Raw genomic sequence first — 71,237 nt, 5'->3', positions numbered from 1 at the left:
CGAATCATGATTCAGTCCTATTAAGAACAGGACAAGCCTGAATTTAAAGCACCACTCCAGCATTTTTTTAATTTTATTTCACCGACGAAGTGGTATCACTAAAACTACGTTCACACGCTGCATTTTTGCAGGATTTGTTTAAGTACAAATTAAAAGCTGCATTTTACGGTACCACAATTAGTTTTTTTTTCCTGACTGAATTGAAAAACTGCTATTTTTTAAACCTGCGGCGTGTCAATTTTTTTTCAGCATTTTTGCAGCGTTGTTTCAGAATAGAAAACAATGAGAGTGCAAAAACGCAGTCATTCATTTTTGCTGTTTTGGTGAATAAAGCCTCTCATGATGAGTTTTCGGTGAGCTTTTGACGCTGTGCATTTTTAAAAAAATGCAACTAACCTATCTCATGTAATGGATGCAAAAATGCTGCAAATATCTGCAACATCCAAATAGACCAAAAACTCATCATGGAAACTTAGCATAAAACTAACGTTATTAAACATGTATTATAGATAAATTGCACATATAATATGCACCAAAAAAACACAGCAACCCCCCCACCAAAAGAAAAACCCGATTTTTGTAAGCAGCTTCTTTGCTTCCAAGAGAGCAGGTTTTGCCTGCAAAAAAAAATGAAAAAAAAAATGAAAAAAAGCAATGTGTGAACATAGCCTAATGTCTGTTCCCTGCCCCTAGAAAATTACTTATTAGCTGCTATCTTCTGATATTCCTGGCACAGCTCTGCCATCTTGTGGCCGAAACTTCTGACAGCCTGTAAGTCATAAGTAATGGTCACAAATAGTGTTGAGCATTCCGATACCGCAAGTATCGGGTATCGGCCGATATTCGCTGTATCGGAATTCCGATACTTAGTTCCGATACTTTTTTCATATCGAATACCAGAATCGGAAGTTCCCATAATGCTAGGAGCCCGCTCGATTTGATTCAGCCAATGGGGATCCTCAGAAGTGTGGGCACATCCTGTTAGGCATGTAGGCATGTTAACTACTGGCATGGCTGTGATTGGCTGCTGAAATGATGTCATGATGCACTATAAAAAGCGCTGCAGCCACCATTTCTGGTCACTCTGCTGTGAATTCAGTTAGGGACAGGCTGCTGTTGAAGACTGTGAGGGACAGTTAGAAATAGCGATCATCTAAAATATCTATAGCTCTACCCAGGCTACATAATCCACCACTGTAGCATTTTTGTAGCCCAGCAGCGCTGTTTTAATAGCTGTCTGCAAGGGCTGTGTGAGTGCAGACCCACGCTGTGTAGTGTGTCCTGCAGGCACGTCTGCTTGTAGGCCGCCCAGCGTGTGTCTCTGCCTCATACACATTTTTCTTTTATTGCTGCTTCTTTTTTTCTCCTCTATAGTGTGCTTTCATACGTATCCATATACGTTGGTTGCAAACACTAAAGGAGTGGACAGCGGAGCCTTTCCGCAGCCTTTCAGTGCTATAGCCCATTTCTCTGCACTGTTTTTGGCTGTCTGATAGGTCTCTCTGTGTGTGAGTGCAGCTCACGTTGCAGTGTGTTCTACAGCCACCGCTAGCTGTAGTCCGCTCAGCGTGCGTCACTGCCTCATACATAGTCCTTTTTTTGCAGATAATTTATCCAGATTTTTGTTCCTATATTAGTGTGCTTCCATCCGCATCCATTGTCATTGGTTGGTTGCAAACACTATATAGGATCAGATAGAGGAGCCTTTTTGCTGGCTTGTGCCCTTCAGGGCCAGCCAGACTAGTATCACCCTATTTTTTGGAGCCTCATCAATTGCATTGTAGGTTAGCTTCCTGCATTGTAATCGCTCCAAAAAGTTTGTGATACTATAGCTTTCAAACTTTGGTCACATCCTTTTCTTTTTCCCCCCCAAAAAAAAAAGGAAATAAAGTTCACCAAACACTCCACTTTAGAGTTGTGTAGGCCACATTAGATCATATTAAAGTGTAGTACACACACTCTTAGCCAAATTAGTTTTTCTTATACTGGTTAGCAGGTGTTCAGGAATAAGAACACTAAGCCACCCCTTTTTTACTTTTCTGCCTATCTTTATCAGTCTACCAAGATGAAGAAGGCAGGGAGTAAGGCACGTGGTCGTGGCCGTGGAGTTTCAGCAGGGAGAGGACGTGGGGATTCGGTGTCTGCTGCGGCCACCAGTGACCCGGCATCCCCCACTTTTACCAGGCAACAGTCCTTCATGCGCAGCTTTGTAGGACCTCGCCGTACCCCACTGCTGCGTGACGAACAAATGGAAGCCGTTGTCGGATGGATGGCAGCTAACGCATCCACTTCAATGACTTCTGCATCCTCCCAAGGCCAGAGCACTGAAGAACAACCATCTGTCTCTTCACCACCTGCCAAATTGCCCAGGCAGTCTGAGAGCCCTGGACAGGAGCTGTCACGCGGCGGCTGCCACGCACTCCTTCCCTTACCTCCCTCCGGCCCAAGCTCACCCGCTCTCCGGTGGTCTCCTCGCTGCCGCACCGGCCGCTGCGGGCCTCGGCGCGGTCCCTCCCGGTCTTCCTTCCTCGGCCGGCGACCGCCTCTGTTCGGCCCCCTGGATCGCGTCTGGTGCGCGCCCCCACTCCTCCTCCTCGGCGGGCGCGTCTCCACGCTATGGCCGGGTGCGCGCTCTCCTCCACCTGAGGACGCGCGCCTCCTCCTCCAGCTGAAGGTCATGACCCGGAAGCCCTTCTCTCTTCCTATATCAGGCCGCCTCCTCCTGAAGGCGATGCCTGACTATCACTAGATCCTGCTAGTGACTCTGGCCGCTCTCCTTGTGCTCCCCAGCTCTCTTCCCTTGCATTTACTCATTCCCTCTTGTGCTCTCTCCTAGGTTCTGTGTCTTCGGTCCTCGTCCGTCTCCCCTGTGTCTCCAGTCCTTGCACATCACTCCTGTGCCGCCAAGCCGTGCCGTCACTCCTGTGCCGCCAAGCCGTGCCGTCACTCCTGTGTCTCCAAGCCGTGCCGTCACTCCTTTGTCTCCAAGCCGTGCCGTCTCTCCTGTGTCTCCGAGCCGTGTCGTCTGTCCAGTGCCTCCTATCCGGATCTACCTGTCTGTCCGCTTATACGTTCCCGGGTACCAGCTGCCGTGGTGATAGTTACCCGCGGGCTTGCCCCATACACTCCCTGTATAGGGGGTGGTCCACCTGGTCAGCTCGCCCTCGGGAGGTTCGTTGCCACGGTCTAGTGGGTCCACCCCAGGAGTACCTCACAGGATAGTCAGGCCATGGATCCCGCTGGTACCTCGACCCCGACCCAAAAGGAACTTTTGTTCCTTCGTGTGAACCAGGCGAGGATCATGTCGTTCCTCAAATCGATGGAGTCCCGACTTTCGTCTTTGCAGACCTCCGATCCGGGAATTGCCTCCCAAATCTCCGGCTTGCAGCAGGAACTGGCTCAGCAGCGCGACACCCAGGCCCATATTTTGAATTATATTGCCTCTGTAGATAACCGCTTACTAGCTCTACAGACGGCAGCCGCTGTCCCGGCGCCTGTGGCTGTTCCACACTCCTCCCCCCGGTTGGCCAAACCCCCACGCTATAGCGGAGATCCCAAACTCTGTCGGGGGTTCATTAACCAGTGCCAGTTGCATTTTGAGTTGGCACCCCTACAGTATCCCTCCGACCGGGCCAAGGTGGCCTTTATGATTTCCCACTTTGAGGGTGAGGCACTGGCCTGGGTGAATCCCTTGTGGGAACGCGATGACCCGATAGTCTCCCAGCTCGCGACCTTCTTGGAGACCTTTCGTAAGGTCTTCGATGAGCCCGGTCGCCTGGTCTCCACCACCGAGTCTTTATTTTGCCTTCGCCAGGGTACTCTCTTGGTGGGACAGTACGCCATCCAGTTCCGTACGTTATCCTCTGAGCTGGGGTGGAACAATGAGGTCCTGGTAGGGGCTTTTTGGCGTGGCTTGTCGTCCCGAATCAAGGACGAGCTGGCAGGCAGGGATACACCCATGTCTTTGGAGGATCTCATCTCGCTGGCAACACGAGTTGATCTACGTTTCCGGGAGCGTTCCCGCGAGGTCGCCAGGGAGAGAAGGCCCAATCGTTTCTCTCCTCCGACACACAGCCCACCACGCTCGCGGTCCTCTGCCTCGGCCGCAGCTCCCGAACCCATGCAAGTGGACCGACTCAGGCCCGCGGAGCTACGCCGTCAGGACAGACTCGCTCATGGCCTTTGTCTTTATTGTGGCAGCGCCTCCCATCTCCTGCGTTCCTGTCCTGTGAGGCCGGGAATCTCCTCCGCCTAGGACAGGTAAGAGAGGCCTCCCTAGGTGTCGTTGACACCTCTCTACCCTTGACCCTTTCTGTTGTGTTTCTCCTGGGCACCAAACGTTTTTCGTAGATAGCCTATATTGACTCAGGGGCTGCGGGAAACTTCATCCAACTCGAGGCGGTGAAGAGATTAGGGATACCTGTCAGGTCCTTGGAGGTTCCCCGGCAGTTAGCCTCTGTCGACGGCGCTCCCTTGAGCGAGGCCGTTACACTGGTCACTGAAGAGCTGGAGTTACAGATCGGGGTTCTGCACCGTGAAAGGATAACTTTCTTCGTGCTGCCGTCTTTGTCCCACACCGTGCTCCTGGGCCTTCCGTGGTTGCGGATGCATGAACCTGTCCTGGATTGGTGGTCCGGAGACATTCTTCGCTGGGGCCGCTTCTGCCAAACTAGATGTCTCCGCCCAGTACGACCCCTCAAATGCGCTTCTCCTGTCTCGGGTCCTGCGGAGTTGCCTTCGGCTTACTGGGCCTTTGCGGACGTCTTCGATAAAAAGGAAGCGGAGGTCCTTCCACCGCATCGGCAATATGATTGTCCTATCGAGCTTGTTCCTGGCTCGACTCCGCCCCGGGGGCGGATCTATCCGTTGAGTCCACTCGAGTCCCAGGCCATGACCGAATATGTACAGGAGAATTTGGCCAGGGGCTTCATCCGAAAGTCTTCTTCCCCTGCTGGAGCTGGCTTCTTTTTGTCAAGAAGAAAGACGGGTCTCTACGCCCCTGTATTGACTATCGTGGTCTCAACGAGATTACCGTTAAGAATAGATATCCTCTACCTCTCATCCCCGAGTTGTTCGACCGGCTACGTGGGGCACGAATCTTTTCTAAATTGTATCTCCGTGGAGCCTACAATCTCATCCGTATTCGCTCCGGAGATGAGTGGAAGACCGCCTTCAACACCAGGGATGGACACTATGAGTAGCTCGTCATGCCCTTTGGGTTATGCAACGCTCCCGCAGTCTTTCAGGAATTTGTGAACAACGTTTTCCGAGACCTTCTGTATTCCTGTGTGGTTGTGTACCTCGACGATATCCTTGTCTTCTCTCCTGATCTGTCCACCCATAGAAGAGATGTCCGCCGAGTACTGTTCCGTTTGAGGGAGAATCGTCTGTACGCCAAATTGGAGAAGTGCGCCTTTGAACAGTCCTCTCTTCCATTTCTGGGCTATATCATCTCCGACTCTGGCCTGCGTATGGATCCTGAGAAGGTTTCGGCCGTGCTTGACTGGCCACGTCCTCAAGGGGTGAAAGCCATTCAGCGCTTTCTCGGCTTCGCAAACTACTACCGGCAGTTCATCCCCCATTTCTCCTCTTTGACTGGCGCTATCTCGTCTTTGATCCGTAAAGGAGCCAACCCACACGTCTGGACCCCTGAAGCAGAGGGAGCCTTTCTATCTCTGAAATGTGCATTTGCCACGGCTCCCGTACTCCATCGCCCTGAGGTCAACAAACCATTCGTCCTCGAGGTAGATGCATCCGCAACTGGAGCTGGAGCTGTTTTGTCTCAGAAGTCTTCCTCCGGTAGGCTCATTACGTGCGGTTTCTTTTCCAAATCATTCTCCACCCCAGAGCGGAATTATTCCATCGGAGACCGAGAACTGCTTGCCATCAAGTTAGCCCTAGAGGAGTGGAAGTACTTATTGGAGGGCGCCGCACATCCCTTCACAATCTCCACAGACCATAAGAATCTAGCTTACCTGCGGTCTGCACAAAGACTCAACCCTCGGCAGGCCAGGTGGTCTCTGTTCTTCGGCCGATTCGATTTTGACCTGCATTTTCGTCCAGGTAACAAGAACCTCAAAGCCGACGCCTTGTCCAGGTCCTCTTTCCACGGATGTCGAGGAGGAACTCGCGCATATCTTGGACCCTTCCAGGTTCATCACCGTGGCACCGCTTTCTCTCCTCGCAACCCCACCTGGCAAGACTTTTGTTTCAGAGAGGGACCGAAGACGAATCCTCCACTGGGGCCATGCTTCTAAGCTGGCTGGTCATCTCGGCCATAAAAAGACACTTCTCCTGGTGTCCCGCTATTACTGGTGGCCGACTCTTTCCCAGGATGTCCGGGATTTCGTCGCCTCCTGTCTCTCGTGTGCCAAGATCAAGGTGCCTAGGCAGCTGCCTTCTGGTCTTCTACATCCGCTTCCAGTACCCTCGTCTCCTTGGCAACACATTGCCATGGACTTTATTACGGACCTACCCTCCTCTGCCAATTGTACTGTCGTCTTAGTGGTAGTAGATAGGTTCTCTAAAATGGCACACTTCATCCCTTTACCCGGTTTGACATCGGCCCCCGCCTTGGCGAAGATTTTCGTCCAGCACATCTTTCGTCTCCATGGACTGCCCCAACATATTGTTTCGGACAGAGGAGTCCAATTCACCTCTCACTTCTGGAGAGCCCTATGCAAATCGATGGATGTCACTCTTGACTTCTCCTCATCTTACCATCCACAGTCCAACGGTCAGGCAGAACGGACGAATCAGAGTTTGGTGAACTACCTCCGGCACTTTTCTAATATCCACCAGAACGACTGGTCTGAATTACTCCCGTGGGCTGAGTTTGCCTATAATAACCACGTCAGTGAATCTTCTGGCAAATCACCATTCTTTGTCGTCTACGGTCAACATCCTGGTGTACCTCTACCGGTTCCTCCCGCCTCGGGTGTACCGGCGGCTGATCTTCTGTCCGGTGAATTCTCCAGGATCTGGCAGGAGACCAAGACCGCTCTCGAGTTGGTACGTAACAGGGTTAAGAGATACGCAGACAAGAGGCGCCTGGATGTCCCGCCATATCACCCAGGTGATAAAGTTTGGCTAGCCTCCAAGTTTATTCGCCTCAAAGTCCCGTCCCACAAGCTGGGTCCCCGCTATATTGGACCTTTTGAGGTCTTGTCCCGTATTAATGATGTCTCCTACAAATTGCGGCTTCCCGCCTCTCTCCGCATCCCTAATGCTTTTCATGTGTCTTTGCTTAAGCCAGTCATTTTCAATCGTTTCCTTTCTAAAGCTCCTCACTCACCCCCGCCTGCCGCCGCAGACGATGTTTTTGAGGTTAGAGATATTTTGGCCATGAGAAAGCAAAAATGGAAAACATTTTTTTTGGTTGATTGCAAGGGCTTTGGCCCTGAGGAGAGATCCTGTGAGCCCCAGGAGAATATCCAAGCTCCTCGAATCTTGGCTAAATTTTTGTCCGGTCTGCGGAGGGGGGCACGTAAGGGGGGGGTACTGTCACGCGGCGGCTGCCGCGCACTCCTTCCCTTACCTCCCTCCGGCCCCGGCTCACCCGCTCTCCGGTGGTCTCCTCGCTGCCGCACCGGCCGCTGTGGGCCTCGGCGCGGTCCCTCCCGGTCTTCCTTCCTCGGCCGGCGACCGCCTCTGTTCGGCCCCCTGGATCGCGTCTGGTGCGCGCCCCCGCTCCTCCTCCTCGGTGGGCGCGTCTCCACGCTATGGCCGGGCGCGCGCTCTCCTCCACCTGAGGACGCGCGCCTCCTCCTCCAGCTGAAGGTCATGACCCGGAAGCCCTTCTCTCTTCCTATATCAGGCCGCCTCCTCCTGAAGGCGATGCCTGACTATCACTAGATCCTGCTAGTGACTCTGGCCGCTCTCCTTGTTCTCCCCAGCTCTCTTCCCTTGCATTTACTCATTCCCTCTTGTGCTCTCTCCTAGGTTCTGTGTCTTCGGTCCTCGTCCGTCTCCCCTGTGTCTCCAGTCCTTGCACATCACTTCTGTGCCGCCAAGCCGTGCCGTCACTCCTGTGCCGCCAAGCCGTGCCGTCACTCCTGTGTCTCCAAGCCGTGCCGTCACTCCTTTGTCTCCAAGCCGTGCTGTCTCTCCTGTGTCTCCGAGCCGTGTCGTCTGTCCAGTGCCTCCTATCCGGATCTACCTGTCTGTCCGCTTATACGTTCCCGGGTACCAGCTGCCGTGGTGATAGTTACCCGCGGGCTTGCCCCATACACTCCCTGTATAGGGGGTGGTCCACCTGGTCAGCTCGCCCTCGGGAGGTTCGTTGCCACGGTCTAGTGGGTCCACCCCAGGAGTACCTCACAGGAGCCATCTCAATCTTTACTTCTGTTCTCAGAATCTGTTGGCTTGGAAAGAGGTGGCCAGCCAAGCAGCATTCTAGAGCGTGAAGAAGAGGGAGTATGCAGTGATGCGCAACTGCTTTGTCCCTCTGAATCTGAAGAGGCAGGTGGGCCAGTGCCTATTGTCAGCACACCTCAGTGCTCATCTGATGATGATGAGACTCAGTTGCCAATTTCTGGTGCGTACGGTGCTGGCGAGACAACCCAGGACCAGCCGGTGCTTGAAGAGGGGAGTGGAGATGATGAGGTCCTTGACCCATCATGGCATCAGCCACAGGAAGGTGGTGGGAGCAGCTCTGAGGAAGAGATTCCCCGAACGGCCAAAAGAGGAGGGAGAGGGTGGGGGCAGACTTGGTTGCCTGTAGCCTCCACTTTGGCACCCGTGAGGAGCAATCCTCTTCCAAAACACAAAACGGGCGCTCCCAGGACTTGCAGTGCGTGGTCTTTTTTTGACACAGTTGCAGATGACATTTGCTTTGTCAAATGCAAGCTGTGTCATCAGAAAGTGAAACGAGGGAAAAATGTGAGCAACCTCAATACCACAAATATGTGGAAACATGTGCGTACCAAGCACGAGGTGGAGTTACACAGACACACTGAAGATGTAAGCCAACCTTCAGCAGCACCTACCACCTCTTCAGCTCGTGTTGGGGCCTCTTCCTCCAGCTCACTCACAGCTGGTTCGGCTTCCTCACTGGAACGCCATGGAAGAACCACTGCCACTGTTGTCCAGAGACCCAGTGAAATTCCACCCACTGAACCACGTTCGCAGTCATCAGCACACTCCCAGGCCACTCACCAGCAATCGGTAGCACAGGCATGGGAGAAAAAGCGGCCATACTCGGCAAACCATCCCTGAGCACTGGCTCTGAATGCCGGCATTGCCAAACTACTGGCCATTGAGATGCTGTCATTCAGGCTGGTGGAGACTGACACCTTCCGTAACTTCATGGCATTGGCAGTCCCACAATACACCGTGCCCAGCCGCTTTTATTTCAGCAGGCGAGCCGTCCCTGCCCTGCAGAAACATGTGGAGGCAAACATAAAACATGCGCTACTAAACGCCGTCAGTAGCAAGGTCCACCTGACCACCGATGCGTGGAGCAGTAGCCATGGACAGGGACGATACCTTTCCCTCACTGCCCATTGGGTCAATGTTGTGGAGCTGGGTACAGATCTGGAGAGTGGCTCTGTACGTATTCTGCCAACTCCAAGGTTTGCAGGAATGCAGTCTGTACATATTGAGTCCTCCTCCTACTCTAGTTCCTCGGAATCAGCACTGCATGAGCCTGTTAGGCCAGATATGAGCACAGGTGTGGCCAAACGTCAACAGGCCGTTCTTAAATTAATTTCTTTGGGGAATCGGAGCCACACAGCACTGGAGCTCTGGAATGCCATCAAGCAGGAGAGCGATGTGTGGTTTGTGCCAGCGAATCTCCAGCCAGGTTTGGTAGTGAGTGACAATGGCCAAAATCTAGTGGCAGCTCTGGGCCTAGGCAACCTCACTCACATACCATGTCTGGCACACGTGCTCAATTTGGTCGTGCAGAGCTTTCTGAGGGACTATCCGGATCTTGATGCACTGCTGCACAAGGTTCGCCTAGAGTGTGCTCACTTGCGGCGTTCCAGCATGGCAAGATCGCGCATTGCATCTCTGCAACGCCGATTCCGCCTGCCAGAACATCGCATCATATGTGACCTCCCCACCAGGTGGAATTCAACGTTACATATGTTGGAGCGGTTGTGTGAGCAGCAGGCAGCAGTAATGGAGTACCAGCTGCATCAGGCGCAAACAAGTCGCACTGTGTGCCGGACACACTTCACCACCACTGAGTGGGCCACTATGAGGGACATCTGCCAAGTTTTGCGTGCCTTCGATGACTCCACGCGGATGGCCAGTGCAGATGATGCACTAATCAGCATGACTGTTCCCCTCATCTGCCTGCTTCAAAAAACCTTACAAGCACTAAGTGAGGAGGTTTTTGAAGAGGTCGAGGATGAGGAGTCAGAAATGCCATCTGCTTCTGGCAAGTCTGCGCAACGTGCTTCCACACAAAGGCCCAGGCAGGGGACACTTAGTGAGGAGGATGACGAGGAGTCAATGGAGGAGGAGGAACACATCTCTCCAGAGGAGGGAGGTACACAAGGCTCTAGTAGTCAGTGTGTACAGCGAGGGTGGAGTGATGCTGAGCAGGCAGAGATGCTGCCTCAAGCTGGGGACAGTGTTTCCGGTCCAGTTGGCAGTCTGCAGCACATGGTTGATTTCATGCTGCAGTGCTTGTTAAATGACCGCCGCATCGCCAACATTCTCCACACGGCTGATTATTGGGTGTACACCCTCCTAGATCCTCGCTACCGGGGCAACTTACAAAGCCTCATACCACAGTTGAACTGGGAGCGAAAAATGCGGGAGTACCAAGAAACACTTGTGCAGGCCATCATGTTCTCCATTCCCCCCGCAAGTGTTGCTGGTAGTGCTTTTCAAAGCAGCTATGTGGGATGTGGGTAGAGGCAGTGGAGGAAGCTCTGCACAAAGAGGTAGCAGAGGCAGTGCCGCAGGACAAGGCAAGGCTAGTATGGCCCAAATGTGGAAAAGTTTTGTGGGACCGCCACAAACGGCTACACCATCACAGACGGCTCCAGTCAGCAGGAGGCAACGTTTCCGTCAGATGGTGACAGACTACTTGTCTTGCCCTGTGAGTGTACTCCCAGACGGCTCTTCCCCGTTCAAGTATTGGGTCTCTAAGCTGGATACATGGCCAGAGCTTAGCCAGTATGCATTGGAGGTGCTGGCTTGCCCTGCTGCCAGTGTATTATCGGAACGTGTCTTTAGTGCTGCAGGTGGTGTGGTAACAGACCGTCGCACGCGACTATCCGCTGATAATGTTGACCGGCTTACTTTTCTGAAAATGAACAAGGCCTGGATCTCACCTGAATTTGCCAGTCCTCTTCCAGAATAAATAATTGGCTGGCAACAGGATCCAGGTCTACTGTTGTGTTCATGTTTCTATGACCTGAACTTTATTTCCTGGGCTACAGCAACGCCCGTTGTTGCTCAGAAGTGCTGTCCACACAGACAAAACACTCGCTCATGTGTAAGTGGGGTTCGGTAATTTCAGCTGATCCCCTGCTGTGTGTATGGCAAAGTGTCCTGCTCCCTCCACAGTCAAACAACCTCAGATTTACACCTGGCTCCAAGTAGGCCTCGGCCTACTACCTGATTTTCCCTGGGCTCCGACACCGCCAGTTGGTGCTCAGAAGTGCTGTCCGCACAGACAAAACACTCGCTCATGTGTAAGTGGGGTTCGGTAACGTCAGCTGATCCCCTGCTGTGTGTACGGAAAACTCTCCTGCTGCCTACAACTTCTGACTACCTCTGATTTAATATGTTCTCTGATTTGCCCTCTGTCTCCACTCTGTTTTGAGTATTTCCTCCGGCCTACAACACCGCCTGTTTCTGCTCTCAAGTGCCGTCTGCACAATCCACACTTGTTCCTGTGTTACCTGGGTCCTGTAACATCTGCTCATCTCCAGAGGTGAGCACGGCAATGTCTCCTGCTTTGTCTACATTCCCACTACTTGTAGTGGAAATGTGGACAGAGCAGGAGACATTGCCTGACTCACCTCTTGGGAGAAGCGGCTGTTACAGAACCCCAGTAACACAGGAACAAGTGTGGGTTGTGCAGACGGCATTTCAGAGCAGCAACTGGCGTGGTTGGAAGCCTGAGGAAATACTCGAAACAGAGTGAAGACAGAGGCCTAATTGGAGTACGTTGACAGTTAGTAGTAGTCTAGAAACAATCGCAAACTGCCACCAAGTAGGCCTCGGCCTACTACCTGATTTTCCCTGGGCTCCGACACCGCCAGTTGGTGCTCAGAAGTGCTGTCCGCACAGACAAAACACTCGCTCATGTGTAAGTGGGGTTTGGTAACGTCAGCTGGTCCCCTGCTGTGTGTATGGCAAAGTGTCCTGCTCCCTCCACAGTCAAACAACCTCAGATTTACACCTGCCTCCAAGTAGGCCCCGGCCTACTACCTGATTTTCCCTGGGCTCCGACACCGCCAGTTGGTGCTCAGAAGTGCTGTCCGCACAGACAAAACACTCGCTCATGTGTAAGTGGGGTTCGGTAACGTCAGCTGATCCCCTGCTGTGTGTACGGCAAACTCTCCTGCTGCCTACAACTTCTGACTACCTCTGATTTAATATGTTCTCTGATTTGCCCTCTGTCTCCACTCTGTTTTGAGTATTTCCTCCGGCCTACAACACCGCCTGTTTCTGCTCTCAAGTGCCGTCTGCACAATCCACACTTTTTCCTGTGTTACCTGGGTCCTGTAACATCTGCTCATCTCCAGAGGTGAGCATGGCAATGTCTCCTGCTTTGTCTACATTCCCACTACTTGTAGTGGAAATGTGGACAGAGCAGGAGACATTGCCTGACTCACCTCTTGGGAGAAGCGGCTGTTACAGAACCCCAGTAACACAGGAACAAGTGTGGGTTGTGCAGACGGCATTTCAGAGCAGCAACTGGCATGGTTGGAAGCCTGAGGAAATACTCGAAACAGAGTGAAGACAGAGGCCTAATTGGAGTACGTTGACAGTTAGTAGTAGTCTAGAAACAATCGCAAACTGCCACCAAGTAGGCCTCGGCCTACTACCTGATTTTCCCTGGGCTCCGACACCGCCAGTTGGTGCTCAGAAGTGCTGTCCGCACAGACAAAACACTCGCTCATGTGTAAGTGGGGTTCGGTAACGTCAGCTGATCCCCTGCTGTGTGTACGGCAAACTCTCCTGCTGCCTCAAAATTCAAACGTCTTATCTTAGGCTACTTTCACACATCAGGTTTTCGGCGTCAGGCGCGATCCGGCGTCGTGCCGGAATGCCGGATCAGGCAAATGTTTTGTAAAACCTGATGTGCCGGATCCGGTTTTCTGCCGGATCCGTCTTGTTCTTGACAGACAAAACCGGATCCGTCTCATCCGGTTCATCCGTTTTTCTATCCGTTTTTCGACGGATTACGCCGGATCTGGTTTTTAAAATTGACCCTTGTGGCCTTCCGAACGGGATTGGCTACTGGAAAACTATATATAGCATGTTCCTACAGCCCTTCTTTGACAGGTTGTAGAGGAGAAAGTGCAGGTTGGAGAGAAGAGCAAGTTACTGGCGAAGATGGATGTTGTCATTGGAAATATTACCACTAGAAGTTCTGTGACGGTTTCAGTAATGAGGGACAATTTTGCACTATACTTTATGTCACCTCAAGGCAGAGTACACTGGCAGGATGACAGAGTGTGAAAGATTTGTGCCCTGTGTACCTTCTGGACCAACAGTATATACCTTTGCCAACCAAAGTTGGCTATCTTGTCATGGTCTTACTATTTTTAGCTTTAGGCCACAGGTGTGTACCTGGTTGTGTTTTATGCAAAGTATTTCACCTTTTAACAAAAGTTGTGTTCATTGTTAGGAAATCACCAACAATAAACACAACTTTTTAGGTGAAATACTTTGCTTCAAACACAACCAGGAACACAACTGTGGCAAAAAGCTAAAATTTACCCACAGTTATATACCTGGTTTTGAATACCTTTTTACCTTTTAAATACCCTGTATTTAACCTTTTTTTTAAACATATTTCGCCGCAGAAAGAAATGACAGACAACCAGTGTAAACAATAATTTAACTTTTATTTAAAATATTGTTTTTTGTGTAAACTGTTTTTAAAGTTAAAAAAACTTTTTTAATAAAGGTTTGAAACCAACCAAATGGGCATTTTTATTACAAAAAAAACATTATAACTCGGTGTAGTGTGGGGTGGAAATACTGCTGGAGGGGCTGCGGGACACTTCGACAATGGGAGTGTGGAGAGAGGACTGGGATCGTGGTGGGGAAGGTACAGTTAGAGGTGATGGTGTGGAAAAAGCTACAGAATGGGTGGACATGTGGGAGGCAGAAGAGGTGGTGGGCGGTGGAGTGGAGGGTTGGGCAGGGACTGTAGGAGCAGATGATGTTGATGGAAAGTTGTATGGGGAAGGAGTTTGGTACGGGGAAGGAGTTTGGTACGGGGAAGGAGTTTGGTACGGGGAAGGAGTTTGGTACGGGGAAGGAGTTTGGTACGGGGCAGGTTGCTGGAAGTGGGGAGATGTCTGGTACTGGGGAGGTTGCTGGTACTGGGAAGGTTGCTGGTACTGGTGAGGTTGCTGGTATGTAATAGGAGGGGAGGATGGAAAGTGGCTGGAGGGGGTGCAGATGTAATAGGAGGGGGAGGATGGAAAGTGGCTGGAGGGGGTGCAGATGTAATAGGAGGGGGAGGATGGAAAGTGGCTGGAGGGGGTGCAGATGTAATAGGAGGGGGAGGATGGAAAGTGGCTGGAGGGGGTGCAGGTGGAGGAACTACAGTGGTGGGAGGTGGAGGTTGGGATGTAACCTGCTGTAGAGCACCGTGGCACGAATGCATTACATGCATCTGCTGGGTAGGAGATAGTGTTGCCATGCGCTCCACAACAGACCTGAAAAAGGTGTGGTTTGGCGAAGATCTTGCTTCTGAATGCATGGTTTGCAGAAGTGTCTTCACCTCCAGAATGCTGGAGTTGATCTGCTGAAAGCCTGCGGAGATTTGCTCTGACAAGACTTTTAGACAGTTCTGGAAAGATGCATTCAGATGCAAGAACTCTGGCGCATAACTCTTTTCCTGACCCCTCTGCCGCTGCCGCCCAGTACCCGCAGGTGTACTAGAGGTGGCAGGGGCAGAAGGGTGGGGTAAAGGGAAAGCGATCTCCTCACCAGCAGCTTCATGTAATGTAGGCGGCCACGATGCTCCTGTGCTGGTGGATGGGACAGATGGGTCGAATGTGTGGGAAGGCTGGGAAGGTGCAGATGTAACGGGGCGGTCGAAGTGTCCCTCGGTGCCGGTCTCCTCAGGGATCGCCTCAGAAGGGTCCAATCGTGCAGGCTCCCGAGTGCTGCTCACCGTGCTGTGGAATAAAGAGAAAAAAAAACAATTAAAATACTGACATTGTATGGCCCTGGCTGAAAAAAAAAAAGTTACATCTAACATTTTTTTTCACATGTGGTGTGTAATATTTACCTTCTAGTGACCATTGTTTCCCGGAGGAACGACAGGGCTTGTGCGTACTTGTACTTGCTCCTGCGTCCTCCAGATCCACTCGGGGCCCGCATCTCTTTATTGAACTCCTTCTTGAAACGATCCCTCACAGACCGCCACCGATTCACAATTCTGTTCCCTGAAACGAGAAAGAAGTGGTTAGTATACAACATCAGTGTTTCACAAACTCCAGTCCTCATGGTCCCCAGTGGTCATGTTTTCAGGATTTCCATAGTAAATAGAAATCCTGAACACATGATCCGTGGGGACCACGAGGACTGGAGTTCGGGAAACACTGGTTTACATCAAGCAACCGGTACTGTATATACTTACGCTCTTTAATCTGGGCCCGAACATCGAGGTCCTCCCAGCGGCCCACAAGGAGCGAACAGATTTCCTCCCAGAGTCGTCGGGTAACGATAAGGTCAGCGTGGCGGCGGTCAGCCATATTCCAGAGCGGCTCCCTTTCTCTGACGAGATCGATGAGGTGGTCCACATCGAGTCCTCCATCCTCACCGTCAGAGTCGGGAGCACGCTGTGAAGGCTGTTAAAGAAAAAGACAAAAATAACATAATTAGCCTCCACAAAAGAAATGAAATAAAAAGTGCAAAAAAACAAAGCAAAAATATTTATACTTACACGCTGGTGACCGCCGCGTTGCTGTCGCCGACGACCCTGGGAGGCACTGCGAGGACCTCTTGGCCGAGCACCAGATTGGGAAGACTAGAGAAGAAAACAAAAAATGTTATGTCTTTGGATGTAGGCATTTGTTTGCTGTGTGTGGTCTGCAGAACATTGTTTTCTATGTGTAGTGTGTAGTGTGATGTTGTGTTTGATGCAAAAAACTTACCAATTGTGAGCCCACTCCAAGTGTCTGTCCACCCCTTCCTTCTTCTTCTGGGAGCTCCTCTTCATCTTGTGAATCCTGTTTTGAAATAAAAGGCAATGAATAGACATATATTACAGAGATGATGGATTTTGGAAATAAGAACTTACCGTCAAACGCTGACGATGCGAGGGAGGGCTCCCAGAAGATGATGTGCTGTCTTCCTGGTGGCCACACTCCATGCCTGTGGGTGGTGTTTCTGCTGCTGCCATTGCTGCTGCTGCTGCTGCTGCATCTATTGGGCGGCTGTTGAATAAAGAGAAACAAAGGGCCAATGAATATCTTGATATTCAATAGCCCTAGTTTGGAGGAATGGGGGATTTGATAATTACAGTCTCTCATCTGCTGCTGGCCTCCCCTCCTCAGCATGTTCCATTTGCTGCTCCATTTGGGGTGGTGGTGGTGCTGATGGTGCTGTAGTGGTCTCCTGCCTTCTCCTGCTGCGCTTGGTTGCTGTTAGGGTCGGCGGAACGCACCAGATATAAATAATGGAAGGCGCGTTCGCCACCCGGGGTCCACCGTGCGGTAGATGACAAGACCGCTGCTGGACAATGGCAGATACGCTAGAAGTGCGATACAGCGCTTGGGTTAACGTCACCCGAGAGCCTGAGAGCGGACTCTGTTTAGTCACAGAGACGCCAAAGTATGAACTAGACGTAAAGGCTGAACCTGTTAGCTGCACAGGTCAGCCGGCGTGTGGCGTCGCAGCCGCGAACACCAAAAGCTGCTACTACTGCAGCGCGGCCGTAACTGAAGCCGCCAAGCGACGATGCCGGAGGAGCCGGGCACCGACGGACGCTAGTGTAGGTGAGGAAGGCTCAGTGGCGTGTAGCCTGCCACAATCTGGAGCTGACTAACCCAACATACTGTCACCATTCGTAATATCCGAGGGAAGGGGTTTCATAATAAGTCAGACACCAGTCCATGCATCCATCACCATACACACAGCATAATATGCTACACTAGCGCATGGCCGAGCCGCCATGCAGGCTTTTTATAGCCATGCGCTTCCGGGACCTTCCAGTACTATAGGAAGGACCAATCAGATCCGACATAGGACCTTCACATGTGACCCCTGCTCTCCACTGAGAGGACAAGTTGCGGGCATGCCCAGTCGCACGGCGCGAGGACTTAGCCTCTAGAGCAGTTCCCTGCAAAGCAGGTTGCGTTATCATTGCTGCACCAGAGGTGGCAGCAACATCCAGGCTCACAGAACGAGTCTGCGGGGAATGCCTGGTTCGCCGAGATTGCTGAGTAGGAGTCCGAGCGGTCGGAGGAGAATGGGAGACCGCAGGATGTCTGGCTCTGGATTCCCGCTGTGCAGTGCCAGGAATCCGACGCCTAACATTACCCCCCTCCTAGGGCCCCCCCTCTCTGAGCCTCACTGCGCTCAAAGGCCGCGATCAGGAGCGGTGCGTGAATATTTTCCACCGGCTCCCAGGTCCGAGCCTCGGGCCCATGACCCTTCCAGTCCACCAAATAAAATTTTTTGCCACGGACAAACCTGCGCCCCACGATGGCGTTAACCTCAAACTCATCAGACGATAAGTCTGATGACCCGGCAGATGACTCAGAAAACCGGACCATGTGAACTGGTTTGAGGAGGGACACATGGAACACGTCCGAAATGGCCAAATGTGGAGGTAGAGCCAGGCGGTAGACCACCGAGCTAAGTCGCTCGAGGACCTTGAATGGTCCAATGTATCGCGGTGCGAACTTGGGAGACTCAACCCGCAGTTTAATGTTTCGGGTGGAGAGCCATACCATGTCGCCAGGGGAGAAGCTTGGCGCAGGCCGCCGATGCATGTCGGCGGACGCCCTCATCCTTTCTTTAGATGCCCGGATAGCATCCTGAGTGCGATCCCAAATGTCCCGGGCCTCCACTGCCCAGTCTGCCACCCTGGAGTCAGTGGAGGACACTGGCATCGGGACAGGGACACGTGGATGTTGGCCATAGTTTAGGAGAAAGGGCGTCTGACCAGTGGAATCAGCCACCGCATTGTTTAGGGCAAATTCTGCCCAAGGTAGCAAGGATGCCCAGTCATCCTGCCTGGCAGAGACAAAATGTCGTAAATAGGTGACCAAGGTCTGATTGGCTCTCTCGACCAAGCCATTCGTCTCGGGATGGTAAGCGGAGGATAGATTTAGCTCGATGCTGAGTAAACTGCAGAGCTCCCTCCAAAACCGAGACGCAAACTGGGGACCACGGTCACTCACGATTTTGTCTGGCATGCCATGTAGACGGAATACGTGTTTAATGAACAAGGTGGCCAGACCTCGAGCGGAAGGCAGGCGTGCGAGTGGCACCAGATGCACCATTTTGGAAAAATGGTCGGTGACCACCCAGATGACCGTACTGCCACCAGACTTGGGCAGGCCAACTATGAAGTCCATGCCAACCATCTCCCATGGTCTATCCGCCACTGGCAGGGGAAACAACAGCCCCGCCGGCCTCTGTCTAGAGGGTCTGTTCCGAGCACACGAAACACATGCCTGCACGTACTCCTTGACATCTCGAGCCATATGTGGCCACCAATATGACCTTGCCAGGAGTTCAGCGGTTCGTTTTTTACCAAAATGGCCACCCACTCTGGAGGCATGTGCCCAGGCGAGGACCTCCGGCCGTAGCTGAGGAGGCACCAAGGTCTTGCCCGGTGGTACCGACTCGAGCGCAACTGGAGCCACGGTCGTAAAACTCTCCGGCGGGAGAATTAACCGAGGCTCAGCTTCTCCTTCCTCCGCTGAGACCACTGAACGTGAGAGAGCATCCGCACGGACGTTCTTCTCTCCAGAGAGGTAGTGGAGGGTGAAGCGGAATCGTGAGAAGAAGAGCGACCACCTGGCCTGACGGGAATTCAGGCGTTGGGCCGTCTGTAGATAGACCAGGTTTTTATGGTCCGTATATACCAGAAAGGGAAACCGGGCTCCCTCCAGGAGATGTCTCCATTCAGAAAAAGCCAACTTCATGGCTAGCAGCTCCCTGTCGCCGATGGAGTAATTTTTCTCCGCCGGTGAGAAGGTCTTGGAATAGAAGAAGCAGGGGTGCTTCCGACCTTGAGCATCCTTTTGATAAAGGACTGCTCCTGCACCGACGGAAGAAGCGTCTACCTCAAGGATAAACGGCTTATCCACATCGGGACGATGTAATATGGGAGCGCCAGCAAAATGTGATTTTATAGCCGAGAAGGCCTTGGAGACATGTTCTGACCAAGCATTGGGGTTAGCTCCTTTCTTGGTGAGAGCAACCAAAGGAGCCACCAGTGTGGAAAAGTGTGGTATGAACTGGCGGTAGTAATTCACGAACCCCAAAAAGCGCTGCACCGCTTTGAGGGAATGGGGTTCCTGCCAGTCCATTACCGCTTGTAGTTTGGCCGGATCCATGGCCAGCCCCTGGGCCGAGATGATATAGCCCAGGAACGGCAAGGACTCCTGCTCAAACTGGCACTTCTCCAGCTTGGCATATAACGAGTTCGCCCGCAGACGGTCAAAGACCCTGCAGACGTCTCTCCGGTGGGTGGTCAAATCTGGCGAAAAGATGAGTATGTCATCCAGATAGACCACCACCGAGGTAGAGAGCATGTCGCGGAAGACGTCGTTGACAAAATCTTGGAAGACAGCTGGGGCATTACAAAGGCCAAAGGGCATAACCAGGTATTCGTAATGGCCATCCCTGGTATTAAAAGCTGTCTTCCATTCGTCTCCTTCGCGAATGCGGATCAGGTTGTATGCACCCCGCAGATCTAGTTTAGTAAAGATCCGGGCCCCCCGCAACCTGTCAAATAACTCCGAGATCAACGGTAGGGGGTATTTGTTTTTAACCGTGATAGCATTGAGACCTCGGTAGTCGATGCAGGGGCGTAGCTCTCCGTTCTTCTTCTGTACGAAGAAGAATCCGGCACCAGCCGGTGACACCGATTTTCTGATGAAACCCCTAGCCAGGTTCTCCCGGATATACTGGGACATAGCCTCCGTCTCAGGGAGTGATAAAGGGTAAACACAGCCTCGGGGAGGCTCTGTGCCTGGCAGGAGATCAATCGGGCAATCATAGGAACGGTGCGGTGGGAGCGTCTCCGCAGACTTCTTAGAGAAGACGTCCGCGTAATGGTGGTAGGGTTTGGGGAGCGAGGAGAGATCCGCAGGCACTTCTGTGGAAGCCACCTGAACGCTGCCCCTCAGGCACCTTCCCTCACAGTCCTTGCCCCAGCCCAGTATCCTCCCTGAAGCCCAGTCAATATGCGGGGAGTGGCAACGAAGCCAGGGAACTCCGAGGAGCACCTGATCGATGCCATTGGGCATAATTAGCAGGGACAGAGTCTCCCGATGTGAGGGTGAAATAGAGAGTCCGAGTGGGGCTGTCTGATGGGTCACCTGAGATGGTAACGGTGCCCCATTTACCACCCTGATGGTCAGAGGTTGGGGGAGTATCACCAGAGGGATAGCGTGTCTCTGGGCAAAAGTCGAGGACATAAAGTTCCCCTCGGCCCCGGAATCCAGGGTGACCTCTGCCTCCTAGGAGGAGGACCCACTATCTAATGTACCCTGGAACACCGGTTTGGGTGAAAAGGGTCCCACCTTGGATTGACCACCACCTACGGCCACTGAACGTGGTCGTCTTTTCGGCCGCTGAGGGCATGTGCCAGCCGAGTGGCCCAACTGTCGACACTGATAACAGCGCACAGAGGTTCGCATCGGACCTAACTTAGTGCCGGTGCGAGACACCTCCATAGGCTCAGAGGAGAGGTGCTCCTGTGCGGGAAATTTCAGCGGCTCAGTAAAGGTGGGAGCCAAATTAACCCTACGTTTGGATTGCGCTCGTTCCAACCCGCGCTCCGTGTAGCGGAGATCAATGCGGGTGGAAACGGCGATCAACTCCTCCAAACTGGTGGGAATCTCCCTAGTAGCTAGAGCATCTTTTACGTGCTCAGCCAGGCCTCTCCAAAACACCGGGACCAACACTTTGTCCGGCCACTCTAACTCGGAAGCCAGTGTCCGAAACTGGACAGCATGATGGCTAACCGAAAGTGACCCTTGTGTTAAAGATAACAGTTGGAGAGCCGTATCGTGGGTGACCCGTGGTCCCAAGAAGACTTGCTTCAGAGCCGCGAGGAACTGAGCAGCCCCCTGTACCACGGGATCACCACGTTCCCACAATGGCGTGGCCCACTGTAATGCCCGGCCAGACAACAGAGAGACAATAAATCCCACCTTAGCCCGCTCCGTAGGGAACCGTGCAGCCAGCAACTCCAGCTGGATGGAGCACTGACTAACGAATCCCCTACAGGAGGCACTATCACCCGAAAACTTATCGGGGAGCGGGAGGTGAGACATTGTCGGCAGGGGCAAAAGTGTGGGCGCACGTGAGACAGCCTCAGCGACTGTCTGAGCAGCAGCTTGCGCAGCATTCGCAGCTGAGTTGGTGCTCTCAATAGCCGCCAACCTGCTCTCCAGCTGCCGAATGTAGCGCTGCAGCTGCTGCACGTCTGCCATTGCCAGCCAGACCCTGGCGCTAGTGTAATGTTAGGGTCGGCGGAACGCACCAGATATAAATAATGGAAGGCGCGTTCGCCACCCGGGGTCCACCGTGCGGTAGATGACAAGACCGCTGCTGGACAATGGCAGATACGCTAGAAGTGCGATACAGCGCTCGGGTTAACGTCACCCGAGAGCCTGAGAGTGGACTCTGTTTAGTCACAGAGACGCCAAAGTATGAACTAGACGTAAAGGCTGAACCTGTTAGCTGCACAGGTCAGCCGGCGTGTGGCGTCGCAGCCGCGAACACCAAAAGCTGCTACTACTGCAGCGCGGCCGTAACTGAAGCCGCTAAGCGACGATGCCGGAGGAGCCGGGCACCGACGGACGCTAGTGTAGGTGAGGAAGGCTCAGTGGCGTGTAGCCTGCCACAATCTGGAGCTGACTAACCCAACATACTGTCACCATTCGTAATATCCGAGGGAAGGGGTTTCATAATAAGTCAGACACCAGTCCATGCATCCATCACCATACACACAGCATAATATGCTACACTAGCGCATGGCCGAGCCGCCATGCAGGCTTTTTATAGCCATGCGCTTCCGGGACCTTCCAGTACTATAGGAAGGACCAATCAAATCCGACATAGGACCTTCACATGTGACCCCTGCTCTCCACTGAGAGGACAAGTTGCGGGCATGCCCAGTCGCACGGCGCGAGGACTTAGCCTCTAGAGCAGTTCCCTGCAAAGCAGGTTGCGTTATCATTGCTGCACCAGAGGTGGCAGCAACATCCAGGCTCACAGAACGAGTCTGCGGGGAATGCCTGGTTCGCCGAGATTGCTGAGCAGGAGTCCGAGCGGTCGGAGGAGAATGGGAGACCGCAGGATGTCTGGCTCTGGAATCCCGCTGTGCAGTGCCAGGAATCCGACACCTAACAGTTGCTTTCTTGGGTGGCATGTTGGGTGTGGCTGTGGGTCCCACTGTCTTGCTTTTATATATGTCTTGTGGGCAGAGCTACTGAGCATGCTCAGACCAAAAAAACCGGATCCGGCTTTCGCCGGATCAGGCGCATTGCGGCGCTCATAGGCTTTCATTGTGTGAAAAAGCCGGACGCGCCGGACCCGGCGTGTCCGGCTTTTTCGCCGGAGACAAAAAACGTTACAGTAGCCGTTTTTTCCAGACGCCGGATCGCGACACATTGCCGGATCCGGCGAAAACCGGATGAAACGCATGGCCATCCGGCGCGATCCGGCGCAAATGCAAGTCAATGGGGGGGGGAACCGGATCCGGCATTGCATTTCGCCGGATCCGGTTTCTGTCAAAAGCGCCGGATCGCGCCTGACGGCAAAAACCTGATGTGTGAAAGAGGCCTTAAACTGCCTCCAAGTAGGCCTCAGCCTACAAAATGATTATCCCTGGGCTCCAACATCGTCAGTTGTTGCTCGGAAGTGCTGTCCACACAGAAAAAAACACTCGTTCATGTGAAAGTGGGGGTCGGTAACGTCAGCTGATCCCCTGCTGTGTGGAGGGCAAACTGCTGCTGCCTCCAAATTGTAACTACTTCAGATTTAAACATTCTCTGATTTGGCCTCTGTCTCCACTCTGTCTCTAGTATTTCCCCTGACCTCCCAACACCGCCAGTTCCTGCTCACAGTTGCCGTCCACGCATTCCACACGTGTTCCTGTGTTCCTGGTGTTCTGTTACGTGAGCAGATCCCCCAATGTGTGCCAGTTGGTGCTCAGCAGTGTCTTTGGCATGGGTACTCCCTGTTGCCCAGCCTGGTTCCAGCACACCAGCTGTTTCCGGGTAGTGTCAAGGTCACTATGCCACCAATCCGTTGTCCTGTCGTCTTGCGGCCGGGTTAGCAGACTCTAGGGTGCCTGCAGTTTAGGTGACTCCTATGTGGGCTGCGGGAACTGGCACTGAAGGCTGGATCCGTAGTGCCAATGGGACATGGACCCCCTGTAGGACTGTGGTTTTCGGTAACTGCGGCCGGCTTGCGGCCTGGCTACTTTGCTTTGGATGGGTACCTTCTGCTACCCACCCGGCTTCCGGCACTGTCAGCTGGTTCTCGCCAGAGCCTTTGGCCTAGGTGCCTCCATCTCGGTATCTGAAGTCCAGCACCGTCAGCTGGTCCTTGGTAGTGCTTTTTAGCACAGGTACCTTCTGCTTAGTAACCGTGGTCCAGCACCGTCAGCTGTTCCTCGGTAGTGCCATTGGCTCTTGTTCCTTCTGCTACCCATCCGGGTTCCAGCACTGTTTGCTGGTTCTCGCCAGAGCCTTTGGCCTAGGTGCCTCCATCTCGGTATCCGAGGTCCAGCACCGTCAGCTGGTCCTTGGTAGTGCTTTTTAGCACAGGTACCTTCTGCTTAGTAACCGTGGTCCAGCACCGTCAGTTGGTCCTCGGTAGTGCCATTGGCTCTTGTTCCTTCTGCTACCCATCCGGGTTCCAGCACTGTCTGCTGGTTCTCGCCAGAGCCTTTGGCCTAGGTGCCTCCATCTCGGTATCCGAGGTCCAGCAACGTCAGCTGGTCCTTGGTAGTGCTTTTTAGCACAGGTACCTTCTGCTTAGTAACCGTGGTCCAGCACCGTCAGTTGGTCCTCGGTAGTGCCATTGGCTCTTGTAGCTTTTGCTACCCATCTGGGTTCCAGCACCGTCAGCTGTTCCTCAGTAGTGCCATTGGATCTTGTTCCTTCTGCTGCCACTACGGGTTCCAGTACTGTCAGCTGGTTCTCGCCAGTTTCTCAGCCTTCTTGTACCTTCTGCTACATTTCCAAGATCAAGCTTTTTGAAATTGTCTTTGGTAATCCGTATTGATCTCCATGACGACGACCCTGATGACGACGACCCTGAAGACCACACCAAAGAAGACCAGAAATATGACCCTAAATAATATGACCAAGAGGACAAAGAACATGAAGACAACCACCAAGATACAGAAGAAAAGACAGAAGAACAAGAAGCAGAAGAAGCAAAAGCAGAAGAACAAAAAGCAGAAGAACATTAAGCATAAGACTAAAAATCAGCATAGAAGAAATCAAAATTATAAGCAGAAGAAGACTAAGCAGTAATTGGGGGTGAGTCCGTTCCTCCTCGTGGTGCCCCTGGAAAATGCCTGCTGCTGCAGGCCAAACTGAACGCAGACAAATCCTGTTGTAAATCTTTAGTGACAGGCAGAACGTAAGGTGTAATCTTCTAACTTTTATAGATAAGTACTACAGGAATGCCTGTCACCATAAGAAAATGAAGAAAAAGAAGAATAGGAAGAAGATGAAGAAATAGCATATGAAAATTAATAATAGCTGAATAAGAAGAATATGAAGAATGGAAGAAAAAAAATTAATGGGAAGAAGATGAAGAAGAAGAAGATGAATAAGGTGAAGAAAAAGTTGATGAAAAAATGCTACTGCTGCGGATCATGAAGGAGAAAGTGTGGGAGAAGTAAAAAGAAGGTGAAGAGCATGGAAGTTATGAAACATACATATCTGACTAAATATAAAAAAGGTTAACATAGTCAATATCTTTTTAACTCCGAACGTCTTGAAAAAAAAAATTAGAATTAATGCTATGCCATGTGATTTGAATAAACCACTATGCCTTTAATGTCTCCTCCACCTCCCACAATACATTCTACATGATTCTTATTTGTTTTCAATTATGTAGAATTAGCCAACAAGGAAATAAATGGCTTTTTTAATTTCCGATACCGGAAGTCCCTTTGACTTGAATGGGACTTCCGGTATCGGAATCGGCGATACCCGATATTTTTTTCGTATCGGGCGATATCATCCAATACGATATTTTTGGGTATCGAACGGTATCGCTCAACACTAGTCACAAACTTTTAGGGCGCAGTCAGACCGCCATGTAACATGGATGACGATCGCATCGCAATGCTCGGACTGGACTGTGGCTCTCCTGAGACGAGAGTGACAGCTGTATAGAAATACAGTACAAGCAATCACACTTGGGTGAGGAGAGCTTCTGGTCAGTCTGAGCATTGCAATGCGATCGTTGTCCGTGTTATACGGCGTCTGACTGCGCCCTTATTGTAAGTCTATTAGAGCCTCGTTCTAGTGACTTGCAGTCCACCCAACAAACACTGGAGCAATCGGATTATTCACAACTAGCAGAAGAGGACAGGAGTGGTGCTGAAAAAAACAGCTGATGACTAGAGCGCCACTGAGAACAGCAGAAGAGGACTGAAGTGGTGCTGAGAAGAGCAGAAGAGGACCGGAGCAGCATCGAGAGCAACAAAATAGAACTGAATCGCCACTGAGAACAGCAGAAGAAGACTGGAGCAGTGCTGACAACAGCAGAAGAGGACTGGAGCGGTGCTGAGAACAGCATAAGAGGACCGGAGCAAGGATGAGAACAGCAGAAGAGGACTGGATCGGTGCTGAGAACAGCAGAAGAGGACCAAAGTAGCGCTGAGAACAGCAGAAGAGGACTGAAGTGGCGTTAAGAACAGAAAAAGGACTGAAGCAGTGCTGACAACAGCAGAAGAGGACAGGAGTTGTGCTGAGAACAGCAGAAGAGGAATAGAACGATGTCAAGAACAGCAAAAGAGGACCAGAGTGACATTGAGAACAGCAGAAGAGGACCAAAGCAGCACTGAGAACAGCAGAAAAAGTCCGGAGCAACGTCGAGAGCAGCAGAAGAGGACTGGAGCAGTGCTAACAACAGCAGAAGAAGACAGGAGTGGTGCCAAGAACAACATAAGACTGGAACAACGATGATAATCGCAGAACAGGAGCGGAGCAGCGCAGAGAGCAGCAGAAGATGACCATAGCAGCGCAGATAGCAGCACAAAAAGGACCGGAGATGCGCCAAGAACAGCAGAAGAGGAGAGGCACTGCGAGCAGCAGAAGAGGACCGGAGCAGGGCCGAGAACAGAAGAGGACAGGAGTGGCGCTGAGAACAGCAGAAAAGGACCAGAGTGACACTGAGAACACCAGAAGAGGACTGGAGCAGCATCGAGACCAGCAGAAAATGACTGGAGCAGCGCCAAGAATAGCAGAAAAGGACCGGATCAGTGCTGAGAATAGCAGACGAGGATCAGAGCAGCGCTGAGAATAGCAGAAAAGGACCGGAGCAGTGCTGATATCAGCAGAAGAGGACCGGAGCAGCGCTGAGAATAGCAGAAAATGACTGGAGCAGCGCTGAGAATAGCAGAAAAGGACCGGAGCAGTGCTGATATCAGAAGAGGACCGGAGCAGCGCTGAGAATAGCAGAAAATGACTAGAGCATCGCCAAGAATAGCAGAAAAGGACCGGAGCAGCACTGAGAATAGCAGAAGAGGATCAGAGCAGCGCTGAGAATAGCAGAAAAGGACCTGAGCAGTGCTGATATCAGCAGAAGAGGACCGGAGCAGCGCTGAGAATAGCAGAAAATGACTAGAGCATCGCCAAGAATAGCAGAAAAGGACCGGAGCAGTGCTGAGAATAGGAGAAGGGGATCAGAGCAGCGCTGAGAATAGCAGAAAAGGACCGGAGCAGTGCTGATATCAGCAGAAGAGGACCGGAGCAGCGCTGAGAATAGCAGAAAAGGACCGGAGCAGTGCTATCAGCAGAAAAGGACCGGAGCAGTGCTGATATCAGCAGAAGAGGACCTGAGCAGCGCTGTGAATAGCAGAAAATGACCGGATCAGTGCTGAGAATAGCAGAAAATGACTGGAGCAGCGCTGAGAAAAGCAGAAGCTGCATCTATTCAACTATGAGCAGAAAACAGACATCAGTGATTACTCTCTGGCCGAAAAGTGAAAAAAGAATGCCGGAGTGATGCCCTAATTAAAAAATAAACAAGATATTTTGCTGTTACAACTTCACCAAAATTCTTGTACAATAAACAATATAAAGAAAAAAATCCCAGAAAATCCCAGAATTACTCAGTCACCGCACCTTAAGCAATCAAAAGTTGTGTGCACCGCAAAACGGTACCAATAACTACAGCTTGTAAGAGAAAAAACGACGGAGAAATACCGGTTATGGGCTAAGGATTTTTTTTTTTAATTCTGACTTTTTTAAATACTAAAAATAGAGGAGAGCGTCCGTGTTCAGTATCGGCGTAATGAGACCTGCAGAACACACGCTCCGCTCATTTACATGGCGCAGTGAACGCTGCAAATACAAAGACAGAAGTGCATGATAATCTTTTCTGATAGTTCGAGAACCATGAATGCAATGATTGTCCTAATATTAGTATGACTGGCTAAAGGTCGGATAAACCATCACTATGCCAGTCGCAGCATGGCTGCCCGGAACGTGCACCGTAGCCACGTCATACAATCTCTTCACACTGCCAACCACAAGATGGCGGTGCAACGCCAACGGGGCTGATCTCAGCAACCGGAAGTGGAAACGTTTGGAATCTCGCGAGATTTGCCATCAGTCCCGGAAGCTCCACGTCAGTCAGAGGGAGAGAGACCAGAGGGAACCGGAGACATGGTGAGTGGAGCCCGGAGCTGTGAACGGGAGCTGCTCGGTTGTGTGTCCCGAGTAGCTGTGGACGGATGGGACTCGCACGGGTGACATCAGATGGCAATAATCGTGTGCTGCAGCATGCTGGGACTTCTAGTCCCCCAGTGTGGTGATTTGTGTGTCTGGTTGTAGAGAGCTGGCTGACAACTCTGGCCATTGCAGATGTTACAGTGGTTGTCACCCAGCTTTCCCAGATCCTGAGTGGCACATCTGCTGGTGAGGCCTGGCTGTGCCCCATTATGTGCCATCTGTCCTCCGCATCGGTGGGGCGAGTGGCGACAACCCCAGCCAGCACTATTATGGCAGCCATATTGGGTGGCACTGGCGCCGTGCAATACAGCGTGTGACAACCCGGAGAGGAACCACACGGACTCCTGGATTCTGCTGGTTGTCAGCTAACTAGAGCCGTGTTCACACGTCCACGTCTGACCACACAGGAGACGGAGGCCACAGCGGCGTCTGCGGGGGGAGTTCTCTATAATTGTTCCTTTTAGAACCAAAATCAGAACAAAGTAGAACCGGACACTGCTTTTTTTTTATCAATCTGCCCACTTAGCCATATGAGGACGTTTTTTTTTGTGAGTTCTAGTTTTGATTGACACCATTCAATTTGCCATAAAATGTATCAGAAAGTTGGGAAAAAAATTCCGAGTGGGATGAAATGATAAAGAAACGCAATTCTGCCACTGATTTTTGGGTTTTCATTTTTACACTATTTGATACATGGTACAATTTTATATGGCTGTCTGACGCCAGTGCGATTCTAGTAATGCAGGATTTGGACAGATTTATTTGTTTTTTTAGTGAAAAAATTTTCAGAAGGTATTTTTTTTTTGTCTCTATTTTCTGAGACTTGTATTGTTGTTTTTCCATCAGTTGAGCTGATTGAAGGCTGAAGGTTTTGTTGATACCAGTTTGGGGAAAGTATGGTGTTTCAGTAATTTTTATTACCTTTTATGGGGGGAAATGGTGACCGAAAAAACAATTGTGGGGTTATGATTTTTTCTTCTCTTAATAAGGGCGCAGTCACACACAGATGAACATATAACACATGATAGAGATGAGCGAATTTGATCGGGTCAGGGCTTTTTCGGCAAGCTATATCGCTTACCAAATAAGCTGCAGAGGGAACCCGGATACCTGGATCGTGTTGGCTGATCAGCTGTTCGACTCCGCAGCTGCATGTGTCGCGATTGTGTGACTGTCACGACACATACCTGGAGAGCCTGCTGATCAGCCGGCGCGATCCAGAAAGCCGACTTCCCTCTGCAGCTTACTCGCTAAGCGCTATAGCTTGCCGAAAAAGCCCTGACCCCATCAAATTTGCTCATCTCTTAACAGTGGTCAGAATTGTAAAAATTGGTCCAGTCATTAAGTACCAAATTGGCTCTCACTAAGGGGTTAAAGAGTTATTTTTATCTTGGACATTTATGGCATATCCAGAAGTGCCCTAGATATCCCACAAGATGTGACTTAAATGTCCCACAGACGTGGGTCCACATCTGCATCCAGACCTGGGCCGCACTGAACCTGCGCCTGGAAACGGAGAAGTCGTTCTGCATCAGCATCTGTCTCCATTCATTTGTATGGGAGGGAACTGCATGGCTGGAGAAAGCTGGGGATGTGCAGTCGCCTCGCGGCTAGTGTTCTGAAGGGGGATATGCAGGATCCAGCGGTGGGATTTGCACTTATTGGCATATAGTTGTGCCATAAATGACCCAAATCGCACAAACCTTATGATATGAGGACAAATCCACCATGTGTGCAGATACCTACTAATGATGCCACCTATTCATTGTGCAGAGGGAGGGCAACCTCTTTCCTTAGTGACAGAGGTGTCCGGTGTAGTAATGCTTTATGCAGGTTACTTATATGTTGATGGTCATCCCAGCCTAATCTGTCATCTGCAGCCTCTGCGACTTGACATCAAGAGGAAGCTGACAGCTCGGTCCGACCGAGTAAAGAGCGTCGACCTGCACCCGACAGAGCCATGGATGCTGGCCAGTCTGTACAATGGCAGCGTGTGTGTATGGAATCACGAGACACAGGTAATGCACTATACACAGGACTAGGTAAATGCAGCTAATATCTAAATACAGGGGATGCACCTTGTTTTCTTGTCCATAAAAACCTGTTATTCTTCCAGACCCTGGTGAAAACCTTTGAAGTATGTGATCTACCAGTCAGAGCAGCAAAGTTTGTGGCAAGGAAAAACTGGGTCGTCACCGGAGCAGTAAGTATAAACTATGCGTCTTCCTACAGGGATCCATGCAGTGGGTTTTCTGACACTTGGTTGCTGACAGTAACGACTCTTTAAGATTCCCTGATTCCCATTTAATTGAATTGAGAGGTTACTGTACTGTAGCATTAATTACGGTATGAGATATACACATGTATGGTGTAATTACCAGGCAGCCCCTCTCTGGTAAATATATATATATAATTTGATCCAATGTGAGGGTAAATAAATAGGGTGTAAGGGTCTAAGAGCAGAAAAACCCTACAACAGTGATTAATATTAACGCATTATTATCATTAAGTGGATTTATTATTTTTTTTAATAAAAGCTAGAAAACCCCTTCATTTTTTTACGTGAAATATTCTCCAAGCTTAATTTCGGAGTACCTTTATTTCTACGTGTTACCTTATGCTATGTGTGTGATGCAGGCATGACTTGTGTCTTATACCCCCAGTAAGAAGTCCTCTTCTCTCTTCTCTTCCTACACATCCATCAGCTGACGCTTAAATGCTCTACTTTAGTGTTCACTTCCCTCTATGTAAGGCCGGGTTGAGCCTGTGTAAAGTCACCTGTTTGTCATCCACATTTCTGTCTTTTCCATGCAGAATATAAAAAATAACAGGCCCAAGTCATTACCTATGTACCTCATGTACAGCACCATGGAATTAATGCTGTTATATAAATAAATAATAATGGAACATTAGCAATGGTTGTGTTATAAATAAAAGCCATACAGATGGTGCCAGGATGGAAGGCTTTCTTTTATCAAGTTGAGTACAGTGGGTGAGTGTCTTCCAAAAAAAACATACAGACTAGGGCGTGCTCTCCTTTTGCACATGAGCACTCAGTCAGTATAGAAAAATATTCATCTGAAGCAGCCCATTCATGTCCCTTTTGAACACAGATCAAAAATTATGTTTTTCTGAATGAGACCAGTCAGGACAGGGAAAACTTTGTGATTTGCTGGGATCTAACAGCTGAGACTCCACAGATCAGAACTCTACAGAGCATGTGTTAAAATCAGGATAAAAGTAAATGGACAGAGACGGTCACTGTTGAACTCATCCATATTACTGGCACCGATCTTAAAACCTGACAACCATTTTTAGAATCAGTCATTGTATGAAATATGAGTACAAACAGACTAATTGGCCCCTTAGCATATTGGCCCCGTATCTAGGTAGATGATTGTTTTACATCTTTGAGCAGATTTTTTGCTGTGTAATCTGACAGCAGCATGATGTAGGGGCAGATATTCTGATTCCAGCCATGTGCAGCGAATATGCTAGAATCACAGTTTTTCTGCTGCAGAGCTCAGAATGTTGAGCCCGATATAGCCCCGCGCACACCACTGCCTTGTGTGCACACTGTATAGTGACAGAAAGTTGCTAATTTGGGGGGGGTGGATGCACCAGGAGGCACCTAGTCCTGTAACTATAATCTACTGATTGTATTAAAATAGAAAAACACAGCCCAGTAAGTATCACCTTGTGGGTATCAAGGTCTCTACCCCTATAGTATGTTAAACCCTGCTGACAGATTCTCTTTAATTATGGAATCATTGATCCAATGGATCTGTATTCTCTTCTAAGGATGACATGCAGATCCGAGTCTTCAACTACAACACCCTGGAGAGAGTCCACATGTTCGAGGCCCACTCTGACTACATCCGCTGCATTGCCGTGCACCCCACCCAGCCTTTCATACTGACCAGCAGTGGTAAGACTTTGAGCTGATAGTATTTGTGTGGGTATATATAGCTGGGAAGCTAAATGACCTAATATACTTTCATTAGGATTAGTATTCCTTGTGCTCCAATCCTAATGAAAAGCAATTGGAGGAACATTAAATTCCTGATGGGCGGCCGTAGACCTGTAACCAAACGGCTGAGTTCTGTTTATGGTGGTCTACAGGTTGTCTGCAAGTCATAAAACCCACTTCAGCAGGATAATATATATCAGAAAAGCCTATTATTTCTAGTGGGGGCCACAGTCAATGATTGGAAAGCCTGGGGTGAAAATTAAGGAATCTAGGTGAGGTCATTTTGGCTTGAAGGTTCTTGCATGTGAGTCTTCTGGTATATCTGTGTGGCAGGATATATGGACCCAGCCAGCAATTGGTTTTTCCCCACCATTTCGGTAGTTGATTTGCGTGAGCTGTTGCCTGAAGGAATTGATGTAATGGATTTTTATAGGACCATTCCCAGTTGTTTCTTGGTCTGAGCGCTGTATAAAAAATAACATTGAGTGCAGCGTTTTATTAACTGTCTCTGGACACCGGACTAGTGAACCAAGTGCACAACTTTGTCATTAATTGTGTCCAATGCAGGTATGAATCAACTTGCCAGACACAACTGATGTATGTAATCCCACCCGAAGCCACACAATTAAATTGGCAAAACATTGTCATGCTGAGGTTACTGCAGGCTTAATTTGCAGGTTGGGGAATAAGTGGATTTGGGCTCTGGACATTCTCATAGACCTACTAAGTAAACGTAAACATTTGTATAGTGAGAAGAACCTATAACCTATATCTATCACTGGAGGAGAAAATGAAGACAGGTGATGGGTAGAGCTAAAGTGAAAAATGGCAATGCGAGTAGAACGTGGCGTAATAGAGGACCGGTGTTTGTATCGACAGATAATTGCCGTACTTCTGTGTAAGACTCGTGCTATGTGTTAGAATAACACAAAGTGCTCTTACATGGGAAATGTAGCCCAATGTTCCCTCTGTTTCTTGAAGATGACATGCTGATCAAGCTGTGGGACTGGGATAAGAAGTGGTCCTGCTCCCAGGTGTTTGAAGGCCACACACATTACGTCATGCAGATCGTCATTAACCCCAAGGATAACAACCAGTTTGCCAGTGCCTCTCTAGATCGCACCATTAAGGTAGAGTATACCTGCGCCTGGTATATATGGTCCAGGTGACTTATGGTCTTTATGGATTTTAATGTATCATCTATATTAATCTCTCTGTTGTGCAGGTATGGCAGCTCGGGTCCTCCTCCCCCAACTTCACACTGGAGGGACACGAGAAAGGGGTGAACTGCATAGACTATTACAGCGGAGGTGACAAACCCTACCTAATCTCTGGAGCTGATGACAGACTTGTCAAGATCTGGGACTACCAGGTTAGTAAAACGAGCATGCTAGTAAGCGACGTGTTAGACTTTTAGTCTATTATTCCATGTAAAGATGTATTATTGTATTTTCTCGTATTCAGAACAAAACTTGTGTCCAGACTCTGGAGGGTCACGCTCAGAACGTCTCCTGTGTCAGCTTCCACCCCGAGCTTCCCATTATCATCACTGGTTCAGAAGATGGTACATGTTCCTTAAAATCTTCTTTCCTGTTGGGTGTATTTATTTTGTTTCTGGAATGTCACAGTTCCATGGAGTCGTGTCGCTTCACTTTTCTCACCCTGAATGCCATGTAAATTGTTATGCACTGGTAAATTTTGTGGAAAGCTAGTACCAACCCCTTTGGCCACTGTACTGATCTCCCTATCCTGTGCAGGAGACCACAGTGACTGAGAAATTGCTGGATTTAATAATAAAAGTCTTTATATAAGAAGTCTTCTAATTTCAACTCAAAACCAAGATAGTTCAGCAAGCCACAATCTATGGTGTATGGGCACTGTAAGGAGAAACTGGGCAATATAATACAGCTCATCTTAACAAGTATAGGCCCATTTACGACATGATGCAGATTTAGAGAGCGTTTTTAGTTTTCCTTTTCACAACCTCCATTCTTCTCTAGGGACTGTGAGGATCTGGCATTCTAGCACCTACCGTCTGGAGAGTACCCTGAACTATGGCATGGAGCGAGTGTGGTGTGTGTCTGGTCTTCGTGGCTCCAATAATGTAGCTCTAGGGTACGATGAGGGCAGCATCATTGTCAAGGTGAGGTCTATTGTTAGTTCTGCCAACTGCTCCATATAATTATCTGAACAATCAGCCTTTGTTCCCACTTTTGGCTTGTGCCATTGTTCTGTCGCCTTATCTCTGTAGTTGGGTCGTGAAGAGCCAGCAATGTCCATGGATGCAAATGGAAAAATAATCTGGGCCAGGCACTCTGAAGTGCAGCAAGCTAATCTGAAAGCCATGGGTGAGACAGAGATTAAAGATGGAGAGAGGCTTCCACTAGCTGTGAAGGACATGGGCAGCTGTGAAATATATCCCCAGACCATCCAACATAACCCTAATGGGAGGTAGGTGTGTGGGTGCAATAGGGGGCAAGGCTTCATCTGTGGAGGCTACAGTCAATGTGTGGTTGTCAGTAAGCACATTTATTTCCAATGTCTCCCAGGTTCGTAGTCGTGTGTGGCGATGGAGAATACATCATTTACACTGCCATGGCCCTAAGAAACAAGAGCTTTGGGTCTGCACAGGAATTTGCATGGGCTCATGACTCATCTGAGTAAGTCTTAACCACTTCACCCCCAAAACTGTTTTCACATTCCTGACCAGGCCAAACTTTACAATTCTGACCAGTGTCACTTTGAGGTAATAACTCTGGAATGTTTCTTCATATCCCAGTGATTGAGTTGTTTTTGAGTTGAGTTGTACTTCATATTAGTGGTAAATTTAGTTCTGTATTTTTTTCGTTTATCTGTGAAAATATTGAAATTTCACAATTTTCAGACTTATATTTATTATATCCTTAAACCAGATTCCGTATTTTGCAGACCATAAGACTCACCAGACCTTAACACGCACCCAAAATTTTGGGGAGGAAAATAGGAAAACATTTTTTTTTTTTTTTAATTAAATGGTGGTGCGTCTTATAGTCCAAATTTATGGTAGCTTACCAAGGGAGCAGCGGTGGAGCTTTTTCACAGGAGGAAGATTTGCTGTTGCAAGAAGCTGGTAATGGCAGGAGTGGGGAAATTCTGGGGGGGAAGGTGGTGTTTCGGCGGTGCGAGGCTGTGGGCTCTGGGCTTTCAGGAAATGTCGGCAGTGAGTGGAGTCCCCCGCACTCCCCATTGATTTCCCGGCGATGGGCTTCGAGTAAATGGCCACCAGAATCGGCGCATGTGCAGATTAAGATCTCGTCTCCCATTTTCCTGATGCCCACCGCCAGGAAATCAATGGGGAGTGCAGGGACTCTGCTTACCGCTGGCATTGCCCCACTGTAAATTTTGGGAAAAACAGTGCACCCTGTAATCCGAATAATATGTTGGTTGTATCACACAAAATAGTTAAAGGTAACCTGTCACCAGGTTTGGCCGATATGCGATGCGGCGCTGCCTTTCAGAGCTGATATACAACATTCTATAATGCTACCAACAAAGACCCAAACACAAACTATCAAATATCCCATATAAGTAAAATACAAAAGTTTTATTGGACATAACCAAAGTACTGGGAAACAAGGGGGGAAAAAGGATGAAACATGCACGTGCAAAAAATAGGGTGCACTCGCACAATTATCTAAGTATATGTCTGATCGTACTACCATAAGTATGGTCAAAGTGTTACCAGTAGATATTGCACTATCCCATATGGCCTAAAGGAGTCTGTAAAAAAACCATTGCATAGACCTATTAAGCAAGACATTATATACGGTAACAAGTATTCAATCATTTACCTGGTTCGCAATAGTGACCTGGCATGAAAGGCAGTGCGCCCTCCCCGATGCGTGTTTCGACCAGGAAGCCTTTGTCATAAAAATGTTGAAACTTATATGTGATATTTGATTGTTTGTGTCTTTGTTTGTGGTATAATTGAATAGCGATTTTTCCCAGTTTTTTTCCAACAGTCCTAGAATATGATCTATATAGATTAGCTACTTTATAATTAGATGTATAGGTGAGCATATATTGTGGCTCCCATGAGTCTTTCATGGCATTCTATAATGCTGTATATATGGCCCCAAACCAACCTGGAAGAGAAGGAAAACAATTTTATTATACTTGCCTATGGGGCGGTCCCAGGGAGTGTCGATGTTCTTGGCCCACTGCCTCCCTTCTTCTTAGGGTGTGTGCACATGCTGCGGATTCTGCTGCGGATCCGCAACGGTTTTGGTCCAGTACCATTAAAATCAATGTAAAATGAAAACCACAGTGCGGAATTTTCCGCGCGGTTTTTCTGCGGTTTCATATCCACAGCATGTCAATTCTTTGTGCGGATTCCGCTGCGGTTTGGCACCTGCTCCATGGCAGGTGTCAAACCGCAGGGGAAAACTGCAGGCTAAACCGCAGAAAAACTGCAGATAAACCGCAGGTCTTTTGACCTGCGGATTTACCAGCGGTTTTTGACAAATCCGCGCGGAAAATTCCGCAGTACAATCCGCAGAGTGTGCACACACCCTTATAATTGCTGTCCTCCTTCTCTTACAGTTAGGGTTGAGGGCAAATATACAGAATGGTCTGATCTCATATCCGTCACACCTGGTGACCGGTTCTCTTTAATAAATAACATTTCCCACATGTCTACTCCACATAAGCGGCATTTTTGAAACTTTTTTTTTGTTTGTTTGGAAGTTAGAAGAGTTAAAAGTTGACCAGTGATTTCTCATTTTTCCAACAAAATGTACAAAACTAATTTTGGAAACTACACCCCCCAAGGATCTTTTCTAGCTGTGTGGTGAGCACCTTCAACCCACAGGTGCTTTACAGAATTTTATAAAAAAAATATTTTTTTCCCCAGAAGCAAATGTTGATTTTGCCCTCAGTGTTTGCATTTTCACAAGGGTAACAGAAGACAATGGACCATACAGTTTGTTGTGCAATTTTTCCTGAGGACACCAAAATCTCGTGGGGGGGGGGGGAACTACTGTTTGGGCGCACTGCAGAGCTCGGCAGGGAAGGAGGGCCAACTGAATTCTGGAGCACAATTTTGGCTTGAATAGATTGCGGATGCCATATCACATTTGAAAAAACGACCTCTCAAAACAGCAGAAATCCCCTCTAGTGACCCCATTTTGGAAACTACACCTCTTGAGGAATTCATCTAGGGGTGTAGTGAGCATGTTTAACCTTCAGGCAAATCACAGAATTGTATAACATTTGGCTGAGTCTATGGAAAATTACTATTCCCCCCCCCCCCACTAATATTGTTGAGGCATTGTTTTGTCCCAAGTTTTAATTTTACAAAAGGAATAATGTGAGAAAATGAACAGTACAATTTGTTGTGCAATTTCTCCTGAGTTCGTCAAATACCCCATATGTTGGGGAAAGCTACTTTTGAGGCATAATGCAAAGCTCAGAAGGGAAGAAGTGCCATATTGGAGTTCAGATTTTGCTGAACTGGTTTGAGGGTGCCATGTCACATTGGCAGAGCCCCTGAGGTGCCAGAACAGGAGAACCCTCCATAAGTGACCTTATTTAACAAACTACATGTCCCAATGAATTCATCTAGGGGGCGCAGTGATCGTATTGACACCACATGTGCTTCACAAAATTTTATACCACTGAGCGGTGGAGAAAGAATAAATTACATTTTTACCACTAAAATTTTGTTTTAGCCCCAAGTTTTTAATTTTTATAAAGGCTAATCGGAATAAATAGACATCAGTTTGTTGTTCAATTTCTTCTACATGTAATTGGGAACTACTTTTGAGGCACAGTGCAAAGCTCAGAAGAGAGCGTCTAATAATAATACAGTGCAGACTTTACTCTTATGACTTGGTGCCATGGCATGTTGGCAGAGCCCCTGAGGTGCCAAAACAGCAGAAATCCCCCATAAGTGACCCCATGTTACAAACTACACCTCTTGATCATATTGACACCACAGTTATGTCACAGAATTTTATACCATTTGGGCAGTGAAGAAAAACAAATTGTTACCAGTTTACGGACTCCATATACAGAGCCCCTAAGTGACAGAAAAGCAAAATCCCCCCTCAAGTGACCCCAATTTGGAAATTATACTCCTTTGGGAATTTATCCACAGGTGTAGTGATGATTTTGACTCTGTGGGTGTTTTCCAGAAACAAGCAGCAGTGGATGTTGCCAAGTGAAAATTGCAAACTGCCCAGCTCGTGCTTCTGGAGACATGGACCCCATAAATTTATCTGGCTCTCTGGGCTTAGTCTAAACTGGTCACCGTGGCTGGCAGACCCTGAGATCGTAATGACAACAATTAGGTCCCTTTGATGATTTTGGGGGTGCATATCGATCACGGTATTTAGATGGTTAAATGGCCCTGGGGAAGTGCCTGCACCACTGTTGGTCGTGACAGCCGGGGCTTGACTATAACGTTTACCAAAGCTCTCAGCGACAATCGTGCGGGCACAGCTCCTGCCATGGCGTAAATCTACATAATTTTGCTGGAACCTCTTCCGACCATCATGTAAACTTATGTCAAATATCATGCAGGGGTTAATATTTATTGAAGTAAGGCATAGATGAGATCTGTGGATGTAATCCTAAATGTAATTATCAGCATAGGACTATAGGTATTAAAGGGGTTGTTTTATTAAAACCTGTTACCACCTACCCATAGGATTTGTTATCGGGGGGAGGGGGGGGGTCTTCCAGCCCTTAACCTGTACCAGTTACCAGAACTTTTATCCCATTAATATGGAGTGGCCTGCTCTATCTCCGCTCCATTCATTCCCTGTGGGGCTGCTGACTGCCATACTTTGCTTTTTTGGCAGCCTAATAAAGAATAAATGGAGCAGTGCTCAGGTACCCGACCTGTTTTGCCATCATTAATTCACCGTTGGTGATAATTCCCCAATTTACTGGTGGGTGCAGTTCCCAGGGGTAGGGCACCCCCTGATCAATAAGCTATTGCCAATCCTGGGGATAGGTGATAATTTATTTTCACCAGACAACCCATGTAATGTCATTCTGTTTCATGTGAGTCTCCTAGTTATGCTTCTTGTCTTACCTGAAGGTACGCCATCCGGGAAAGCAGCAGTTTAGTGAAGATTTTCAAAAACTTCAAAGAAAAGAAGAGTTTCAAGCCGGATTTTGGTGCAGAAGGTTAGTTATGGGACATGTTACGTATGGACCTTTATGTTCATTATGTGTAATTTTGTGCCTCACTTTTACACAAGTGAGCGGTTAACAATCAGTTGTTTGCAATGGTTGATGGAAGACTGCTGTCTTCCAAAAGTGTCATCTGTCACTGTATACTTCTGGTGTCTTACTTGATCTGTCAGGTTGTAAGTTTCTGTCTGAAGATACTTGAATATTTTACGCTGTCTACCTGATTGATCAGCCACATTTTCACCAAGTCTTGTTTATGGATAGGCCATCAATATCAGATTGGTAAGGGTCCGACTACCAACTCACCTGCTGATCAGCTGTTGGAAAGCACCATGTTGCCCCAGTGAGCTCCACCTTTATGTTTTACCAGGCACAGTTCTGCACGTTTTGCAGTGGATGTGATTTGGTATTGTAGCTCATTTTAATTCATTTAAATATGACTGAGCTGCAGTACCAAGTATATGGAAGACTATGTCTAGTAAACAATATAGGGGATTTGGAGCTCGACAGGGTGCCATCACACTTTTGTAATCAACTGATCGATGGGCGTGCTGGGAATCAGAATCTCCTTCATCTGTAAGATGTGCCATCAGTATTAAAGTGGTTATACAGCCCCTCAGTACTGCAGCAGGTGCAGAGATGTACTACTGATGTCTGTCTCTGTAAGAGGTAGAGGTACTGGATAACTTTAAAAAAAAAAAAAAAAAAAAGTCTTTCAAGGGGAACCAGTATTAGGTTTGTTTTTTTTTTGTTTTTTTAACATTTCTCATCTCCATTGTGGAGATATTCGCTAGTCAGGTTTATTTACTTGTTTTTGCTAAAACAATGGGGCATCAGCAGAGATTTGTTTCTGGGGACATGTACTTTTTTCTCTGCATGACATTGACTAATCGTAAGCAGGAGGTGCCATGCAGCCCTCCTCTCGCAGCCCTCCTCTCGCAGCCCTCCTCTCGCAGCCCTCCTCTCGCAGCCCTCCTCTCGCAGCCCTCCTCTCGCAGCCCTCCTCTCGCAGCCCTCCTCTCGCAGCCCTCCTTTCGCAGCCCTCCTCTACTACCCACTTGAGAGATACACAGATGTTTGTAGTGACACAGCTCTGCTCACCTCAATCGCTTTTAGTCACAGTAGTATTGAGCTGTGAGATGAGTACGGGGAGCAGGGCGGTAAATGCATGTCTCTCATACAGAAAATCTGTTTTAATCTTCCCTGGGGGCATGTTTGTTCCTGCCTAAAGAGATGATTCTCTGCAGATGCCCTTTTAGTCTTAGTGAACATTTGCTTATAAATTTTACAAGTTAATGTCTCCATAACTGAGAGGAAAAAATTAAAATGGTTTATTTGGCTCTGCAGCCACTATTCCATGATGTGACCATGCTAAAATTAGAGGAAAGTTTGCTTTAAACCAAATAAAGAGTTTACAGAAGTGATACATATGGTAAACTATTGGGTTCATCCTGTCTGTGAGATTTACCAGGCCGGACAGTGTTTTATAATGAACAGTTCAGTAGCAGAAACCATTTGTCCTGCTCAAATGTCCCCCCTGTAATTTCAGGTATCTATGGAGGATTTTTACTTGGTGTGCGATCTGTAAACGGTTTGGCCTTCTATGACTGGGAGAACACAGAGCTCATCCGGAGGATAGAAATTCAGCCAAAACATGTGAGGTTTTTATGACTGTGACACTTTAATGTGGATATTGCTGAGTTTATCATTTGCAGCATCGATTACGTCTTACCCTTTGACTATTCTCATTGGCAGATTTTCTGGTCAGACTCCGGAGAGCTGGTGTGTATTGCTACAGAAGAATCCTTCTTTATCCTTAAATACCTCTCCGAGAAAGTAGCCACTGCCCAGGAAACTCATGAAGGCGTTTCTGAGGATGGCATCGAAGATGCTTTTGAGGTAAGTGGAGATTAATAGTTTATTGTGGCATAGAACAAAAAAAAAACCCTAGACGTATTACCTTTACCATGGCTGACACCTTGCTAAGCAGTATCCTCCGCCTTCCTGTCCGCATGATGGACAAGCAACACATCAGATGGACCCGAAAGCGCAGTCCTGGTAGCTTTTAGGAAGGGGCACATCACCACCATTTAGACAGGTAGTTCTTAGTTTGCTGATCAATAAGGCTACAATTCTCTGATTTTTTTTTTTTTTTTTTTACCTTTTAGGTGCTCGGTGAAATTCAGGAGATCGTGAAAACCGGCCTCTGGGTTGGAGACTGTTTTATCTACACCAGCACCGTAAACAGACTCAACTATTATGTAGGTGGAGAAATTGTTACCATTGCACATTTGGACAGGTGAGTGATAACTTATGTTGGTGCATAGTTACGGCATTTGATGTACGGCATACAGAGGCCTATGACATCCATAGGTTCCCATGTTACAAAATAAAATGTTAACCTACCGTACTTAAAAGGAACCTGTATGTTCCCCAGCCCTGACTAAACACCACCATAACTTTATATAAGTCTCATTCCTGGATTCTAAAAAGGTCCTCTATATGCCATACACTTATTTCTAAGTCTGAAAAATCAAGTTGCAAATTTGAGTCATGGTGTAAAAACTAGCCTGGACTAATCTGGCCTTGGATCTTGTAATCGCACATGGGATGCACAACATCCACTTCAGAAGCGACATTACCATGAAGCGTTGCAATTCTCACGCGTAAACATGACGTTCTGCCTTCCTGGCCATGTGCAATGAAGCTGGGTTTATGTCTCCGGCGTCATAGAAACTGTTCATGCCCAGAGAAGCAATAGTGACACAGATCCTGCCTCACTGCAGTGTTGGCATCAATAATACCTGCCGAGCCATGCTGATTAAAAAAGCACTCCCGTCATAGTTTTATGCTCTTAACATATTGCTATTATTATATTATATAGCACTGTGTACTTACAATTGCTCACTTTGCCTTTATACCCTGTAAATTCTTCTTTTCTCTACTCTCTGTAGAAACAGGGAGTCTTTTCCCTGCATTTATTATCTCCCTCTTCCACTCCTGACCCAGCTGTGGCCTCCATCTCCTGTCAAGGACTTTTGCAGTGACTCATATAGAGAAAGGAGACTTCCTATTTCTACATAGAGCTTAGAAGGATTCAGCTAGAGAGTTATTAAACACATGATGCCATAGACATAATGGAAAAGAAGAGAATTGGCTGGGTAGAAAGGCAAAATGAGCAATTGTAAGTGGAGAGTGCTATATAATATGATGTTTAGCTTCTTCAAGCTAGGGAGCTGGCACCCGGCTTCATGCAGGAAATGTTGCAGAACCCTGATGGTGACGTTGCCTGTGTAGTGGTCATTGTCATGTTCACCTGGGCGTGATTACAATCTAAAGCTGGACTAGTCTCGGCAAATTTTATTTCCAAAAAGCAGATTTATAGCTTACTTTTATTTTTAAGTCTAAAAAATTATGGCACTTAAAGAATCTTCTATAATCCAGGAATAGGCTTATATACAGTTACGGTGGCAGATTAGGAGGGCTGAGGAGCTGACTGGGGTTCCCTTATACTAGACAGTTGTGCAGTGATTCCTTGAGTGTAATTGTTTTATTTTAGGCTAGGCCAGTCTTGGATCCATCACCCAGCTGTACCTGGAATAATAAATAAAATATATCACAATGGTTTGGTTCGTTGTCTAATTTAGTTGGTCAGGTGAACACTTTGGCTCATCGCCCATTAGCTAGCCTAGGAGATCACTGCACGCTCAGTGCCTGCTTGTGACTTCTCCGTGCCCACTCTCTTGCATTCTCCCCTATGTAGAACCATGTACTTGCTGGGGTACATACCTAAAGATAATCGCCTGTACCTGGGAGACAAAGAGCTGAACATTGTCAGCTACTCTCTGCTGGTGTCCGTTCTGGAGTATCAGACCGCTGTAATGAGGAGAGACTTCAGCATGGCAGACAAAGTAATCCCGACCATCCCTAAAGAGCAGAGGACACGTGTCGCCCATTTTCTGGAGAAGCAAGTAAGGACAGTTGTCTAAGCTCTGACCTTGTAAGTGATGGCATTCAGTGTAACAATATAGCGATTTGATTGTAGGGCTTCAAACAACAAGCGCTGGCGGTCTCCACAGATCCGGAGCATCGCTTTGAGCTGGCACTGCAGCTGGGAGAACTCAAAATTGCCTATCAGCTGGCAGTAGAAGCAGAGGTAAGGTGCTGGGTCTTGTCAGATTCTGTACGATATGTAGGCACTCGATTCTCACGCCTTATACTTGGATTCCCGTACGCCATCATCCTCATCACATCCATACTACATTATGTTTGTGTTCTGCAAGATTCTTACTTTGTACACTGGACAACTGAATCCATAAATGAAGACCTTGTGCAAGTCACCTGCTGTCGGTGGTGGAGGCTGGGGCAGCTGCACATATCAATCTTACAGGAGAAATATGACATTACAGACTACTGATGGCAAAAAGGCCTGTGCATATGCCCCAGTATCACAGCCCAACTTGTCCCAAACTTAAAAAAAGTGTGCTTTCTTTCAAAAGCATGTACTGATCTATCGACAGTGTGCTATTGTCGCTGTCTTTTTGACGTGTGGTGCTGATCTTGCAAAAAAGCAACCATGTTATTCTTATCTTGGACAACCCCTTAACCTTTCAAGGACACAGCCAATTTTTATTTTCGTGGGTTGATTTTTCCCTTTTTATTGTTTTTCCACTGATATAGCCACATGAGGGTTTATTTCTTTGCAGGACGAGTTGTAGTTTTAAATGTCACCATTGATTTTATCATCTGATGTACTGAAAGTTGAGAACAAATTCCAAGTAAGATGAAATCGTGAAAAAGGATAAAATGCACTTTTGCCATTCTTTTGGGGTTTTATTTTTAAATTATTTATTGTACGGTTACCAGCATGATTCTCCAGGTCAGTAAAATTCTAGTGATACAAATTTTTTTTTTAATTTTTCTAAGTTGATTAAAAAAACTGGTACTCGTATGTTGCCACTTTCTGAGACCCGTAACTTTTCAATTTTTTCCGTCTGTGGAGCTGGATAAAAAATTCTTTTTACATGCAAAGTTGCAGTTTTTACTAATACCATTTTGGAGCACATACAAAATTTTGAACAGTTTGCATTTCATTTTTGGGATGGTTAAATCATTTTATATTTCAACAGACCAGACTTTGCAGATGCAAAAATATCCAATATTTTTTATTTCTGAATTGGGTAAAAAAAAAAGGTGATTCACATTTTTATGTTTCTATCTTTTTTTAATATTTTTAAAAACATTTTTACTTATTTTGTTATTTCCACCTTTGGGGACTTTAACATGCAATCATTTAATTTGAAAACTTAAGTATACAGCAAGAATCACAATCTCCACTGGGAAGGTGATGATGGCCCAATACCCCACCAGTGTTGCGCCACAGTTAAATGGCACGGTGATAGATTGAAGTGGTGAAACAGCAGCGATCAGAGCCTGCTGTATAGGCAGGTGCTGTCCTGAAGCGGGAATGGGTTACGCATTTCCAAGTTTGCCCTTACATAGGTGAGAGATGTAGTAAGTGTTCAATGTTTCCTGCTCCATTGGAGAGATTACTGCTATAGACAGCTGCCTGGTGGAACTGTTGTTTTCTGGGTGGGTTTTCAGCTAATCTATATTCTCTTTGGTAATTGATGCTGACAGCAATTTTCCCTATTTCTTTTTTTCTGTCTGTAGTCTGAACAGAAGTGGAAGCAGCTAGCTGAATTGGCCATCAGCAAATGCCAGTTTGGTCTGGCCCAAGAGTGTCTGCACAACGCTCAGGACTATGGAGGTCTGTTACTGTTAGCTACGTCTTCAGGAAATGCTTCCATGGTGAACAAGCTGGCAGAGGGGGCAGACCGAGATGGCAAGAACAACGTGGCTTTCTTGAGCTACTTTTTATTGGGGAAGTAAGTGCCTTTAGAATAACCCTGCCCTTGTTAGTTATTAGACTTTTCCTTTGTTTTGTGTTGGAGAATTTGATTTGCATAAGGCCGAGTTGTCACATTCATTACTTTTCCATTTTCAGAATAGACACTTGCCTGGAGCTACTGATTTCCACTGGTCGCCTGCCCGAGGCGGCCTTCCTGGCACGAACATACCTGCCAAGCCAGGTGTCCAGGTAGAAATGCTGAGTTTTTATTTTATGGGATTTTTCTCCTAGTATAGACATTAAAGGGAATCTGTCACCCTTTTTTTCGGCTTGCGGCTGCCGGCATAGACATTGAGGGCTTATCTACAGCATTCTGTAATGCTGTAGATAAGGCCTGTTTCACACTTCCGTTTTTTCAAATCCGTCAAAATCCGTTGGTTTCCGTAAAAAAACGGATCCGCCATTTTTTTGCAGGATCCGTTTTTTTGTCCCATAGACTTCCATTAGTGGTTACCGTGGATCCGTCAAAAAAACGGATCCGTTTTTTTAAAAACGGATCCGTTTGCATCAGTTTCCGTCAAAAAAACGGAAACGGATCCGTTTGGCGGACACAAAAACGGAAGTGTGAAACAGGCCTAAGCCTCCGATGTAACCTGAAAGAGAAGAAAAACACGTTATATTATACTCACCGGGGTGGGCGGTCCGGTCCGGTGGGCGTTGCGGTCCGGTCCGACTCCTCCCTTCATGCGATGACGTCCTCTTCTCCCGTCCTGTAATGGCTGCGGCGCAAGCGCACTGCTCTGCCCTGTTGAGGGCAGAGCAGAGTCCTGCAGGCGTCAGGAGAGGTCCTGCGCACTGCAGAATTCTACTCTGCCCTCAATAGGGCAGAGCAGTGCGCTTGCGCCGCAGCCATTACAGGACGGGAGAAGAGGACGTCATCGCATGAAGAAGGGAGGTGTCGGACCGGACCGCAACGCCCACTGGACCGGACCGCCCACCCCGGTGAGTATAATATAACGCGTTTTTCTTCTCTTTCAGGTTACATCGGAGGCTTATCTACAGCATTACAGAATGCTGTAGATAAGCCCCCGATGTCTATGCCGGCAGCTGCAAGCCGAAAAAAAGGGTGACAGATTCCCTTTAATATTTAACTATTCTGTGGTAGCACATATGGGCTTAAAATCTAGTAAAATTCTGACATATTTTTTCCCATGAATGTTATATCTCCAGGATCTTACTTTCCAGTGCACAGTCTGGCATGTGTAATAGGTGATTATTTTAGCTTTAATTTGTATTACTAGGGTGGTGAAGCTATGGAAGGAAAGTCTATCCAAAATCAACCAGAAGGCTGCAGATTCTTTGGCTGACCCCACCGAGTATGAGAATTTGTTTCCTGGATTGAAGGAGGCCTTTTTGGGCGAGCAGTTTCTGAAGCAGAAAGACACCATGCTGCGCCCTGGCAGCGAGTATCGCCATGTCACTGTGAGTACCTGTACACTGCTTGTCATTTCTGTGAAAGGTTGCACAATCGAAGGATAATGTAGTAAAGGCTGACAGTCATCTCCATTTTGCAGTCAAATGAAGAGAGAAATGTCTTGGAAGAAGCAAAGGGATTTGAACCCTCTGAAGAGGCCGCCATAGCGGTGAGTTCTGCTCCATAATTCGTCTCTTACGTATGAATGAATGAAGCTTGTTCAACATTAACGTTTATGTGACTGTAGACTTGTGAATCCTCACATTGTGCCCACTGCTCTCTGTCAGGACTCTCCGGTGTCAGTGACAGGAATGGCAGTCATGTGACCACAAGTATACATAGTCCAGGTCACAATCTGACTAGATGGGCATGGCCTCGCTCAATGTAAGCCCAACACTCCTCCCATAGGCATGAATGGAGCGGATGTGCGCATACATGAACACCGCATCATTCGGTATCGGAGCCAAGAGCCGCCCCCTGCTCCTCTCATAGACATGAATGGAGCGGATGTGTGCATAACCTGAACACCACATCATTCAGTATCGGAGTCGAGAACTGCCCCCTGCTCATCTCATAGACATGAATGGAGCGGATGTGTGCATACCTGAACATCGCACCATTCAGTATTGGAGCTGGGAGCCGCACCCCACTCCTCCTATAGACATGAATTGAGCGGATGTGTGCATACGTGAAAATCGCACCATTCAGTATCAGCTGCCCTCCAGTCCTCCTATAGATATGAATTGAGAGGATGTGTGCATACGTGAACATCGCACCATTCAGTATCGGAGCTGGGAGCCGCTCTCCACTCCTCCTATAGACATGAATTGAGCGGATGTGTGCATACCTGAACATCGCACCATTCCGTATTGGAGCTGGGAGCCGCCCTCCACTCATGAATGGAGCGGATGTGTTTAGCACTTTATCGCATATAAGCAGTCCCTCACCAATTTCAAATCCACGCTCACTGCCGCATAACAAACTTCTCATATCCTCCCTCTCTCACAACCCTAAACAGCTTTTCAACACTTTCAATTCTCTACTCTGTCCCCCAGCACCTCCTCCCTCTCCTCTCAGTTCTGTTGAAAACTTTGCCTCTTTGTTTAAGCAGAAGCTCGATTCGATCAGAGAAAGCTTTGGCCCGCAGCCCCCAATGCTCCACTTAGCTGCTCAGCCCTGTTCCTCCAAAACCAGCTTCTCCACCATGACAGAAGATCAGCTCTCCACCCTCCTGTCAAGATCACACCTCACCACTTGCGCGCTTGACCCGCACCCATCCCACCTCATCCCTAACCTCGCCACAGTCTTCATCCCAACCCTAACAACACCTCTCACTTACAAATGGTGTCTTCCCCTCATCCTTCAAACATGCCTCGATCACACCCATCCTCAAAAGGCCCTCCTTTGACCCATCCTCTGTGTCTACCTATCGCCCGATATCTCTTCTCCCTTACGCCTCAAAACTACTGGAACAGCATGTCCATCTTGAACTGTCCTCGCACTGCTCCATCCTTGACTGGTTACAATCTGTCTTCCGACCGCATCACTCAACCGAAACTGCCCTAACTAAAGTCACCAACGTCCTACTAACCACCAAGAGCAAGTGACACTACTCTTTCCTCCTCCTGGACCTGTCTTCTGCCTTAGACACTGTGGACCATTCCCTTCTGCTACAGATTCTCTCATCTCTCAGCATCACAGGCTTGACCCTATCCTGGATCTCATCATATCTAACAGACTGAACACCACCTCCTCAACTTCGCCCCCTGCCTGTCGGTGTTCCCCAAAGCTCAGTTCTAGGACCCCTACTCTTCCCCATCTACACATTTAGCCTGGGACAGCTCTCTACGCCGATGACACGCAGATCTACCTATCTGGACCTGACCTCACCTCCTTACTGACCAAAATCTACAATGTATGTCTGCTATTTCAGCTTTCTTTTCTGCTTGCTTTCTAAAACTGAACATGGACAAAACAGAATTCATCATCTTTCCCCCATCTCACTCTACTCTTCCACCATACCTATCCATCAATGTCAGTGTGTGCTCACTTTCCCCAGACTCGCATCCTTGACTCTGCCCTCTTTTTCAAGCCACATATCCAAGCCTTTGCCTCCTCCTGCCGACTCAAATTCAAAAATATTTCCCGGATCCGTTCCTTGTCCATGAAACCACAAAAACACTAGTGCACGCCCTTATCTCCCGCCTCGACTGCTGCAACCTCCTACTCTCTGGCCTCCCCTCTAGCACTCTGGCACTACTCCAATCCATCTTACACTCTGCTGCCCGACTAATCCACCTATCTCCCCATTATTCCCCAGCCACTCCTCTATGCCAAGCCCTTCACTGGCTTCCTGTTGTCCAGAGACTCTAGTTCAAAACCCTAGCTATGACATACAAAGCCATCCACAACCTGTCTCCTCCATACATCTGTGACATGGTCTCCCGGTACTTACCTGCACGCAAGCTTCGATCCTCTCAAGATCTCCTTCTCTACTCCCCTCTTATCTCTTCTTCACACAACCGCATGCAAGACTTCTCCTGTGCTTCTCCCATACTCTGGAACTCTCTACCCCAACACATGACTCTCACCAACAACGGAAACCTTCAAAAAGAACCTGAAGACCCACCTCTTCCGACAAGCCTACAATCTGCAGTAATCCTCAGTCTATTGAACTGCCGCACGACCAGCTCTACCTCTCCTATTGTACATCCCTTGTAGACTGTGAGCCCTCGCGGGCAGGGTCCTCTCTCCCTCTGTACTTGTGTGTGCCTTGTGTTGCTCATGTTTATTGTACTTGTCTATATTTGCCCCTTTCACATGTAAAGGGCCATGGAATAATTGCGCCATAAAAATGTATAATATTATCTGAACATTGCATCGTTCAGTATCGGAGCTGGGAGCTGCCCCCTACTTTTCCCATCGACATGAATGGAGCGGAAGTGTGCATACCTGAGCATCACATCGTTCAGTATCGGAGCTGGGAGTTCACCACTCCTCCTATAGACATGAATAGAGCGGTGGTCCTATATATGCAAAACCTTTTATTCAGACTTTGGCAGCCTAGTTCTATATTTTTCTATAAAAGCCAGCAGGTACATACACCTGTCATGGGCAGCTGGTGACCTGTATGCTATTGTACCCCCTGTCTGGTTTGTGCTCACATGAGCGCTTTCTTGCTTTTGGAGGAAAGCTGCTTTGCCCTTTGTTTCAGGGGGATACTCAAATAAGCAGCGGCACATAGTAAAGATGATTTCTGTATCTGTTAAAGTGGGTGGTAACAATTGTTTAGCCATCAGTTATCTAATCTACATGGGGTCTTTGTTGGCGTAGGGTTTCTGCAAGACTCTGCATCATTTTCTGCATGTTGCTAAAACAAACTAATGAACAGTGTTGTGAGGGAGAGGGGTCATTGTTCCTTTTTACCTGTCATGTTGCCAAACGCCATCAATTGGCAAATGTAGGGTTAATCTGGAGATTGACATGGTTACATTTCTGTACTGATGCAGCTAGCTGGAGATAATGAACTTTATTCCTCCTAGCAGCCTCCGGCTTTGTCATCAAGGCGCACCAGAGAGGTTATGGTGACTGCTCAGTACAGTGAGCGGAGGCTGTAAGAGCACATTGACACTGGACAGCCGGCTGTGCACTGCAATTGTACAGAACGAGCTGTCAAAGTGCCGGGACTTGCTGACTGCTGCCACTCACAATGCTGTAGCCCCTCCACGCACCACTCTGATTACAAGCCAGCAGCTCCTGGGAGGAATAGAGTTCATTTCTTCCCGTTAGCTGCACTCTCAGTAAAGCGGTTGTACTTAACCTGCAGATTATCCCTTTATCTTCTGGTTAATAGCGTTTGGGGACATGATCGATTCCCTTCACATCTCGTACTCGAAGACATGCCAGAGCCAATGTCATAACACGCTACCAGTGTGTAGGTATGTGCTGCAGGTGATTGCGGTACCTGAGAATGATATAGGGACACTTATTTCAGAATGATATTTCTAAGGGTATGTGCATACGCTGCGGATTATGCTGCGGATCTGGCCTCTGCGGAACCGCAGCAGTTCTGCAGACAGTGTACAGTACAATGTAAGTCTATGGGATTTACAATCCGCAGTGCACATGCTGCGGTTTTTTCACTGCGGAAAAGCTGCAGTTTTGAATCCGCAGAAAGAATTGACATATCAATTCTTTCTGCGGATTCCGCTGTGGTTTGCCACCTATTCCATTGTCCAGGTGTCAAACCGCAGGGGAAATCCGCTGGCCAATAATCCGCAGATAAACCGCAGGTCATTTTACCTGCGGATCCGCAGAGAAAAAAACGCTGGTGAATCCGCAGCGTGTGCACATGGCCTGAGGCAATGCTCATAACTTGCTGTCTGTTCAGCCCTGTGCTGTGAACTTGCATCTAGATACCCAAAAAATGATATTCACTTGTCTCCCTCTCCTTTGTCTCCCACGTAAACATTGACCTTGTTGAAGCAATCTGAGTCTAAAATATGAAATGTCAGACCCTGTTTCCCATCTTTTCTGGTAGTTTTTGTCTTTCTCAAATACAATAGCGTAGTTAAAAGGAGTGGTGATGGTGGAGGAAAAAGTTGCTTCCCCTTTTGCAAAAATATGCAGCTTTAAAGCATAGGGCTCCTCAAAGATTCCTCAGCTGTTGTAATACTGATATGAATGTTGTAATGTTATTGTTGTTGTAGGAAGAGGAGAAAAAAAGCGAAGCAACATCCCCAGTAGCAACACCTCTACCCACAGTGCCAGCACCAAAATCACCTAGCCCCGTGCCAGAGACACAACCACCTGCATCCAAAACCCCAGAAGAGAAGGTAGGTGCTGTTACCTAACGTGAAGGGCAGTGGACTACAGCGCCAGGGCTGTCACCTGATGTGAAGGGCAGTGGACTGCAGCGCCAGGGCTGTCACCTGATGTGAAGGGCAGTGGACTGCAGCGCCAGGGCTGTCACCTGATGTGAAGGGCAGTGGACTGCAGCGCCAGGGCTGTTACCTGATGTGAAGGGCAGTAGACTGCAGCACCAGGGCTGTCGCCTGATGTGAAGGGCAGTGGACTGCAGCACCAGGGCTGTCGCCTGATGTGAAGGGCAGTGGACTGCAGCGCCAGGGCTGTTACCTGATGTGAAGGGCAGTGGACTGCAGCACCAGGGCTGTTACCTGATGTGAAGGGCAGTGGACTGCAGCACCAGGGCTGTCGCCTGATGTGAAGGGCAGTGGACTGCAGCACCAGGGCTGTCGCCTGATGTGAAGGGCAGTAGACTGCAGCACCAGGGCTGTTACCTGATGTGAAGGGCAGTAGACTGCAGCACCAGGGCTGTCACCTGATGTGAAGGGCAGTGGACTGCAGCGCCAGGGCTGAAGAGCAGTAGATTGCAGCGCCAGGGCAGTCACCTGATGTGAGGGGCAGTGCACTGCAGCGCCAGGGTTGTCACCTGATGTGAAGGGCAGTGGACTGCAGCGCCAGGGCTGTCATCTGATGTGATGGGCAGTGGACTGCAGCGCCAGGACTGTCACCTGATGTGAAGGGCAGTGAACTGCAGCGCCAGGTCTGTCACCTGATGTGATGGGCAGTGGACTGCAGCGCCAGGGCTGTCACCTGATGTGAAGGGCAGTGGGCTGCAGCGCCAGGGCTGTCACCTGATGTGAAGGGCAGTGGGCTGCAGCGCCAGGGCTGTCACCTGATGTGATGGGCAGTGGGCTGCAGCGCCAGGGCTGTCACCTGATGTGATGGGCAGTGGGCTGCAGCGCCAGGGCTGTCACCTGATGTGATGGGCAGTGGGCTGCAGCGCCAGGGCTGTCACCTGATGTGATGGGCAGTGGGCTGCAGCGCCAGGGCTGTCACCTGATGTGAAGGGCAGTGGACTGCAGCGCCAGGGCTGTCACCTGATGTGAAGGGCAGTGGACTGCAGCGCCTGGGCTGTCACCTGATGTGAAGGGCAGTGCACTGCAGCGCCAGGGCTGTCGGGTTGTCATACAAACTGAGCTGATTTTATTTTCTTAGGCTTTCCTGGACTTAGAAGAGGATCTGGACAACATGGAATTAGACGACATTGACACAACAGACATAAACCTGGATGATGAGCTCTCTGACTAAAATGTATTCACAGAATTTTAATTTAAGTGACCAAAATGGCTTTTTCCAGTTTTTTGGCCAAACTGCACTTGGGATGTGTTTGATCATTATGCTTCTTCATCTCTAGACACAGTCCATCGGTGTAGCAGCAGGGCCTTCCTTGTACATTTCCTTATTAATTCTTCTCTACTATTTTGACAAAACGTAAACCTTTGATTTTTGTGCATTAACTCAATAAAAGTTATTGCGACCCTGTCTACAACGACTTATCATTTTCCAGTCATGAAATTATTTCCAATCTATAAAAGGTTCACATATGTCTGATTGGTATATTGCATGTATAGTATGTATCTACATTGGGATCTGATACAGAGACTAGAGGGGGAGACTTTTTGCTGTTTGATCCTTACTTATTTATAGCATACATCATTTTGTCTTATCAAAATGACCTTAACCATTGTTTGTGGTAGTTTAAAATGCTATAGATGATTTTTACATGGTAGAGGTTTCCTTTAGTGCAAATTTATTACGCGTGTCTGCAGTCTCAATGCCTTTGTTTTCCAACACCCTGACAGTCTCAGATTTTTCTTCTATACGAGTGTCTCTCCTGGTAATAGAGGCTGGATGTGATGTTCATATGTATCCACGGTGCTGCTTTTTTCACTTGGTTTTGTGCATCAGCACAGCTTCTATCCTTCACCTAAGGTGGCATGTAAAAGTTTGGGTACCCCTGGTCAAAATTATTGTTCTTGAAGATGAAATGATCTCTAAAAGGCCTAAAATTAAAGATGACACATTTCCTTTGTATTTTAGGCAAAACAGAAATATATTCTAACTTTTTACATATTAAAATGGGCCAATGCAAAATTTTGAGCACCCTTGGAGATTTGTGTGCTCAGATAACGTTAACCAAGATTTCAGACCTTAATTTGCCCGTTAGGGTTATGGCTTGTTCGCTATCATTATTAGGAAAGGCCAGGTGATGCAAATTTCACAGCTTTATAAAAACCCAGTCTCCTCTAATCTTGTGCCAAAAAAAACAGCAGCCATGAGTTCTTCTAAGCAGCTGCCTATCGCTCTGAAAAGGAAAATGGTGGAGGCCCACAAAGCAGGAGAAGGCTGTAAGAAGATAAAGCAATTTCAAGTTGCCTTTTTCTCAGTTCGAAATGTAATTAAGAAATGGCAGCTACCAGGAACAGTGGAGGTCAATATAAAGTCTGGAAGACCAAGTAAGATTTCAGTAACAGCTGCTCGTAGCATTGCTAGAGAGGCAAATCAGAACCCCTGCTTTACTGCAAAAGACCTTCAGAAAGATTTAGCAGACTTTAGAGTTAAGAGACACCTGCACAAATTATGACCTTCACGCAAGAGTCACCAGAAGAGAAAAAAAATACTTCCTACAGTGAATTTCACTAAACTTACAACTGGACACTAGAAATAGAGGGTTTTTTACATTACAGACCATGAAGCCACAGTGACTTGTACGGGAGAGTAGTAAGTGGTCAGTGTGCAGGGAAGAGCGCTGTGACCATCACCTATTGTAACTGGGGGGATATCCTCTTGTCTGTGCTGAGAACAAGACTTATGTAAAGAACAGGAATATTAAGCCTATTTGCCAGCGTGAAAATTGCAACATTTCAGGATGTTTTTAAAGGTAGTGATGGAAGATAAAAATAAAAAAAATGAATCTTAAATAGGTCAATTTCTGATGACACATTCCCTTTAAAGGCCAATTACAGTCAGAAATAGCAGGAAAGCCTGGAAATCACTTCTATGTTGAGGCTAGAATCTTATTTACAGACAAAAGGTGAAGAGCAGTACAAAATGTGTAGTACCACACTATAGTGTAGAGGCGCAACTAGACCACCAATAAGTGACAGCACATTGGCAATTCTGGCTTTTTATCCATATAATGCCCATGATTGACTTTGTTCCTGGCAATCACACAGCCATGAATAATTGGAATGGGTGGAGTGCAGAAGCCAGAAAGGCTGCCAGTATATTAACTCCAGGGTGAGTAGTTTTTCTTAATTTTTATTTAGAAATTACAAATATTTTACACATTATTAATATACAGGAAAAAGCTCCAGCGTTCTTTGATGGTGCACTGATGTCTTTCCCGTGTCTTCCCTGTGTGGTGTCAGGAGGATGAAGCTGCTGACTCTGGGTAGACTTGCAGGGCTAGTTTTAGATAACCTGGCTTCTGTGCCTCCATTTTGACAAACAGCTGCAAAAAGAATGTAAGGTTCACAGATGATATTGAGGCTACATGTCTGTGACTGGCACGGCACCCACAAGGGGAGGGTACATGTCTAACATTAGCAGAGCCCACAAGGGGTACGTGTCCATGACAGCAGCCCAGTGCCTGTGACACAAGCACGGGCTAGCAAGCAGAAAGCTATGCACCTGTGTCTCCGGCATAGGGCCCACACGTGGAAGGCTACACGCCTGCGACACCAGCATAGCGCCCAGGAGGGGAAGGCTACATGTCTACCATTAGCATAGAGCCCGCAAGGGGTACATGTCCCTGACTGCAACTCAAGCACAGGCTAGAAAGCAGAAAACTATGCACCTGTGTACCATGGAGCCTGCATGTGGAAGGCTAAATGCCTGCACCACCGGTGAGGGGAAGGCTACATGCCTGTGCCTCCAGCACGGGGAAACCTAAGCATCTGTGTCTCCAGCACAGAGCCCGTGAGTGGAAGGCTGTACGCCTGTGACTCAGGCACTGCTAAGAAGGAGGCTACATGCCTGTGACTGCCACAGTGCCCGCAAAGGTAGACTACACATCTGTGACTCCAGTACTTTATGGTATCAGTGCTATAATCAAGTCATGGCTAATCTCTTGCCATTCTAGTGTTAAATTGTCCTCATTGCCCACACATTAATACCTGTCAGAGCCAGACTAGGGAAAGTTTGGCTGACAGCTGCAGCCTTGTAAATAGGGCTGTTGGGGAGCCTCTCCCTCACATTGCTAGGTTATTCACTAGGCCCCGACTACATTACAGCCCTTGTGAAGTCAGGTAACAGGTGCATTATGCTCCTTCTGGTGCCTTCTCCAGGTCATTCTGTCATTTTTACTGATCATCACTGGTTTTAGCTCGCTAAAAGAAGTCACCAAATAAGAGCAGAGATTTCAGAACTGCTAAGGTGGACAATGACGACTGCTCCGACATATACTACCTTAATGAGCTCTCTGCCGTCAGCACCGTGGGACTCCTTAGCACAGTCTGTGTCCGGATGCACCATGTGATACAGTCGCACCAAGTTTACTGCATCCTCTAATCTACAACAACCAAGATAAAAAAGTGACTAAGAAGATTCTCCATTAATTTTAACTTAACTATAAAAAAAGCAAAAGGTAATTATGAAGTTGAAGTAAAATGAAACAATTTACTTGTGCAGTATTGAGCTATGAGAAAAGTATTATAGGGGAGTCCGTCAATTACAGCGCTATGTAAGGGAACAGGGGTGATGGTCATGCGTTCTACCTAAGAGATCCAAGTGTTAATGACCCCCAGAGTCACAAGCGTATCCTGAAATCATCCAAACACAGCGCCCATGTTAATGCCATGACTCAGACCAGAGGGCAGAAGTTGGGCAGTGATGAGTACACAAGGGGCTGCCTTCTAGGCACTTACAATTGTGGGCCAGGAGCATCAGACGTGCGTTTCTGCCACCTACATGTCCATCACCCCAGATTTCTCTGCACTGCTCTTGGTCCCCTGTAGTTTGGAGGAACTTTACCTATCACAGCAATGGATCAGGTATCCCATCTGTAATACTGACTCAGATTCTCATGTAGCAGCTGATGTATATGTAATGGGATTTTCTTCCCCATTAATATCCCATACCTGTCCCTATGAAGACACTTACAAGTCTCTCTGAAGCATGTCTACAAGCAGCCCATCGACCTTCTTCTCAGAACACAGGTGCCACACCATGCTGCCAAAGTGTCGTGTGGATCGCAATAAGTCATACTTTCCTTGTCTTTCAATGTCCTCAAAGGTTTGGTTTCTGATCTGCATTTCAAAAAGGACAAGTGTGCAAGATGTCGTAGACACAACAGTACCAAAAGGCCACGGACCCGAGCCCTTACCCTGATGTAGTCGGCAGCATCAGGCTCAAACTGGACAAGGCAGCGGTTCAGAAGCTCCTCGTGTCGGTCCTGCTGGAACAAAACCTGAAGAGACAAACACAAGGTCGTGATCAGACGCCGGTAACAGCGGAGATCTGGAGGAAACATCTGGACATCTTTACCTTCATGTTCTCCTCTCTGAACACTGGTGGAGGAACCATCTTGCGACCATTCCGGGGGAAATATACCTGGATCATGCGGTCTCTCTCCTCCCATGTGGCTTTCCTCAGGACACCGTTTGGTTCCCTCACTACAATAAACCTTTCCTAAGAAGAAGACAGCATGTGATAGTCGGTGCCCAACAAGTACCAGCGGCTGACTGTGTCCGCTGCCATGGCTGGAGAGTACTCACACTGTGAGGGGTGCTATACGTTATGTCTGTGAACACAAATTTAGCAGTATCTGTGCCATCGAGGATCTCGTCCACAGCCAGTGTCTCATCTATTGTCTCTCGCTCGCTGGGCATAGGTGGCATCTCCAGGTACTGCTGGGCAACCACCACGGCTTTCTGGAGGGCCTGCAGAGAGGGAGGTCTCACATTACCTGGTAAATAGAGTACCACACTATGGACCTGGAGGCCCCTGTGGTGCAGATCTGGTGTATAGCCTGCCGTTTGGGGTGAGACTATTTTGTACGTGCAATTATTGAGTGTTTTTCTATTGCATATCTTTCTATCACGGCCCTCAGCGTGATCCACACTGAGAGGAGTGCCATCCTCTGCAGTAAGGTTGGGACATCTTAGTGGGATGGTGTTAGCGGTCCTTTATACTGCCTCCAAACTTGTGGCTTCTTGGACACATCAGTGCATTTGAAGAAAGCAGTAACGTGCCCAAACACGCCCACAGCACTTCCACCATGATTTCAACACTATATTTCTCATGTCTGGTATAACGCATCCCTAAAAATAGTACCACTTTTATAGGGGGTCAAGTGCCTTTACAGCTGTACCACTGCTTCACATGTAAAAACATGCTGACAGGTTCCCTTTAAAGAGAATCTGTCAGTGGGATCCACCCTCCCAAGCCGGCTATATAGGAATGTAGGCTGAAGCAAGCAGAATAAAATGACACCTTGAAATGTGCAATCCAATGTCTTATTCCAGGGAAATCCACTATTTTCTTATATGGAAATGGTTTGCTAAGCGCTATGGGCAGGACATGGATCTCACCAAGAATCTGCCTCCAGAGCTTATTATAAATAAAAGGAGGTGTCACCAGTGTGAGACATGTAATGACTGACAGTTCGCTCTCCTGATCTACATGTCTCACACGGATAACTCCTCGTTTACTTCTAATAAGCTCTGGAGGCAGATTCTCAGGGAGATCTATGTGTGGCCCATAGATGGTAACAGCTCATTTACCTATACGAAAAATGTGGCTTTCTCTGGAATAAGACATCAGATGGCAGATCTCAAGGTGTCATTATATTCAGCTTCCTATGCCCTGCATGCCCATATAGACGGCTTTAAGGGGGTGGATCCCACTGACAGATCCCCCTTTAATATACGGTAGCGGAGCCCCAGTCACTATAAATCCCCGTATCCCACTGTACGTCAGTCGGCGTCACCTTCAGCGCCGTGATCTGCAGATGCCCCACAGGCAGGGCGCGTTTACCCCTCACTGGGGCAGCACCGGACCCTCTGCGGCCACCGTACCTCATCATACTGCTGCTGGGTCATCAGCTTGTAGGTGGGCGGCCGGGACGCCTGTGGGATGGGATGGAAAACCTTCTGCAGATCCAGGCCCGTCATCTTCCTCAGGATGCCCTGCACCTCGGGGTCTGAGAAGCGGACAGGGAAGGGGGACGAGCTGGGAGCTGCACAGAGACAAGGGGTGAGCACGACAGGCAAGAGCACAGCAAGCCAGCGGAGCACAGCACGTCCTCTCACCTCCCGCACACAGGCTCCGGTGACCGGCGGCTACCCTCTGCGGCTGAATCCTCCGTGCCAGACTCGCTATGCGGGCAGCCATGACTGTGCTGCGGACACATCCGCCGCGAAGAGGAGGCGCGCCGGGAAGTGTAGTCCAGAGAAGGGAGACGAGCTGTGCGCCTGCGCAACAGAGTACACAGCGCGCGGTGCTTCAGCCATTGTTGTATTTCTGCTATAATGGCGACAGTCGTTGTATAATCATCACTACCTACTAGAGAGAACTGGCTTTAGATACAAAATATACTGCACATTTTGTGTCCAGCCCTTAAATACAGGACTCGTGTTGTAGTGACCAGAAGTCCGTATCGCCCTCTGCTGGTCACTTGTGTTGTATGAGAAGTTTGGGGTGCGCTATGGCGCCGCCTAGTGTTCTAAAAGGATAAGTGCCGTAATCCCGGAGGAGGCGCACTAGGCGTTGTTCACACCCTGCGCTTGTAAAGGACGCCGTTCATTTGAGGTGGCTTTTTACCAGCAGCTTTGTGGCTGTTTTATACTCTGGTGTTTTCATCGTTTTAGAGAAGCCTATGGAAAACTCATGAGAAATTGTCGCACCGAGAACTTGCAGCAAACGCCCAGGGCCCTGACCCCGGAGAACGTTTCTGCCTTCATTTGTGTCACAGTCACTTTTGTCGTCCGCGCCTTTCCTGATAAGCGTCGCCCATGTTCGATATCTTGTCGGAGCCGGCCTGTAAAAAAAAAACAATGGATGCAAGATTTTTCTTACAAATAGTTTGTGACTTTTCCGATGCATCTGATGAAGCGGCCCCTAGGGCCGGGTGCGGACAGCCTTTTCTTCATCTATGTTGTCATCTGTATGACGTCCGTTTTTCTACATCAGCAAATGAAAAATGATACGAGGCCAAATGCAGTTTTCTACGTTACTAACCACAATGGATCCATAACGGTGACCGTACAAAATCCATTTCATTAACGCATCCATTGAGTTTAATGGGCGAGACTGATGGAAAACCCAGATCCGATCGGTGCAAGCTGTGAGAGGTCTCACTCTGGGTGGAAGCGCTCCGGTGTGCCCCCCAGGGATTCACATGTTATCCATTGTACAGACGCCCGAAAGGGCCATTTACTCTGCATGATTGTTGGCATAAGGGCTCATTCACACTTGTGATTAAATCGGATGAATGCAACAATATTAACAATTGGATAGGCTTGGGATTCAGACCAATTTAACCCTATGCTTCTGTTCTCAATTGTGTATTTTTTGCCTGCTCTGATCAGATCACAATCAGACAGTAAAAAACATCGCAGCCTGCCAATTCAGATCGCTCGCACCCATATAAGTCTATGGCTGCGTGGGAAACATCACACTGCACTCGGTTATCACCCGAGTGCAGCGCGATTCCTGCGGCCGCCGGCAGCAGAGGAGACGCACCTGTCCTGCCGTTCTCTGATGCCAGAGGATCGGAGCATGAAGCACTGACCCTTGGCTCACGGTCGCAGCAGATCAGAAGCCCGAGGGTCATTAGCAGATCCCATCTGATGTAATTCGCTAGTGGGACCCTGGAATAAGTGACCCTTGAAACCATCGCTACACGACAAACCGGCTGCTGATCACCTAACAAATGGTCAAAACACTCATTCATCTGGTAAAATGATGTTTTAGTCTTCACAAAACGTCATTGTTTTCAGTATCACGTCGTCTACATGACCTGTGCTGCCGCGAACAATGGCCTCCATGGTGTAATGAGCGACCGATTACAGATCTCTCATTGTGCATGTGCGGCACGTAGGAAGATGGCAGGGTGTATGCAGACCGCCAGGAATCGGCAGCACATGTCCGCTCTGTCCAAAGCGCTGCTGGCTATTGCAGGCAGGTGAATCCGCATCTGATCACTGAACCGTGCGGATTCATTGCATCCAATACATTGGACAGGTGACATTTCTCCTGTGGATACTTGTGGTCTGGAGAGATGCGTTTTGCAAAAAAAAAAAGGTGAATGAGGCCTAAGCGTGGCTGTAGTTTGTTTATTTTTTACATTTCATGTAACAGTTCATGTTTTTTTCTTACATTTTTTTTTATTTTGTTTTTTCACACATAAAGTCATTTGATTCATGGCTCATTCATTTCCAAGATGAGTTCTAGAATCATGCGAGTTATAATGTAAAAAAGGCAACACAAACGCCAAACACATTTAAAGGGTTTTCCATCCTTGATAAAACCTTTAGGCCTTGTTCACACTATCAGTATTCAGTCAGTATTTTACCTCAGTATCTGTAAGCCAAAACCAGGAGAGGAACAGTATAATAGAAACATGTCACCACTCCTGGATTTATCACCCACTCCTGGTTTTGGCTTACACATACTGAGGTAAAAAACTGACCAAATACTGAGGTAAAAAAACTCACCAAATACTGAGGTAAAAAACTGACCAAATACTGAGGTAAAAAACTGACCAAATACTGAGGTAAAATACTGACCAAATACTGATCGTGTGCATGTGGCCTTACTTTTTAGATGGATGGCCTAAAAAGAACAAACCAAGACCTACTCGCCTGCTGTTACCCCCCTGGATCCAGCACAGACCTCTCTGATGGTCTGCTGGCACTACAGACCTTCTGTCACAGAACCACTGGGGCCTGTGACTGGCTGCAGCGGTCAGGTGATTAGAACAGAGCGCCACCAAAGAAACATCCAATGCCAAAAATGAAAACATTTCCGGTAAATGAATCCACTCTGATACAGTGCTTTGCAGTGTTTTATGAGCTAAGAACTTGCACATTAAAATTTCAGTTCATTACACAAGTATTATTTTTTGGGGGAGGTTTTTGTGGATTGTTTTGCTCTAATTGATAGATTATGTAATTCCAAGATTCCTTCTGGAATCACGTTCTTCTTATTGTAGAAAACGTAATATAAATGTCACAAAAAATGCTCAGCGGAAATTGATAATTGAACCCGTCTTCTCCATATTATCCACCAGGGGTCACTGTTGTCTCACTGATGGATGGAAGAGTTGCCCACAGCTGCACTCTGCCACATTCTCCCCTTCTCTCAATGCTTCACACTACCTCACAAATACCACCAGAATAATCTTTATTTTTATTTTTATATAGCGCTAACATATTCCGCAGCGCTTTACAGTTTGCACACATTATCATCACTGTCCCCGATGAGGCTCACAATCTAAATTCCCTATCAGTATGTCTTTAGAGTGTGGGAGGAAACCGGAGTACCCGGAGGAAACCCACGCAAACACGGGGAGAACATACAAACAGAATGCACTTCTTGGAAGAGCCATGTTTTAGACACAGTGTTGCTCTGCGTCAAACTTTATGTATGTTCATATCTGTGTATTATCCATCCTAATGTTTGAGAATTGCAATCTGCAATTGAGGTTTAAAAAAAAAAAAGCGTATATAGTTATCCAAGAGCCTACTATATAGAGCATAATACCTCCAGAATGTACTAGTCAAAACACACTGTAGAAAAAAACATTACCAATAATACCACTTCATAACACATAAATAATGTCGCCAAAATTACCTCTCCCGTTACTAACACTTAGGGCTCATACCCATTTGCGAGAAAAAAATCGGTCCGATTTCCGGACTGAAAAAATGGACGAGTGCCATGCGAGTGTAATGCGATTTCCGTGCGATTTTTCCATGGAACATCAGTAGGACATGCGTATGCAATCCGTATTTAATGCGATTTTAACATGAGGTTTTACATACAGCAGTTCTCTCTATGTAAAAACTCATGTTAAAATTATTATCTATTTATATAGCACCATTGGTTCCATGGTGCTGTTCATGAGAAGGGGTTACATACAAATTACAGATATCACTTACAGTAAACAAACTAACAATCACAGACTGATACAGAGGGGAGAGGACCCTGCCCTTTCAGGCTTACATGCTACAGGATGGAGGGAAAGGAGACAGTAGGTTGGTGGGTTGCAGCAGTTCCGGTGTTGGTTGAGGTGATATCTCCAGTAGTGGTGAGAAGGCTGCGGGGGTCATTGCAGGCTGTAGGCTTTCTTGAAGAGGTGGGTTTTCAGGTTCCGTCTGAAGGATCCAAATGTGGTTGATAGTTGGACATGTTGGGGCAAAGAATTCCAGAGAATGGGGGCTATTCGGGAGAAGTCTTGGAGGCGGTTGGGTGAGGAGCGAATAAGTGTGGAGGAGAGAAGGAGGTCTTGGGAGGACCGGAGATTACGTGAGGGAAGGTATCGGGAGATTAGTTCACAGACATATGGGGGAGACAGGTTATAGATGGCCTTGTAGGTCAGTATTAGTAATTAGAATTAAAATAGCATTGTAAAAAAAAAAACCTGTGCACATCGTTTGAAAACAAAATAATCTTCAAAACATTATATATATATATATATATATATATATATATATATATATATATAGTAAAAGCCAGTAGATGCCGCGTACAGTAAAGAGTAGAATAGGTTAGAAGAAACTAGAATATATACACGTGTATAGTATAGGTATATATATGTCACACACACATATATTTGAGAGAGATATAGATATTAGAATAGCCGTTAATTCATTTGTTGGCTTTTGTAAAATAATAGCAGAAGCTGACAGGTTAGGGTACATGGTTTACATACAGTAAACCATTGCATATCCATTAGATTTATATATATATATATATGTCCCTAACTAATAATGTTAGTAGTGTCTGTGTGTAAAATATTGGTGCTGTAGCTGTTAAAGAGTTAATTCACGGATAAAAATTGCGTGGGCTCCCGCGCAATTTTCTCTGTCAGAGAGGGAAAGCCAGAGACCGAGGGCAGATATTAATAACCTAGAGTGGGAACATGGTTATTGCCCCCCTCCCGGCTAAAATCATCTGCCCCCAGCCACCCCAGAAATGGCGCACCTGTAAGGCTATGTGCACACGCTGTGGTTTTTGCTGCGGATCCGCAGCAGTTCTGCAGACAGTGTACAGTACCATGTAAGTCTATGTGATTTACAATCTGCTGTGCACACACTGCGGATTTTCAACTGCGGAAAAGCTGCGGTTTTGAATCCGCAGAAAGAAATGACATGTCACTTCTTTCTGTGGATTCTGCTGCGGTTTGCCACCTATTCCATTGTACAGGTGGCAAACCGCAGGGGAAAGCCGCTGGCCAATCCGCAGGTAAAACCGCAGGTCATTTTACCTGTGGTTTTACCTGCGGATCCACAGATACAAATCCACAGGTGAATCCGCAGCGTGTGCACATAGCCTTAGGGTATGTGCACACGGTGCGGAATCTGCTGCGGGTCCGCAGCAGATTCTGCTGCGTTGTACAGCACCTTTATTTCCTATGGAAATTAAAAAACGCTGTGCACATGCTGCAGATTTTTCCGTGCGGTTTTGCTGCGGGTTACAGCATGTCAATTGTTTGGTGCAGAAACGCTGCAGTTTTACACCTCATCCATTATGAGGTGTAAAACTGCAGGCAAAACTGCAGATAAACCGCAGGACTTTTGTCCTTTGGATTTACCTGCGGTTTTCTCTCCAAAATCCGCACACCAAAAAAACTTGGTGTGCACATAGCCTTAGGCTATGTGCACACGCTGCAGATTGGTCTGCGGAACCGCAGGTAAAAAGACCTGCGGTTTATCATCTCTACAATGGACGAGATGGTAAACTGCAGCAGAATCCGCAGAAAAGAATTGACATGTCATTTCTTTCTGCGGATTCAAAACTGCAGCTTATCCGCAGCATGTGCACAGCAGATTGTAAATCCCATAGGATAACATGCTACTGTACACTGTCTGCAGAACTGCTGCAGTTCTGCTGCGGCCAAAACCGCAGCGTGTGCACATAGCCTAAGGGTGTGTTATACCTGCAGTTTTTGTGCGGATTTCCCCTGCAGTTTTTTCACCTGCAGATTTCTTTTTTTGTGCAGTTCTGCAGCAGTTTTTCATCTGTTCCATTATATATATATATATATATATATATATATATATATATATATATATTTCTGCGGTTTTGAATCCGCAGAAAGAAATGACATGTCACTTCTTTTCTGCGGATTCTGCTGCAGTTTACCATCTCCTCCATTGTAGAGGTGATAAACCGCAGGCCAATCCACAGCGTGTGCACATAGCCTTAATCTGCACCAAATCTGTGCGGAAAAGTCTGTAGCATGTGCACAGCATTTTTTTTTGTTTTACATAGCCTTAAATGGAACTGTACATCACTTGCAGTTCTGCTGCAATTCTGCAGGGCCAAATCTGCTGCAGAACTGCACCAGAATCTTCACCGTGTGCACATACCCAAAGATGCGCCTATACCAGCACTTAACCTCTCTCTTCCTATTGCCCTGTAGTGGTGGCATATGGGGTAATAAGGGGTTAATGTCACCTTGCTATTGTAAGATGACATTAAGCCTGGTTAATAATGGAGAGGTGTCATTTAAGACATCCATTATTTATCCACTTGTATGAAAGGGTTAAAAACACATTAAGAATAAAGGCATTTAATTAAACATACATTTTTGCCATCTTTATTTCACTCCCAATCCAATTGAAGCCATTGTTCTCCTGTAAAAAATCCTAAATAAAAAAGCAACAAAATCCCATACCCGTCCACCATACAGTCATGTCCCACCATGCCATCCATCTCAAGGGGTTAAATAGTTTACAATCGGGAGTGGTGCTAATGTGACCGCCCTGGCTGTAAACCACAGAGGAATGAAGGAAAAGTTGCCTGCGCTTCCTCACCGCCTGACCGGAGATGAACTGATTAGCGTGGGAAAGTTTCTGAACATTTTCCCATGCTGTCGAGTTCATATACATGTTTTGCACAGCCTCAGTGACGTCAGCAGTATTCCGTACAATATTATTTATCCTAGAACACAAGAACAATTATTGTACATGGCGTAACCAGTAAAGAAAGTGATTTCTCTTACACCGCAGTGTATCCAGTCCCATAATACCCAGCGTCACCTTACGCGTTCACTCATTTTCTGCACTGCTGGGTTCTTTTGTGTGTATATTATATAGAGATTTATTTTATTATATGTTTATCTCTTTCTTTATTACAAAATTGCTCTTGATACAGATTTAGGCCAGTGCCACACTTGCAACTGCAATATGAGAAACTCACGCTTCAATACCCGGCACTGCCACCAGCACTCGGGACCGGAGCACTCAGCTGCATAGAAATACATGCAGCCGCACACTCCAGTCCCGAGTATTGATGCGCAAGTTTCTTGCATCACACTCGCAAGTATGTCCCCAGCCTTTCAGAGCAGCCGTCACTGCTTACACCAGAAGGGGGTCGGTTTCGGGGGGGGGGGGAGAATATTTCTGCAGCTATGTGGTGGGGCCTGGATCTATGTGACATCTCGGGACACACAGTTACATTACAAGTCCCATTCAGACATCGGTGTTTCATATACAAGATCTGTCAGTGTTTTCCGCAGACTGAACTCGTGCCTGTGTCTATCCAGCTGGTTTCATCGCGAAGTGTTTGCAAACCCACCCACCGCTGCCCCCAAAAATGGAGACCTTTGTTTTTGCTTAAGACTAGGTCCCTTAAAAAAGCTACAGCACATGGATGCCGCCCGTGTGTCATCAGAGCGCTGTCCAATTTTTTAATGGGCAGCAGAAGCTTCAGTTTTGTCTTGGTTGTTTTTTTACTTTTTGCATATAAGAACAATGGATACCACACACTCATGAGGAAATGAAAATGGGCACACGCCAAAAATGGATGAGAAAAACGGTCAATTTGTGTTATGCAAAAAAATAAACACATAAATGTCTAAATGAGGCCTAATTCCACTAATCACTCAGGATCTAAACAATGTTACCCAAGTATCCCATGTTATGTTCATGCACTATTGCCATTTATTTACTGCAGGGTATTTGCACATTTTGTTCTTAGTTTGGTTTAGTGGCCAGTGTGAACATGCACCTACACATTGCACATGTACGTACCAACGTATATTTCAGTTCCTATTTTTTCAGCTTTAAGTCTAAGTTCACACGTACCGGAACTCTCACGGAAACTACCGCGAGAATTCCGGAATTCCATTCTGCGGGAAAATCGCATTTTAAATTCCCGCGATTTTCCCGCGGAAAAACTAGCATTTTGCAAGCGTATTTAGCTTGCAAAATGCTAGCGTTTTCCAAGCGATCTGTAGCATCGCTTGGAGAACTGATTGACAGGTTGGTCACACTCGTCAAACATAGCGTTTACAAGTGTGACCAACTTTTTACTACTGAGGCCGCCTATGCAGCATCAGTAGTAAAAGATAAAATCTAAAAAAAAAAAAAAAAAAAAAAATGGTGTTATTCTCACCTTCCGACGTCCCGAGCAGCCGTTCCCAGTAATCCTTTGCGAAAATGCCCGCGATGACGTTAGTTCTCGCGGGATCGCGATTTCTCGCAGTAATTCGCGATGACGTCACGCGAATGACCGCGAGACTTCGCGATCCTGCGAGAACGGACGCCATCGCGAGCATTTTTGCAAAGGATTACTGGGAACGAGAGCGTGGAGAGAGGCGGGAAGGCTGCGCGGGACGCCGGAAGGTGAGAATAACAATATTTTTTATTTTAAATTCTATTTTTTACAGGGAAATGGTACCCAAAGCCCGGAGGACAGTCTCCTCTCCTCCGGACCGTGGGTACCATCCGCAAATGTTCTGCTTACTTTCCGCATGGTGTGCACAGCCACATGCGGGAAATAAGCGGAACAATGCATTCCTATGGGTGCGGGATCGCCGCGATTCCGCAAAATTAATGAGCATGCTGCGGTTTTTACCGCGAAGCGATTCCGCCGCGGTAAAAACCGCAGCATTAGCACAGCATTGCGGAATCCCATAGGAATGCATGGGATGCTTATTTTTCGCGTTTTTGCGAACTTTTGTGAACTCAGCCTAACTACTAGGGATTTAGGTCCCGAATCATCATCACCTTTATGCCTGTTTTTGTCTAGTTTTGCACCTTTTTGTTTGCACCCAATTTATTATTCTATTTGCACCTTTTCTGAAGTCTCTTTTATATGTGCTCGCCTGTTTGTTCTTTTTTCACATCATGGACAAGAGTTTAGCAGTTCCAAATGTTTTCACTTGATTCATCAATTGCAATTTTTTTTTCTTTTTTTTTTTTTTCTAAAGTCGCACAATTTGGCACAAGCACATTCCAGCCCCACCTTGATGTGTTTTAGAGTATGCCAGTATTTTGACATCATTTTTGCTCCATTTTAAAAAAATGCGCAACTTTTGGAGTCGAAAAGTCACAAAAACAATTCAAGACAGAAAAGACAAAATTTTTAACTTGATGGCAAATTCACGAATCGAGTGATCCATTTTGAAGAATTTGGCACCAAAAATGGCAAGTAACACCACAAGATAAAAGAGGAACGTGACTTAAAAAACCCTCAAATGATGAATCGAGGCCGAAATTTTTTAGTTTTTTTCCTCATGCAATTTCAAGCTGATGAATTTTCTGCATAATTCTGCTGTTCATTTCATGTTTTGGTTAGGAAAAATTGCCATTGGCTTTATACATGCTAAACACTTCCTTTAGCTGCATCTATTTTTTTTTTTTTTTTTAAGGAAAGGGGGTTACGCTTCGTTCCCACGATGCTTTTTTAGTGAGTTTTTGCATATTTCCAAAAAATACAGGCAGCCTAATTTACTTAGTGGGTGCAGAAAATCTGCAACATCAAAAACTCACCAGAACCTCATCGTATGAATGCAGCCTTACGGTATTGAATTGCATAGTCTTCTAAACCTTTCAATACAAGGCGTTAAAATAAGTGTTGTTTTACGGTTTCGGTCAATCAGTGGGTGACGTAACTTTCTGCCACATGTTACATGACGGTGGCAAACATTCCTTCCACACGATAGAACATGGAGTCCCTAATATCTTGTGTTATGAAGCCGCGGTTCTGCTGTATACATGCAGCTAAATACAGATAATGGTTCTAGAGGCAAATCAGATTTTTCTGGAGCCCGTAACTGCACAAGGACAACATGATGGCATGCACTGCTGACTAGCTTCATATCTAGATAGCATTATTCATCAATATTCCTATTCTTTTCTGTACAGTCTCACCATTCAAGTAGGAGTGCGGCCGATGGCTGCAGCGAGCCCGCTCCGTGTTACAAGGCTTATTGCACAGATAAGAGCTTTGTCACTCCATTCACATGTGCTTCCCATTAGCATTTAATTCCGAGGTTCTTAACCTTTCTCGGCCTGGGACCAGGATTAGGTTTAGGCAATTCGCTGTAGGACCTATAGTTCGGTTTTGAATTAATGACGTGTCTCATTTTAATTATCGTGCTCTGCTGTTGGCTGTGACTTATATATGTGTCACTAGACGGATGTCAGGGGCTTGTAAGGAATAACATTAGTTCTCATGTACGTGGTTTCTGTGCTTCTCATAGAATTGCCGTAATTTATTATACGGACCATCGACACCGTTATTCTGTGATAAGGTTTTACTTGTAAATCATAGTCCGCATATTGTACATGTTTTATAGTAGTAAATACATATATACAACTGCAATGCTGAGACTGACCGCGGGATGCCTGACCTGACCTAACATCCTTGTCCTGTACACGCCTATAAGGCGGTCGGTCCAAGCATTGCGGACCTCATCATACGCCCATGGGAACGTAGCCTTATAAGGGCTTACATTCCATGGAAGAAGACTATACAGCTGCCATCGTACTCTTGGTAATATGAAAAGGTCTGGTCCTGGTTGGTCTCATCTCCTTGCTTTCTTGCTTGGTTTCTCCCTCCAAGTAAACTCCATTGTTACCCCCATTCAAGAGGAAGGGAATAGTCCTGTGAAAAAAATCTTGAAGCAAGCGTTGAACCTTCGGTCCTGAGTGGTAAAATCCAGCACCATGATGGATGGGCCCTTTTTAAGCTTTGATCTCTGGTCCCCATGTACCCCTCAGCCTGAATGTAGCCATTAAGCAGAAGGGGAAGGCCACGTTCACACATTGAGTATTTGGTGAGGTTTTTACCCCCACTCCTGGTTTTGGCACAAATACTGATCGTGTGAATGTGGCTTTGCACAGATTTTTGCCCCCAAAAAGCCAAAACCTGTGACAAAACCACCCACAAACCTCCTATCATTGTATTTAAAGGTTCTTTCACACATCTGAATTTCTTGTACAAGCGCTTTCCATGGTTTGCACCAAAGATGGCAGTCGTACAGTGTAAAATTCTGTGGGGCTTTGCATATGTCCGAATTCTTTCTCAGACTTAGTGGTCCTCGAAAAATATCAGAGACCTATCTAATTTTGATTTAAGGCCGGGATCACACACAGCGAGATACGGCCGAGTCTCGCAGGTTAAAACCAAGCTCTGGCGCCGGCACTCTGGACCAGAGCGTGCAGCCACACAGCAATACATGGAGCTGCACGCTCCGCTCCGGAGTGCCGGTGCCAGAGCTTGGTTTTAACCTGCGAGACTCGGCCGTATCTCGCTGTAGTGTGACTCCGGCCTAAGGGTCAGATCAGTATCGGCAATGCAAGTCAATGGGTCCATAAAAATATCGGCTTCATGCTCGGGGATTTTTTGTATGCGCGAGTCCGTCAGAGCATGTGAACAAAAACATGACCCTTTTTTACCAAAAGCAACGACGGATACAGACCTCATTGATTTAGAACCGGCAATAGTTCCACCAAAATGTCTACAGTAAAATATGAGAGCATGCTCTACTTTATAGATGATTCTTTTTGGCATAGTTCTGGATACGTTTCTCCAAAAATGTAGGTATAAAATAAAACATTCCACCATAAATTGTTGGAAAATCATCATTAATTAAAAAAAAAAAACTTGACACGTACAAGATATTTTATTATGTCTACGAAGGTTGCAGGTGGCACAAATGTAACCAGACGTGTAACAAGTTAAATAGGTTACAGTACTTCTTGCATTTGTTTGACCAACAACTCATCATGGGAATGTTGTCGGAGAGGTCTTGTATTTTTATTTAGATTAAAAAATGTGGCAGCTCGGATGCAGCAGGAGGAAGCTGGTGCGTGTATGTGATGGCCGTTTCGCCCCGCTCTGCGCTTTGTCTGGCAGCCTATGCTACGTCTCCTTGCCTACATGCACTAGCTTCCTCCCACTGTATCCGAGCTGCCACATAAATAAAGTACAAGACCCTTATGGTAAGACTAAGTGCCTCTTTTTCTTTCTACTTTAAAGCCTTTTACCCAAAGTATTTTATACAGTGGGGAAAAAAAGTATTGTCAGTCAGCAATAGTGCAAGTTCCACCACTTAAAAAGATGAGAGGCATCTGTAATTTACATCATAGGTAGACCTCAACTATGGGAGAC

At 47.5% G+C, this 71,237-nt stretch overlaps 2 protein-coding genes and 1 long non-coding RNA gene across 3 annotated transcripts; 2 read left to right on the top strand and 1 right to left on the bottom strand.

Moving 5' to 3' along the window:
- The first annotated feature begins 28,113 nt into the window (after window positions 1-28,113).
- Window positions 28,114-53,147, top strand: COPB2 (COPI coat complex subunit beta 2). Its single transcript, XM_073581312.1, has 22 exons — window positions 28,114-28,262; window positions 30,206-30,343; window positions 30,442-30,528; window positions 32,127-32,253; window positions 33,277-33,425; window positions 33,521-33,667; window positions 33,760-33,859; window positions 34,296-34,438; window positions 34,547-34,746; window positions 34,845-34,955; window positions 39,380-39,468; window positions 41,024-41,130; window positions 41,230-41,373; window positions 41,643-41,773; window positions 43,238-43,445; window positions 43,520-43,630; window positions 45,148-45,362; window positions 45,482-45,574; window positions 46,627-46,807; window positions 46,900-46,968; window positions 51,509-51,634; window positions 52,821-53,147. Exons 1-22 carry the CDS (start codon window positions 28,260-28,262, stop codon window positions 52,911-52,913), a joined length of 2,772 nt encoding a protein of 923 aa, XP_073437413.1. The 5' UTR covers window positions 28,114-28,259; the 3' UTR covers window positions 52,914-53,147.
- Window positions 53,148-54,910: 1,763 nt separating this feature from the next.
- MRPS22 (mitochondrial ribosomal protein S22) lies at window positions 54,911-59,154 on the bottom strand. Its single transcript, XM_073581313.1, has 8 exons — window positions 58,919-59,154; window positions 58,685-58,845; window positions 57,383-57,547; window positions 57,153-57,296; window positions 56,992-57,075; window positions 56,769-56,914; window positions 56,076-56,178; window positions 54,911-55,119 (listed from the first exon to the last, which is right to left on the bottom strand). Exons 1-8 carry the CDS (start codon window positions 58,998-59,000, stop codon window positions 55,033-55,035), a joined length of 972 nt encoding a protein of 323 aa, XP_073437414.1. The 5' UTR covers window positions 59,001-59,154; the 3' UTR covers window positions 54,911-55,032.
- A 110-nt stretch (window positions 59,155-59,264) lies between these two features.
- On the top strand, window positions 59,265-61,642 carry LOC141095344 (uncharacterized). The gene is made up of 2 exons (XR_012233356.1): window positions 59,265-60,911; window positions 61,434-61,642. It is a non-coding gene; the product is annotated as an uncharacterized lncRNA (long non-coding RNA).
- Window positions 61,643-71,237: the final 9,595 nt, after the last annotated feature.

This window comes from Dendrobates tinctorius, unplaced genomic scaffold (assembly GCF_039654945.1).
Source record: "Dendrobates tinctorius isolate UK_male_01 unplaced genomic scaffold, ASM3965494v1 ptg000069l, whole genome shotgun sequence".
NCBI classification, from domain to species: Eukaryota; Metazoa; Chordata; class Amphibia; order Anura; family Dendrobatidae; genus Dendrobates; species Dendrobates tinctorius.
Note: the sequence above shows the minus strand (reverse complement) of the source record. Positions and strands in the feature narration are given on the sequence as shown.

What these genes read in the sequence shown, in the direction of transcription:
- COPB2 (XM_073581312.1), top strand. An exon ending in ACTGGGTCGTCACCGGAGCA is followed by an intron (nt 30,529 to 32,126) that starts GTAAGTATAAAC and finishes TTCTCTTCTAAG; the next exon opens with GATGACATGCAGATCCGAGT. An exon ending in AGCTACTTTTTATTGGGGAA is followed by an intron (nt 45,363 to 45,481) that starts GTAAGTGCCTTT and finishes TTCCATTTTCAG; the next exon opens with AATAGACACTTGCCTGGAGC.
- MRPS22 (XM_073581313.1), bottom strand. Translation starts at nt 59,000, where the DNA reads ATGGCTGCCCGCATAGCGAGTCTGGCACGGAGGATTCAGCCGCAGAGG. An exon ending in GACATGCTTCAGAGAGACTT is followed by an intron (nt 56,179 to 56,768) that starts GTAAGTGTCTTC and finishes TGGTTGTTGTAG; the next exon opens with ATTAGAGGATGCAGTAAACT. An exon ending in ACGGCAGAGAGCTCATTAAG is followed by an intron (nt 55,120 to 56,075) that starts GTAGTATATGTC and finishes TTCTTTTTGCAG; the next exon opens with CTGTTTGTCAAAATGGAGGC.